Source organism: Sorghum bicolor, chromosome 10 (assembly GCF_000003195.3).
Source record: "Sorghum bicolor cultivar BTx623 chromosome 10, Sorghum_bicolor_NCBIv3, whole genome shotgun sequence".
Lineage (NCBI taxonomy): Eukaryota > Viridiplantae > Streptophyta > Magnoliopsida > Poales > Poaceae > Sorghum > Sorghum bicolor.
In genome coordinates this window covers 43788189-43860277 of record NC_012879.2, presented here as the reverse complement: position 1 = coordinate 43860277, position 72089 = coordinate 43788189, and positions in this window count along the sequence as shown.

The following is a 72089-nucleotide window of genomic DNA, read 5'->3' as shown; positions in this document are numbered from 1 at the left end:
ATGTGGAGGAGTTTCGGTTTGTCACGAGGGATAGTTTTGTTATTTCCTTAATTATTTGCATCGTTTTGTATACGGATTCCGTGTAATTTGGAATTCGAATTCTAATCGTGTCTGGTTGTAGCTCTTTGAGCAGGGTATAAATATAGACCCTAGGGCCTTGTAATAAAAAAAAAGAAATCAATCAAACACACGTTTTTACTCATATTCCAGCATCTACTTTTCGACGACTTCGTCACACTTTTTCCTTTTATTACGAGTTCTTAGGAAGTCATCGACTTAAGCTCGGCGTGTTCTCGAGTTCCGCGTGAGTACCTCTTAGCCGTGACATCCGGGCGCATCGCTGTTGTCAGGACTAAAGTATTCGAGTTATCACCTTTGCCGATAGTAAGGTCAAATCGGCTGGCACGCCTTAACGTTTGAATCGGGTATTAGCCCTTTGTGTTTGCAGATCAGTTTTGCATCAACACTCATACATGCTGCTTCTACTCCAGAGGTACGCATCCACATACATCCACTCATTTCTATCTCCAGATTCACCTAAAAGTATTCTACTCCTAATCCAGGAGAGAATAGCCAAAAACATTTCTATTTTTCCCTATGAAATAAATGCTCGAGTTATCTTGGTTACTACCACTTGCTATATTATTTCAGGAGATGAGTGCTCTCTAAAAAAGAGAAAAAGAAAAAAATATGAGCAAATAAAAAGGGGCAAGTGCCTGGAACCTCGAAAGAAAAGAAAAAGTGAGACGAGAGGTAAAAATAGACAAGTGTCCGACAGTAGAATTAGGGGTACAAGATACCCACCTGAGAGAAAAGAAAAAAATAATATAGAGCATCACATTCTCCTCAAAAAGCTTCAAAGTGCAAGAAAGGTATGTATCCCCTTAAAAGAGCAAAAGTAGAATTAGACCTTCACCATTGTTGTCACCATCATCACCATACACCATTCACTCGCCACACATGCACATCTTGATTTGACTTATTGACTTCTTCTTCTGGATCCATGGTGTGGCAGAACCCCCTAAGTGTTTGGGCCCACCGACACCTGTCATTGTCCTAAGGACCTCTGACGGCGATGCCGGGGATCCTCCCACTTTAGAAGTCCGATGAGCATCGCTGGACGCTCATTCCACTGCTACCTGTGGCGTGCCAAGCCGGCTCGTCCTAACCACTGGTGATGGTCAATTAACGAGAACTTCTTCTTCTCGCCCTTACAGGATAGCAAGTGGCCACCTTAACACCAGGATCATTCGTTGCGAAGACATTGCAGTAACACAAACGACATACGACCAAAATAATATTCAGAGTAAAACAGTGGAAGTATTACATAATTTATTTTACAAAAGGAGTTCTTCCAAATAGCAGAGTGTTATTACAAACCAGGTCTAGCGGAGCAACTTAAACTTTAGTACAGAGATTACAAATTTACAGACCCTGCCCATGGGTCACGCCCACTCTTCTTCGTCGTCAACCTCGACGACGGTCACACAACAGGGTCCGAAACAAATCGGCTCCTTAGCTTCACCTGCAACAGGGGTATTGAAACCCTGAGTACGGGAGTACTCAACAAGACTTACCCGGCGGAAAAGAGGAGAACTTAGGAATGCAGGCTTAGGGTAGACAAGGAGTGGCTGAGCAAGGAGCCAAAGTGTTTTGCCAAAAAGCTTACTAATAGTGCATCCTTACTTTCGAGTTTTACCCGCGAATTCCTCTCCCGCAGAGGCCGAGGAGTTCGAGGACAGTCTATCTAGTTGCTTCTCACAGACAAGTCTGTAAGTTCCTAGTCCTTAATCGAAGTATTATCTATCCAACGACCATAGCTTCATGTCACTCTGAGTCCGGGAATTGGGATCCGAACCTCATGAGACATTTCTGTTGATGCAAAACTGATCTGTAAACACAAAGGGCTAATACCCGATTCAAACGTTAAGGCGTGCCAGCCGATTTGACCTTGCTATCGGCAAAGGTGATAACTCGAATACTTTAGTCCTGACAACAGCGATGCGCCCGGATGTCACGGCTAAGAGGTACTCACGCGGAACTCGAGAACACGCCGAGCTTAAGTCGACGAATTCCTAAGAACTCGTAAAAAGAGAAAAAAGTATGACGAAGTCGTCGAAAAGTAGATGCTGGAATATGAGTAAAAACGTGTGTTTGATTGATTTCTTGATTTTTATTACAAGGTCCTAGGGTTTATATTTATACCCTGCTCAAAGAGCTACAACCAGACACGATTAGAATTCGAATTCCAAATTACACGGAATCTGTATACAAAACGATGCAAATAACTAAGGAAATAATAAAACTATCCTTCGTGACAAACCGAAACTCCTCCACATGACAACTGGCAGCTTCCGGACTCCTCCTTCGCATCATCGGCAATCCCCTTGCCATAGTCATCGGCAGACCTTTTTATCCAGCCATCGGCACCATATTACTGCCTGTGGACTTAGTCACATTCAACCTCTCCCTCATCGGCAACCATCCTCATCAGCAACCCGCATCGTACTGCCATCCTATCCTGCCATCCTAGACACGTGCCCAAAAATGGTGTCAACACATGCCCCCCAGTTTCGGAGTATAAAACTATTAATGCTCCGAAATTCTCTGCAGTAATGATGCCTTCTCCGCAATTAATGCTCCTAATCTGGTAACCGACAACCTCAATCTGGACAACTCTGATCCTAATCCTCCGCAGATTCCTCGAAATCCCCAACTTCCCAAACGGGCATCTTTCTTGGTCGTACATCGGCAACAATACCGTTACAAAGATCTGCCGATGCTCTGACCAGGATATTCGCAAAAACGGTTACCTCCCCTCTATCCGCCCATCGGCAAGCTGACCGTTATAGAATATCGCCGATGAACCGACCAGGAGATCTCGCACAGTAAAATATCTTTAGATAATGACCGCTTCCCGTCAAATCACCTGCACAATCCCTGGATTACCGTGCGAACAGTTACCATATCCACCTGAGTACCCTCGGGCTTCTCGGATGCGGCAAAGAGATAAGTCGGATTTGCCCTTGCCCATCCTGTCCTATAAATAGTTCCTTCTTGGGTACTCCTCCCCCATTACACCATTCTACTATCCAACTTTACTTTTCCAGCGGCGGCGCCATTTACAACCTTCAAGATCTCCGACAAGCACTCCTCTTCATCAACTCCGGTGCCCTCCAACGTCCTCTTCACGACAAGATGGCCATTGGCTTCGTCGTCCCTGAGGTCAGATTTCCATCTCATCTTCTGTGTATATTCCTATTCATCTGCGATTCATCTTACTGAATATTCCCCTTTTCCTTTTTCTTTGTATTTTTATTCCCCCAAAATCACTAGGAGTTGTCCAATAAAATTGTCATCCCCACCGATCAACCACACCTTCAATGTCTCGGTCCTCTAGGGGATTCAGATCCGACCAATCTTATCAACGCAGAAACCAATAGAATCCCCTTTAGGGCTGAAAACTTTTCTGTAGATCTATGGAAAGACACTTTTCGTTCTTGGCCTAGCCCTACTGTAGGGTGGAAAGACTGGTTCTTGAGGGTCAGCAATTCTTATGAAGTCCAGTGGGGTGAGAGGAAGCTAGCTCAATGCATTAGGCTATCCATTGCCAATATGCACAGGAACGAGTCACTGCTGATAGCTGCATCCTACTTTTGGTCAGACACTCTCAATGCTTTTGTTTTTGGCCACGGCCCTGCTTCTCCTACCCTTGCCGATGTAGCCATGCTCACTGGGCTAGATATATCTTCTGCCGATAGCACCCACTTTTTTGATACTGCCCCCAGTGCCAAAGTGGAGACTCGCGCTATCGGCGGTTGGTCAGGGTACATCCAGAAGTACCGCGGGAGAGGGCCTGTCACCATAAAGGAGCAAACCACCTTTCTGAACATGTGGCTGGACAAGTTTGTATTCTGTGGTCGATCGGCAGGACCAACTTCTGTCTATCTATCGGCAGCAGAAAGACTGGCTAGCGGTGGCCAATTTCCTCTCGGCCGATATTTGCTCAGCGCTGTTTACCACCTTCTTCATCAGGTAGCCCAGAAACTCCTGCTTGGCCAATCCATCGGCAACTTGGGAGGCCCCTGGTGGTTTATTAATATGTGGCTCAATCTGCACCTGCATAAGCGCCTTGATTTCAACTTGTTCTCACAGCACTTCCCAAGAGATATAGCCGAAAATCATGTGTTGGGTGAAGAGGAATCGGCAACGCGTGCCCCCTTGAACTTTGGCGAAGCCGTTATAGTCTTACCCGGTTCAGGGAACAATCCGGATCAGATCGGCCGATTCTTCGAGACTCTGTATGACGGATTGGCCAGAGATGAACGACCATGGTTGGCCTATGATGACCCAGACAGCATGCTCCCTCTAACCTTCAATCCATTTGATGAAGCTCTTGACAGGGATAATGAGGTGATGATGGCAATTGTGACTCCCAGAGCCATACCAGTGAATTTCTTCGGTAGCACAAAAACCTCTCCCCAAACCTATGAATTTTACAATCCATCGGCATTAGCTCGCCAGCTAGCTTTCGGCCAGTTGCCGATTGCACTTCCTTATGCCGATGTGATAAAGCCCAGAGAACCCATCACCAACCTTCTCGAGTGGACTCGAGTAGCCCAGCTACCACCAAATGCCGATACAGATGTAGATCTGTCAGAATGGGTTCCAGCTGCCTTTATCACTCAGGCATACAAGCTATGGTGGGCAGAATGGAAAGAGAATCTATTCTGCAGATCGGCCCTCTCATACCGCGGCATGATCGACCCCGAATACGAAGTCCCTGATGACACTGTAAGTATTTTAAACCGATGTCTCATTTTCCAATACTATTTCTATCGGTAACTTACCCCTGTATTCCTTTTGCAGGTTGACAACACCCCCCCATCGGTTAGCAGGAGTGGCAAGCCGATCGACTTGTTCCCCTCAGGCCCGATCTCCTCAATCGGCCACAATGCTCCCACTCTGGCTTCCATCGTGCATCGGGGTGCGCGCCTCAAGAAAGTTACCACCAGGAAAACTCAGACATCGCCAACGGTAACTGCTTCCACTCTGGCGCAAGCTTTCAAGGCAATTTGTCAAACCCTTTTCATTTATGCTGACTATCTTTGTATCGGCTATCTGTGCTCATAAACTCCTTTTTGTTGTTGCAGCAAACTGGTGCATCGGCAAAAGCCAAACGCCAAGGTACCGATGCCCCCCAGTCTAGCCAGCCAAAGAGGAAGGGCACCCAAGGTGCTAAGGCTGGAACAAAGCGCCAGAAAGTGGCAACTCCCCCTCCTCCTCCGGTGTCTCCAATCCCGGTGGAATCTTCCCCTTCTTCTCCAGAAGTCCAGACACAGCAAGCACCATCTCCCCAACCAATGCAGGAAGCACCACAGATGGAAGAACCCTAGCAGGAAGAACCTCAAACAGAAGGTACATCAGCTGACGTGGGTGAACAAACAACTGGCCCGGCAGGTCCAGTTATATCATCGGCGGTTTCCCCGATTTAGACAACTGTTGTTCCTCCTCCGGGTAACATATTTCAACAATACTTCCGCCGATAAACTTATTCTCATTTAGTCTCATAACCCTTCCTGTCTTCTTTCAGTCGATATCGTTCCATCGGCAACATTTGCCGATCAACCTGTAGCTCCATCGGTATCTTTGAGTCAAAGGCAAGAAATTGCCTTGAAACAAGTAAGTCATCCAATTTTTCCACCAGTATCGTCTGCCGAAGCTTTGACCATAAAAATGACTTATTTCATTCTCATTTTCAGGAACAAGATTCTCCCGATAGCTTATTCTCCTTCGCCATTGATATCTTCGAAGAAGAAGGTGAGGAAGCAAGCTCCTCTCGGGCAATTGGGACTGTATCGGCAGAAACCAGGGCTAAGCTGGAGGAGCTATCGGCCATACTTCATCAAGACACAGCTCAACTGGTCAACGATTCTGACCCAGCCAAGGCCCTGTTCAAAACCCTTAGAGGCCAAATTCCTGCCGATGCTGAAGAAACCCTCTTCCATGCTGCACACCTAGAAAGCCGCCAGCTACAGTACCAGAGAGCCACTCGACGCCTTGCCGATAGAGCCGCTCAAATCCAGCTTCCTGAGGAGATGATGAAAGAAAAACTCTTAGCCGATGAGAAACATAAGAACATCGGCACCTTAAAGTCCTCAGGTGATGCACTGAAGCAGAAAGTATCTGATCTATCGGCAAAAAGAGAAGCTCTACTGGCCGAACTTAAGCAAGTAGAGGATGCTCTGTCCCAAGCCCAGCAAGAAGAGAGTCAACTGCCAGAGACCATCAAGCACCTTGAACAAGAACGAAACGTCCACGGTCGCAAAGCGCTGCAGTTGAAGAGGAAGCTAAAGCCGATAGAAGGTTCTGCCGATGATGATATCAAAGAGATAGAGACAGCCAATCAGATCCGGCTGTGCGCCATATCGGCAATCCAAGCGCTGCTGAACATCTGAAGCTTTCATCGGCAACACACCTTTGTTTTCCCGCTTTTAGCTTTTAGTCTAGCCGATAAGACTGTTATCGGCATCTTTTGAAACATTAAGTCTGCCCCCAAACATTTAAATCCAGCCGATAGGAGTGTTATCGGCACTTAAACTTTTATGCATCGACCCATATGCTGGGGTAGTACTTCTTTAAATATTTGTCATTTAATGCTCTGGGAAATTCAACTCCTTCAAGAGTTTCTAGAATATAGGCATTACCAGGAGCCGAGTGTCTTATCCGATAAGGACCTTCCCAATTAGGAGACCACTTCCCAAACTTCGAACTTTTAGTCCCGACTGGCAAAATCAACTTCCATACTAAATCCCCATCGGCAAACTCCTTAGCCTTTACTTTCTTATCATACCATCTAGCAACTCTCTTCTTATTTTCTTCTATACTCATTAAAGCCTTTAACCGATACCCTGCTAAATCATCTAACTCATCGGTCATCAAAGTGGCATAATCATCGGCAGCCAATTGATCTTGAAAAGATAATCGCCTAGATCCAGCCTTAATCTCCCAAGGCAACACTGCGTCATGTCCATACACCAATTGATAGGGTGACACCTTGGTTGATCCATGACAAGCCATCCGATAAGACCATAGTGCTTCATTTAACAATGTATGCCACCGCCTAGGATTTTCTTCAATCTTTCGCTTAATAAGCTTGATAATTCCTTTGTTAGACGCTTCGGCCTGCCCATTGGCTTGAGCATAGTAAGGAGAAGAATTCAACACTTTAATTCCCATACCGATTGCGAATTCATCGAACTCCCCCGACGTGAACATGGTGCCGTGATCGGTAGTAATCGTTTGGGGAATCCCAAATCGGTAAATAATATGCTCCTTCACAAAATCAATCATATTGGCCGATGTGACTTTCTTCAAAGGAATAGCTTCGACCCACTTAGTGAAATAGTCAGTGGCAACTAGAATGAACTTATGCCCTTTGCTAGATGGTGGATAAATCTGGCCGATCAGATCGATGGCCCATCCCCGGAACGGCCAAGGTTTTATTATAGGATTCATAGCCGATGCGGGTGCTCTCTGGATATTACCGAACTTTTGACAACCTTGACATCCCTTGAAATATCTAAAACAATCTTCAAGTATGGTTGGCCAAAAATATCCATTCCTTCGAATCATCCACTTCATCTTAAAAGCTGACTGATGCGCTCCACACACTCCTTCATGGATTTCCCCCATCAAACTTCTGGCTTCATCATCACCCAGGCATCGGAGAAGAATTCCGTCGACAGTTCGATAATACAATTCATTTTCAAGGAGCACATACTTGGTTGCCTGAAATCGAACCCGTCTTTCAACTTTTTTGGATGGATCTTTTAGATAATCAACAATTTCTTTCCTCCAATCACCGACACCGACTGCCGATGTCGCATTAATCATTGGCTGATATCCCGAGGCATGCTGAGCTAACCGATTAGCGTCTTCATTATACAATCGGGGAACATGCTCCAATCGGAAGTCCTTGAATTCCTTTAACAGTTGCATACTTCTCTCAAAATAGGTTATGAGAACTTCACTTCGGCATTCATAGCTTCCGGCCAATTGATTTATAACCAACATAGAATCCCCGAATATTTCAACAGCATCAGCACGAACTTCTCTTAACAACTCCAATCCCTTGATCAGAGCTTGATACTCAGCCTGATTATTTGTTGATGTAGCAACAATCGGCAAGGAAAACTCATACTTCCTCCCCTTAGGAGAAATTAATACAATACCGATTCCTGCCCCCCGGTCACAGGTAGATCCATCAAAGAAGAGCGTCCAGGGTGCAATTTCCAAGGTTTCCACTAGACCGCAATGCTGAGTCACAAAATCGGCCATAATCTGCCCTTTGACTGCCTTAGCTGATTCGTAACGCAAATCGAACTCCGACAGCGCTAAAATCCATTTACCGATCCTACCACTCATAATCGGCATAGATAGCATGTATCGGACCACGTCATCTTTGCAAACAACAGCACATTCGGCCGATAACAGGTAATGTCTCAGCTTGATACATGAAAAATATAAGCATAAGCACAGTTTCTCAATGGCCGAATACCTGGTTTCAGCATCAATCAACCTCCTACTCAAATAATAAATTACTCTCTCTTTCCCTTCAAATTCTTGAACTAAAGCTGAACCGATAACCGATCCATCAGTAGATAAATACAATTTGAAGGGCTTCCCTTGTTGAGGTGGAACTAAAACTGGAGGATTTACTAGATACTTCTTGATTTCATCCAGAGCCAACTGCTGTTCTTCTCCCCAAACAAACTCTTGATCGGCTTTCAATTTAAGAAGAGGACTGAAAGCACGAATCCTCCCAGATAAATTCGGTATAAATCTTCTGATAAAATTCACCTTGCCGATCAAGGATTGGAGCTCGGTTTTATTGGTAGGGGCCACTATTTTATTGATGGCATCAATAGATCTTCGACTAATTTCAATACCCCTCTGATGTACCATGAAACCAAGAAACTGCCCTGCCGATACGCCAAATGCACACTTGTTGGGATTCATCTTCAATCCATGCTTCCTTGTGCACTCCAACACTTTTCGTAAATCGGCAAGATGCTTTGAGAAATCTCCAGACTTAACCACCACATCATCAATATAAATCTCTACGAGCTTGCCGATGAACTCATGAAATATAAAGTTCATAGCCCTTTGATAAGTAGCACCAGCATTCTTTAACCCAAAAGTCATGACTATCCATTCAAATAGTCCAACATGACCAGGACACCTGAATGCGGTTTTTGGAATATCCTCCTCTGCCATGAATATTTGATTGTAACCTGCATTACCATCCATGAAGCTGATGACCCGATGGCCAGCCGCAACATCAACCAGTAGATCGGCGACAGGCATTGGGTATCCATCCATCGGTGTAGCTTTATTGAGACTCCTGAAATCAATGCACACCCGAAGCTTCCCGTTCTTCTTGTAAACCGGAACAACATTGGAAATCCATTCGGCATACCGACACTGCCGAATAAACTTAGCTTCAATAAGTTTAGTGATTTCGGCCTTAATATCAGGTAGAATGTTAGGATTACATCGGCGGGCTGGTTGCTGATGTGGCCGAAATCCAGACTTGATGGGTAACCGATGTTCGACAATTGATCGGTCTAAACCAGGCATCTCTGTATAATCCCAAGCAAAGCAATCTTTATATTCCTTTAACAAACTAGTCAATTGTCGCTTACACTCAGGATCTAATTTAGCACTAATAAAAGTAGGCCTAGGCTTATCACCACTACCTATATCTACTTCTACCAAATCATCGGCCGATGTGAATCCCTGGCCTAATTTTCCATCATCGGCGAATCTATCCATTAAAAACCGTCGTCAGAACCGACTGCTTGGATCGGTGGAATCTCATAATCGGCAACTTTGAGAAAATCTTTCTCCCAAACTTCTCCTGAAATGCACCTAGTCCTTTCATAAGTATCCGCTTCTGCCGATGCGATAACATAAGAAGAATCTCCTGGGACGATCTCAATCTTGTCACCTACCCACTGAACCAAGCACTGATGCATTGTAGATGGGACACAACAATTGGCATGAATCCAATCTCTCCCCAATAATAAATTGTAGGCACCTTTTCTGCTGATCACGAAAAAAGTTGTCGGCAAGGTTTTGCTGCCGATGGTCAACTCTGCACATATCGCCCCCTTGACTGGAGACACGTTTCCTTCAAAGTCTTTGAGCATCATATCGGTCTTGGTCAAATCTTGATCCCCTTTCCCAAGCTTCCGATATACTGCATACGGCATAATATTAATAGCAGCTCCACCATCAACTAGGATCTTGGTCATTAGCTGCCCATCAACCCTTCCTTTGAGGAACAAAGCTTTAAGATGCTGCCTCTCGTTATCGGCAGGTTTCTCAAAGATAGCCGTCATCGGATCCAGAGCCAACTGAGCTATCTGATCAGAAAATTCCAACTCATCGTCACTGGCTGGTGCAAGAAACTCCATCGGCAACATGAAGACCATGTTGACGCCTGCCGATGGACCTTCTCTCTTAGTATCTGACGGCTGCCGACTTCCAGAGTTCTCTCCCTTGTTTAGCTCCTCTTGCCTTCCTCGTTGCAATCTCCTTTTCTGTGTCTTGGTTAATCCTCGAGGGCACCATGGAGGAAGTGGCCTTTGCCTTGCCGTCGGGCGTCGGTTCTCCCTTGACTCCATGCGATGCGTGTTAGCATCCCTGCAAAATATGAATTCATCGGGAACCCACGCATCAGCCATTCCTTCGAGCTCCTCTTGGTTCCTGGGAAAATACTAGACACGGTCACTAAGTCTGTTGTGCCCACTGAATCTGCCCCCCAGCCGGTCATGAACTGACACCCTTCCTCTGATCGGCCCATTAGCTCGCCGTTCATCATCATGATAACGCCGATCGTTCCTATCGTACCGATCATAACCGTTGCATTCAGGGCAGTCTCTGACAGTAGGAAGCTTGATATTTTCCTCCCAACAATGGATGAAGAATGGGCAATTCCAATGATCCCTGTGCCGATTCCACTCCTGTCGGCGTCTTTCTTCTTCCCGTTGATAATCTTCCTGCTGGCGTCGATACCGATCTTCCCGTTGTTGCCATTTTTCTCGAGGCCTCCTATGAGTTATGACGATGCCAGATCGAGGAAGCCTACCTGAGCTAGCTCCTTCCTGGACCAAGCCCTTACTTCTTGCATCGGCAGTAGTAACTTGATGCTGAGGATCTACCGATGCACTCTTCTCAGCTGTCTCCGACGTTAAGACCTTAGCCTTCCCCTTAGCATCCAACATGTTTGTCGGGAAAGGATGTTGGTCTATCTTCATCGGCTTCTGGGCTTTGGAACTGTCAAACTTGATTCTCCCGGACTCTATAGCCGATTGCAGCTGCTGTCTGAATACTTTGCACTCGTTGGTGTCATGTGAAGTTGCATTATGCCACTTGCAATATCTCATCCTCTTCAACTCTTCTGCCGATGGGATCACATGGTTAGGTGACAGTTTGATTTGACCTTCCTGAAGTAGAAAGTCAAATATCCTATCGGCCTTGGCGGTGTCAAAGGCAAACTTCTCTGGTTCCTTCTGCCCAAAAGGACAAGACATCGGCTTCTTGTTTTTTACCCACTCTGCCAAACCGATTACTGGTTCCTCATCGGAATCTGAGCTTGTTGCTTCATCAACAAATGACACTTTCTTATTCCATGCCCTCTTAGGCTCGAAAGGCTTGATGTCTTGATCAGATATCCTCTGCACCAAATGACTTAAACTTTCGAACTCCTGAGAGGCATACTTATCCCTGATATGTGGCAACAAACCCTGGAACTCCAAATCGGCTAGCTGCCGATCATCCAGAACTAGGCTATAGCATTTATTCTTGACCTCTCGTATCCTCTGCACAAATCCCTCAACCGACTCATCATTACGTTGCCTCAACTTGACCAAGTCGGTGATCTTCTTCTCATGAACCCCTGAGAAGAAGTATTTGTGGAATTGCTTCTCTAGATCGGCCCAAGTAATTACTGAGTTGGGAGGTAATGATATGAACCAAGTAAAGGCCGATCCAGACAATGATGATGAAAATAGACGAACCCTCAATTCGTCCCTGTTACCAGCCTCTCCACATTGAATAATGAACCTGTTGACATGCTCCATGGTTGACGTGTCGTCCTGTCCGGAAAACTTTGTAAAATCCGGTACCTTGTACCGATGTGGAAGCGGGATCAAATCATACGCTGGAGGATACGGTGTCCGATAAGAATAAGTGTTGACTTTGGGTTTTATCCCAAATTGTTCCCTCATTACTTCAGCAATCTTATCGGCCCAATACGCATCAGCATCTTGCCGATGAGGCGGCTGCGGATCTGGCACTTGGTGGCGAACCTCCACGTGTCTGTTCGGGACGTAACCTGCATGGAACATTGTATTGGTCACCTGTCCTCCAATCTGCGGACTACCAAACTGCTGTCCACCGATTGGCTGTCCTCCGAGTTGCTGTCCAAAATTTATTGGCTGGTTGGGAATCCCCTGACCTTGGAACCCGGGATAGACCTGCCCTTGCTGGAACCCTGTAGTCTGATAACCCTGCTGGGGCGATTGTGGAAAGGCTTGCTGTCCAAGCCAACCATTATTAGCGTTCATCGGCATAGGTGCTGCCCATGATTGGTAATTGGGTACCGTCGTTGAATTGACATACCCCGACTGGGCCATAGGCCTCTGTTGCATCAGCATTGACTCTGCCGATGCGTTGGGCATCTGAAACATTGAATCTTGAGGATTCCCAGTGTGAGGCCTTGCAGTAGTAGTTGTGGTATACCGAGGACTCTGGTTCACCGGCGCATTGGGAGGTGCCGATGTCATAGGAGTTTTGCCCCTCATGTCAGTTATTTGTGATGTTCCCGGCGTCAACTCTGGAGGCATACCATAACCCCACCAATTGGGAGGAAGAGTTAACCCTGACATTGCCGATGCCAACATATCTGTTGTCAGTTTATGCTGCCCAACTGAAATTTGTGGGTTGGTTGCCATCGGCATAGATAGTGCACCAGTAGTCCCCAATGTACTTGGAGGGACGGCAGACTGTGCACTTGCATTCGTCAAGGCAGCCGATGGAGCCGTGACCTCTGGTGCCGTTGGCTGATGATGGGAGGGCCCCACATAATCTGGCGGGATTTGTCCTTCCTTGAAAGTTCTTGCCACGGCGTTGAAAACCGTATTAGACAGTACACCAGCTTGGTTAATCAACGCTCGATTGATGGCATTGTCAACCATATCTTGAAGCTTGCCAGGATTGGCGTCAAAGGTGACCTGCCGTGGTGCCGGCAGTGCATCTTTCTGGACCACTTCGCCGCTCCTGTTTATGCTGAAAGACCTCAGGCATTGCTGCTTGAACTCTTCCATGGCTTGGGCAATAGCTTTCTTTTGCTCATCCTTGAGGTTGGCCTCCGTCACGGGGATGACGTTCTCTTGATCGAGGTCAGAGATCGACATGTTGATCTTGATCTTGAATCTGTCCCACTGGGCGTGCCAAAAGATGTGTTGATGCAAAACTGATCTGCAAACACAAAGGGCTAATACCCGATTCAAACGTTAAGGCGTGCCAGCCGATTTGACCTTGCTATCGGCAAAGGTGATAACTCGAATACTTTAGTCCTGACAACAGCGATGCGCCCGGATGTCATGGCTAAGAGGTACTCACGCGGAACTCGAGAACACGCCGAGCTTAAGTCGACGAATTCCTAAGAACTCGTAAAAAGAGAAAAAAGTATGACGAAGTCGTCGAAAAGTAGATGCTGGAATATGAGTAAAAACGTGTGTTTGATTGATTTCTTGATTTTTATTACAAGGTCCTAGGGTTTATATTTATACCCTGCTCAAAGAGCTACAACCAGACACGATTAGAATTCGAATTCCAAATTACACGGAATCCGTATACAAAACGATGCAAATAACTAAGGAAATAATAAAACTATCCTTCGTGACAAACCGAAACTCCTCCACATGACAACTGGCAGCTTCCGGACTCCTCCTTCGCATCATCGGCAATCCCCTTGCCGTAGTCATCGGCAGACCTTTTTATCCAGCCATCGGCACCATATTACTGCCTGTGGACTTAGTCACATTCAACCTCTCCCTCATCGGCAACCATCCTCATCAGCAACCCGCATCGTACTGCCATCCTATCCTGCCATCCTAGACACGTGCCCAAAAATGGTGTCAACAATTTCCCCCTTTCTCATTTTACCACTTAGTTGCATAATTAACTACGATGAGGGTCGAAGGAATTGAGTCTCCCAATCGGGGAGCAACGACGATTCGAATCGCTTAGCAATCCAGCTGGAGTTCCTAACCACCTGACATATGTAGAACCAAATCTTGCATATATCAACCCAAATCAAGCTCTCCCCAAATTTGACCAGGTTCGCGGCACCCGAGAGCACAGTACTCCACCATCCTACAGCCGATCTAGATGTTTTCCGGTCATCTCAGATCCGTAAGGTGGGTACACACTACTCTCGCCATCTTTCCACTCCCAGTGCGCGAGTAGCTGTTCGCGTCGAGGGATCACAAGACCGGGCTTACCGAGGGCAAGTGGCTAGTACTATAAATTCTCAACCCAGCAGGCCATCAACGGAACGGTCCTTAATCGACACAGTTGGAGACACTACTTTAAGACTCCATTCTTAAAGCAAATCCACCAACCGGTCTCAAGTTGAAACATCATTGATCATAAGTGTATTCCACAACAACCCTTCAAACTTTGTTTGAAAACCTATCTAGTAGCAGGGCTAAGCATTACTACACAATTTTAAAATAAAACAGGTGCAAAGGACAAGATAACAAAGATCAAGGTAGTAAATGCAGCAAGTAGGTTAACCCAATTCTCGACTACCTAATGCAGCATTTTCAATTCATAAGTGATAAAAGATTTAAAACATTCAAGGAGGGGTTAATGCATCCAGGGCTTGCCTTGGTTGCAGGGCTGAGAGGGACCCTCGGAGACTTCCCAAGTCTCGGATCCGACTTCCTCAAACGGAGCACCGACCTCGGGGTTCGGTTCAACGGGCGCTCCTTCGGTCACGTGCACTATACGTAAAAGGATGAATGCTCATGATATGCATGCGATAAATATGCAAAAAGGGGCCAAGTTAAATACAACTGGCCGCCTCGGTGCAACACAGAATAAACAATAATTAAAATTGTTTAACATCTTAATGTCTTTACCCAAGAGGTTGTACTTGTAAATTAAGACTTCCCTTAATTCATAATTATCTTAAATTAACTAATTATTAATCCTTTTATCTTAACTAAATCCTAATTAATTACTAATGACAGTAACTAAGCATTAAGGCCAAACAATAATTAAATGCCAAAGGTCATTAGAGTTAATGACCTCAGGTCATCACATAATCCCAAAATCACGCAAATCCTAATTTTGAGCAATTACTAATTATTACCTAATTATCCTAGACTTGTTATTTAATCATTAATTAAGGGTTTAATCATGCTTCATTCAAACATTATCCAAATGTCACCAAATTTTGTGTGGAGCCAAGGAATAATATTCACAGGCTCTCTACCAATTTTGGTGATTTCTGCACATGTAAATAAATTATTAAAATTCCTAGAAGTTTTATTCATTATATAAAGTAGGTAATTTTTATACCCTTGCAAACTATTGGAAAACAGATACTAATATTTTTTCCTTTGTTCTATTCCTTTTAGGGAAGCTATACAAAAATTTCTATGATTTTTGAATCAACACAAGATTTATTACACAATTTCAATCTTTCAGCATTTTTAAACAAAAAAGGAAAAAGAAAAACACCCTGGTCACGCGGCCGGCCCGCTTGGCTTCGGCCCAAGCCGGCCCGAGCGCTCGGCCCACGCGGACTGCGCGCGCTGCCCTCTCCCCTCACGCAGACACTGACGGGCGGGTCCCGCCCGTCAGCTTCGTCTTCCTCCTCGCGCCGCCGCTCCGGCGATCGCCCAGTCGCCGATGCGTCTTCCCCGGTGCTAACCAACCGCTCCAAAAGGTTCGCCTTGACCCCCTGAGTGGCCTAGCGTGCTCAACGTGGTCACGAGGAGCTCCTAAGCTACCCAGCCACGGCTCCGGCGGCCGGAAGCATCTCGGCGCCGAACCCTGAGCATCCAGAGCCGGTAGAGAGCGAGGGAAAGGGCGCAGGAGTACCAGGAGCTCACCGCGACTTCGGCAAGGTAGCGAGCGACGGTCGAGGAGCCCGGAGATGAGCTGGCCGCTGTGAAGTGCTTGGCGGTGGTGCTTCGGCCGGAGTCGAAGGAGAATGGCTCGGTTGTGGCTTATGGGGGATTAGAGCTCGCGCTAGGGGGTGCAATCGGTGGCGGAGCTCAAGGCGGAGCTGCTGGCGTGCTCAAATGGTTTGGAAAGGCAACGGGTGAGGCGAATTTGAGAGGCGTAGGGAGCTCGTCGGAGTTGGAGTGCAGAGGGGAAAACAAATTTTCCACAGCGGCTCCAGGCTTTATCCTTGCAACGTTGAACTGGCAGCGGATGAGGACGTCCGGGCGAAGCACAGCAGCAAGCAGCTGCGTGGCCAGCTGCGTGGCGACGCTGGACACCGTGGCTCTGCCCCGGCGGCAGAGCACCCCCCCTGCCCGATCACTGTAGCAGGCCACATCCACTCAGTTTGTCGTTTTGCAAAATTCACCCAAATTTCGAACTGAAAACCAAATTTCACCAAAACAAAAGTTGCTCAGAATTTTATAAACTACAAATCACATTTTGGTGCCCAAGTCTAAAACTGAGTGGAAAAAGGTTAATTTGGCCAAACAGTTTGGAATTCACAACTTAATTCAAAGAAATTCAAATTTTTGAATTGGGGTCAAAACTGGGTTTTCAAAATTACTTTTGATTTTGCATAACAACTTGAAAAACTCCCAACATGAAAGTTGTTCAACTTTTTGAGCTCTACAACTTTCATGTTGACCATTTTTCAAAATTCCAAACAGATTTTGAATTGGAGACACTTTCCGGAAATCTGTATTTTCAAAATTAATTTGAATTTTGTATTGAAACTTCAAAAACTCAAAACACCAAAGTTGTACATATTGACAAGATCTACAACTTTGCTTTTGAACTCAACCTCAAATTTTGCTTAGTTTTCAAATTGTGTGAAAGGGGGCAAATCTAGTTTTCCAAAAATCAGGGTTTTCCCCCCCTAGTCTTTCGGAAAACTTCCACCCTAGGGTTTTAGCAACCAAGTCAAGCATTAATGCACAACATAAACACACTTTAATTCCCTAAGCACAACCAATCAAAATAAACTTGTTTTAGGTTGATGCATCAGGGTGTGATTACCAAACATGCCATGCAATGCTTATGATGACATGATCCGATTTTTGTAACCGTAACATCGGGGATGTTACACATGGTTTGACTATGCAATAAATGTCTTGTAAGTATGTATTATCTGTCTCCCACCTATGAGCTCCAGATATCAAAACCTTATTAGAGTAGGGTGAGAGAGAAGGCAATATCACTATGCCTCATACCAAAAATACCACATACTTTGAGAGAAGGCATATACCATTACTGCCTTGGAAAGGATCCAGAAATACCACAAAAGAGAGATTTGAGAGAATCATATAAGGAATCTCTGAGTTTTATTTGAAAATCTGCAAAAACTCCAGAGCTATAGCTGATCAAGAACAAGAGACATGGCGCTTGACTTGACTGTTCTATCTTTTAACTGCTCAAGACATGAGTGACGGTTACAAGCCCCATGGTTAATGGTAAAATGAGTAAGTTTTAAGTCTTAACAGTTTATTCTAACTCAGAGATGAGATCTTGCTTGAATGCATGTGTACTTTTAAGGCATGAAACCACTGCAGAAACTCTTGAGTTCATCCTTGCTCAGGGACGAGCAAGAGGTAAGCTTGGGGGAGTTGTTGACGGTCCTTAAGTACCAAATATAATCATCAAATAAATAAAGAAAAGGATCCAAATGCAACCAACACCCAGACTTAGGGTTTTATCTGACAGAATTCCACGAGTTTTGGTGTTTGTCTATTTCTGCAGGGGGTTATCAGGAAATACAGAAGAAAGGCCCACACGTCGGGTTTACATAGAGATATTAACGTGCTGCGCAATCTTCTATCATCTAGAAGACTCCAGAAGCCACGAGAACGAACGGGAAGGCGAATGGGCCCAGGGGCAGGGTGCCCGCCCTCCTCCCTAGGGCGCCCGCCCTGTCCCAGAGTTCAATCAGAACTCTCTTCGAGGATTACGCTCCACCGACCTAAAGGATCAAGGATAACTGTTCAATCAATGTCGGTTCGATCCGACGGCCCATATTCACTAGGAGGGACTATATAACCAGACCCCCTGGCCCCTGGAGGAGAACAAGTTCATCATAGAGTTGAGAGGAGCCCTCGAAGGAATACCTCTCCTCTAAATAAAATTTCTTTTGGCTTAGCATCTAATGTGAGTAGAATTAGATCTTCTAGTTTCTACTAGATTGAGAGAGATAGAGTGGAGTGTAGATCGGAGGAAGCCCAGCCTGTCGGTGTCTACTCCGAGGTTGTACCTACGGGATCAAGTCTTCTAACTCGAGGCTTGCTCCTAGGATTCTTCAGTAATTCGACTTCTAAATTCTAGTAAGTTCTTGTTTTATTGTTCTTTGGTTTATGAGTTTACTTTAATCTCTTCCGGTTGAGTTTAGAGTAATCATTGCTAGCGTAAACTTGGTGTTTGGGCTAGGGTACTCATAGATATCCCCTGACTAGCTGGACCGTGGTAATAGTGAGGAACGTGACATTTCCGAGTTACCTTTGAAGCCCATATCTCGTTAGCAGGAAGGATAGGGTTTATAGGTGCGGGTCGAACATCCTTTGTGGTGTCTAGATTCCATAAGCTTCCCCAATAGAATAGTAGACCATCCTTACCAAGGTTAGAACGAGACTACGGTTGCAGTCTTCTCTATACATCGCTCACATCAAGAAACATTCTTTGTAGCCTAAAGGGTAGTAGCAATAGATTTGGTTAGTCAGATGCACGCTTTCTCCCAGTGGTAAAAATTTAAATACGATACTCTGGATAACCTCCCGGGTGAAGTGCTCATCGATATCTGTGCGCTTGCGGATCATTTCCTGATGGCGTTACCAAATATCAACAGTGACATCGGCCATCTTGCAGCTGATTGTCCCAACAAAGGAAAGAAGTCAAGGTACAACAAACAAAGTGACAAGATGTACAAGGACAAGAAGAAAGGGAAAGCTCACCTCGGGCAAGAATGGCAATCGAACAGTGACAGTGATGATAATGATGATAATGAGAAGAAGAGTACGGCTGCCATCACCATACAAGAAAGATCTTCCTCAACCAAGATCTTCACCAACAATGCCTTATCCACAGCACTCATCTCCGACACCCACTCATCGCCTAGGCTCTTCACAAATCTCTCCGATGACGATGATGACTCTCCTACATGCCTTATGGCAAAAGGAGACAAGGTACAAACTGACTCCTCTCCTCAAACCACTAATGATTATGATAGTGATAATGAAGATGATGAAAACTATGCTAATAATCTCATTAAGAAATATGGTAAAACTGCTGCAACTAAATTTCTAAAGCTAATATACGCTAATGACAAGCTTGAGTCATGCATCGAGTCGCAAAGCGAATTGCTCCTAGAGGAAAGGGAGAAGAAACGAGGGCTCGAAGTATGTCTCTCCAAGGAAAAGGAGAGGGTTGAGAAATTGGGTGTAGAATTGTCTCTAGTAAAAGACTCAAATGAGCGATTGACTAATGGCTCTTTGGCTAGCCTAATGAATGATCATAGTTTGGCTCAAGAAAGCCTCACAAGCTTGACAACAAAATATCATGAGCTTGAACTAAACTATGAAAAGCTTTGGTCTAGCACCTCTACCGCTTCCAAGGATTCAAATGCTTCTACAAGTAAAAGCTGTGAAAGATGCATAAATGTTGACATAAATGCATGTGTCACTAACCTTGATGAGTTAGCCAAGAAGGACAAAGAAATTCAAAGACTGAACACTATTGTCAAGATTGGTTTCAAGTGCAAGGACAAGCAACCGGTAAATGTGTTCAAGGCATCAGGGCACCCCATAATCAAGGATGGCCTCGGATATAATCGGTACAATGGTAAGGCCAATGGGAGAAACATGATAAATGGGGTGGCTTGTGTGAAGTTCAACAAGAGTGTGCCTCTTGTTGACCTTAATGACAAGGTGAACAATGTTGCGACTCCTATAATCCCACTTGCAGACAACAAGAGCATCAAGAAGAAGCAAGGGGAAGTGCCCAAGCAACAAGCGCCTATCTCACGCAATCATATTTGTGATTACATGTGTTGTTGGGATAAGGATGGCAAGATTGTTGTGAAGTATGTGGGCGCCTTCAAGAAGAGACAAATCTTGAGGAGTGTTTGGGTGCCCAAATCTTATGTGTCTAACCCCCTAGGTTCCAACTCGGGACCTAAAACAAAGGCTTAATCTTGTCTTGTAGGTTTATTCCTCCGGTGGGCCAAGTTGGGTGGATAGTGGATGCACCAATCACATGACCGGAGAGAAGAACATGTTCACCTCCTTTCAACCAAGTCAAATCACAAGTGAAAGGATTGTCTTTGGTGATAATAGTAAAGGTGATATCCTTGGTTTAGGTAAAATTGCAATTTCAAATGATAATTCCATTTCAAATGTTTTGCTTGTGGATTCGTTGGGATACAATTTGTTATCCGTCTCACAACTTTGTGAGAAGGGTTACAATTGTCTCTTTACGGATAAGGATGTGGAAGTCTCTAGAAGGACGGATTCCTCTATTGCTTTTATGGGTCAACTAAAGGGCAAACTCTATCTAGTTGATTTCTCAGCTCGTAGAGTGGGGTCCGAGACTTGCTTAGTGGCAAAATCTAGCATGGGCTGGCTGTGGCATCACCGTCTAGCCCATGTTGGGATGAGGAACTTGGCCGATCTTCAAAGAGGTGAACACATCCTTGGACTAACGAATGTTTATTTTGAGAAAGATAGAATTTGCAGTGCATGTCAAGCGGGAAAGCAAGTTGGAGCCAAGCATCCCGCGAAGAACATTGTGACTACATCAAGACCACTTGAGCTACTTCACATGGACTTGTTCGGACCCAATGCTTACATAAGCATTGGAGGTAACAAATATAGTTTTGTAATTGTTGATGACTTTTCTCGCTTCACTTGGGTATTCTTTTTGAAGGACAAGAGTGAGACCCAAGGGATCTTCAAGAAGTTTGCAAGAAGGGCTCAAAATGAGTTTGAATTGAATATCAAGAAAGTGAGAAGCGACAACGGGACCGAATTTAGAAACACCAACATTGAAGCATACCTTGATGAAGAAGGCATCAAGCATGAGTTCTCGGTTGCATATACTCCACAACAAAACGGTGTGGTGGAAAGGAAGAACCGAACACTCATTGAAGCCGCAAGAGCAATGTTGGATGAATACAAGATTTCCAAAAAGGACTATTGGGCAGAAGCCGTTAACACGGCATGTCATGCCATCAACCGCTTATACCTCCACAAGTTGAGGAAGAAAACTACCTACGAGCTCCTAACCGGTAAAAAGCCTAAGGTGGATTACTTTAGAGTTTTTGGATGCAAGTGTTTCATACTTAATAAAAGATCCAAAAGCTCTAAGTTCGCACCAAAGGTTGATGAAGGGTTCTTACTTGGTTATGCTACTAATCAACATGGCTATCGTGTTTTCAATGAGACCACCAGTCAAATTGAAATAGCGGTAGACGTGACTTTTGATGAAAGCGACGGCTCTCAAAAGGAGCAAGTCAATGCTGAAATTCTAGGTAAAGAAGAGCCATCTCGCCAAGTAATCAAAAAGCTTGCTACCGGTGAAGTGAAACCCGTTGAAGAAGAAGAAGATGATGCACACATGCAAATTTCTCATGACCCAAACTTGCATCATGGGTCAACCAATGCCCATGATGATGCTTCCACATCAAGAAGAGGTCATGACTCAAGAGAACAAGTTGGACAAGATCCACCTCAAGCACAAGAACCAAACCAAGATGGAGATCAAAACGTTCAAGATCTAGATTCTCTAATCAACCAAGACCATGAAGATGAAGATGATGGCCCTATTCAAACAAGAACAATAGTGCCTCACCCAAGAGTTCATCACTCTATTCAACGGGATCATCCCGTTGATAGCATTTTGGGAGACATACAACGAGGGGTAACAACACGCTCTCGTTTAGTTGGTTTTTGTGAACATTACTCTTTTGTCTCCTCTATGTTGCCAAATAGGGTGGAAGATGCCTTGAAGGATCCGGATTGGGTGATGGCTATGCAAGAGGAGTTGAACAACTTCACTAGGAATGAAGTCTAGTCCTTGGTGGAAAGACCCAAGCAAAATGTGATAGGAACCAAATGGGTCTTCCGCAACAAAGAAGATGAGTATGGCGTGGTCACTAGAAACAAGGCTCGGTTGGTTGCCAAAGGTTTCACTCAAATCAAAGGTTTAGATTTTGGGGAGACTTATGCACCTGTAGCTAGGCTTTAATCTATTTGCATATTACTTTCCTTTGCTGCTCATTATGATTTCAAGTTGTTTCAAATGGACGTGAAAAGTGCATTCCTCAATGGCCCCCTCTCTGAAACCGTGTATGTGGAGCAACCGCCGGGTTTTGAAGATCCACATCATCCCGATCATGTCTACAAGCTTGACAAGGCACTCTATGGGCTTAAGCAAGCCCCTAGAGCTTGGTATGATTGTCTCAAGGATTTCCTACTCAAACAAGGGTTTGAGATTGGAAAAGCCGATCCCACTTTATTTACTCGCAAAGTCAATAATGATATTTTTATATGCCAAATATATGTCGATGACATAATATTTGGTAGTACTAATGCAGACTTCAGTGAGGAATTTAGTAGGATCATGACTGTGGCAGAACCCCCTAAGTGTTTGGGCCCACCGGCACCTGCCATTGTCCTAAGGACCTCTGACAGTGATGCCGGGAGTCCTCCCACTTTAGAAGTCCGATGAGCCTTACTGTGTGCTCATTCCACTGCTACCTGTGGCGTATCAATCTGACTCGTCCTGACCACTCACAATGGTCAAACAACGAGAACTGTTTCTTCTCGCCCTTACAGGATAGCAAGTGGCCACCTTAACACCAGGATCATTCGTTGCGAAGATAAAGCAGTAACTCAACGACACAAGACCAAAATAGTATTTCAGAGTGAAACAGCGGAAGTATTACATAACATAATTTACAAAAGGAGTTCTTCCAAATAGTAGAGTGTTATTACAAGCCTGGTCCAGCGGAGCAACTTAAACTTGAGTAGAGACAAAACAAATTTACAGACCCTGCCCATGGGTCACGCTCACTCTTCTTCGTCGTCAACCTCGACGACGGTCACACAACAGGGTCCGAAACAAGTCGGCTCCCGAGCTTCACCTGCAACAGGGGTATTGAAACCCTGAGTACGGGAGTACTCAACAAGACTTATCCGACGGGAAAAGAGGAGAATTTAGGGATGCAGGCTTAGGGTAGACAAGGGGTGGCTGAGCAAGGAGCCAAAGTGTTTTGCGTAAAGGCTTACTAGTAGTGCATCCTTATTTTCAAGTTTTACTCCGAATTCCTCCCTCGCAGAGGCAGAGGAATTCGAGGATAGTCTAACTGGTTGTTCCCCACAGACGAATCCGTGAGTTCCTAGTCCTATCATAAAGTATTATTTATTGATGGTCATAGCTTCATGTCGCTATGAGTCCGGGAATTGGGATCCGAACCTCATGAGACATTTTCCCCTTTCTCATTTTATCACTTAGTTGCATATTTAACTACGATGAGGGTCGAAGGAATTGAGTCTCCCAATCGGGGAGCAACGACGATTCGAATCGCTTAGCAATCCAGCTGGAGTTCCTAACCACCCGACATATGTAGATCCAAATCTTGCATATATCAACCCAAATCAAGCTCTCCCCAAATTTGACCAGGTTCGCGGCACCCGAGAGCACAGTACTCCACCATCCTACAGCCGATCTAGATGTTTTCCGGTCATCTCAGATCCGTAAGGTGGGTACACACTACTCTCGCCATCTTTCCACTCCCAGTGCGCGAGTAGCTGTTCGCGTCGAGGGATCACCAGACTGGGCTTACCGTAGGCAAGTGGCTAGTACTATAAATTCTCAACCCAGCAGGCCATCAACGGACCGGTCCTTAACCGACACAGTTGGAGACACTACTTTAAGACTCCATTCTTAAAGCAAGTCCACCGACCGGTCTCAAATTGAAATATCATTGATCACAAGTGTATCCCACAACAACCCTTCAAACTTTCTTGTTTAAAAACCTATCTAGTAGCAGGGCTAAGCATCGCTACGCAGTTTTAAAATAAAACAGGTGTCAAGGACAGGATAACAGATATCAAGGTAGTAAATGCAGCAAGTAGGTTAACCCAATTCCCAACTACCTAATGCAGCATTTTCAATTCATAAGTGATAAAAGATTTAAAACATCCAAGGAGGGGTTAATGCATCCGGGGCTTGCCTTGGTTGCAGGGCAGAGAGGGACCCTCGGAGACTTCCCAAGTCTCGGATCCGACTTCCTCGAACGGAGCACCGACCTCGGGGTTCGGTTCAACGGTCGCTCCTTCGGTCACGTGCACTATACGCAAAATGATGAATGCTCATGATATGCGTATGGCAATTATGCAAGAAGGACCAAGTCGAGTATAACTTGCCTTCTCGGTGCAACACAGAGTAAATAATAATTAAAGTTGTTTAACAACCTATTGTTTTTACCCAAGAGGTTGCATCAGTAAATTAAAACTCCTTTTAATTCCTAATTATCTTGAATTAATTAATTATTAAACCTATTTACCGTAATTAATTTTTAATTAATTACTAATGACAGTAATTAAGCATTAGGGCTAAACAACAATTAAATGCCAAAGGTCATTAGGGTTAATGACCTCAGGTCATCACACAATCCAAAGTCACTCAACCCTAATCATGAGGGTTTACTTAATTATTGTTGAATTATTTTGGAATTATTACTTAAGTACTAAATAGGGGTTTATTAATATTTCAATTAAACATTATCCAGATGCCACCAAATTTTGTGTAGAGCCAGGGAACAATATTCAGAGGCTCTCCACCAATTTTGGTGATTTTTGCACACATAAATAAATTATTAAAATTCCTAGAAGTTTTATTTATTAATTAAAAAGCCAATTTTTATGGACAGGCAAACTATCAAGGAAATAGACTCTAACATTTTTCTTATGCTCTTTATATTATCTGGAACCTGTACAAAAAGTTTCACTATTTTTGGATCACTACACAATTTATCACATAATTTCAAACATCAATCAAAAATTGCATAAAAAGGAAAAAGAAAAAGAGCTTTGCGCAGTAGGCGGCCTGGATCTTGGCCCGCAGGCCGACCCATGCGCGTGCTCGGCCCACATCCGCACTGCGCGGACGGCCTGGCTGCTCGGCCCACGCGCGCTCCGCTTGGACGCGGCCCACGCGGGCGTCGCGCGCTGCCCTCTCCCCTCACGCCGACACTGACGGGCGGGTCCCGCCCGTCAGCTTCGTCTTCCTCCTCGCGCTGCTGCTCCGGCGATCGTCCAGCGCCGATGAGCCTTCCCCGGCGTTAACCAACTACTCCACTAGATTCGCCGTGACCCCCTGGGTGGCCTAACGTGCTCAACATGGTCACAGGGAGCTCCTAAGCCACCCGGCCACGGCTCCGGCGACCGGAAGCATCTCGGCGCCAATCCCCGAGCATCCAGAGTCGGTAGAGAGCGAGGGAAAGGGCGCAGGAGTACCAGGAGCTCACCGCGACTTCGACAAGGTAGCAAGCAACGGCTGAGGAGCCCCGAGATGAGCTGGCTGCGGTGAAGCGCTTGGCGGTGGAGGTTCGGCCGGCGTCGAAGGAGAAAGGCTCGGTTGTGGCTTATGGGGAACTAGAGCTCGTGCTAAGGAGTGCAATCGGTGGCGGAGCTCAAGGCGGAGCTGCTGGCGTGCTCAAAGGGCTTGGAAGGGCAACGGGTGAGGTGAATTTTGGCGGCGGGTGGTGGTGGTCGGCGGTGAGGTTCGAAGAAAGGAGAAGAAAGTTCCGGCCGTCCGAGGCTTTATCCACGCGGTGGAGCAGTGGGTGAGGATGAGGCCGTCCGCGCGGAGCACTGCAGCAAGCAGCTGCGTGGCCAGCTGCGTGGCGGCGCGCGCGGAGGCGGCTCTGCCCCGGCGGCAGAACACCCCCCCCTGCCGATCACTGTAGCTCCCCCTTATCTCCTCTCTTTTGTCCCCTTGCGAAAATCAGCCAAAATTTGAACTAAACTCCAAATTCCACCAAAACAAAAATTGTGCCAAATTTTATAAGCTACAAAACATGTTTTGGTGACCAGAGCTGATTTTGAGTGTAACAGGGTGAATTTGGCCAAACAGTTTGAAAATCAAACTCAAATCAAAAGAATTCCAAATTTTTGAATTGGGGCAAAACAGAATTTCCAAAATTACTTTTGATTTTGCATAACAACTTGAAAAACTCCCAACATGAAAGTTGCTCAAATTTTTGTGCTCTACAACTTTCATGTTGACCACTTTTCCAAATTCCAAATGGATTTTGAATTGGGGATTTAATTTGGAAAAGGGGACACTTTTCGGAAATCTGTATTTTCAAAATTACTTTGAATTTTGTATTGAAACTTCAAAAACTCAAAACACCAAAGTTGTACATCTTTCCAGGATCTACAACTTTGCTTTTGAACTCAACCTCAAATTTTGCTTAGTTTTTGAATTGCACAAAAGGGGGCAGTTCTAGGGTTCAAAAATCAGGGTTTTCCCCCCTTAGCTCTTCGGAAAACTTCCACCCTAGGGTTTTAGCATCCAACACAAGCATCCAAACACAATGTAAGTACACTTTAATTCCCTAAGCACAAGCACTCAAAGTAAACTTATTTTAAATTGATGCATACTAATGTGCTTTAACAATTATGGTTTGCAATGCTCATGATGACATGATCCGTTTTTAGTAACCGTAACATCAGGGATGTTACAGCCCTTCCCCCTTAAAGAAATCTCGTCCCCGAGATTTAAAACCTTAGGGTAAGTAATGGAAAAGGAAATTTGTCAAAACTCTTTCATCTTCAGCTTCCCCATAAGGCAAGGAGTTGGGAAAAATACTTCATTATATGCATATATGTACATTAAGTACATGGCTTTGGTAACTCTTTTTCTTCACTGGAGTACATTCTCTGATTATCGTATGCTATCCTGAAGGGAAGCATGGAATTCAGGAAAATTCTCTAACAAGTAATCTTCAGATTCCCAGGTAGCTTCTTCTTCAGAGTGCTGGCTCCATTGTACTTTATACCATTTGGTGGTTGTCCTTCGAGTAACTCTAGCTTTTTGATCCAGTACTCGGATAGGATATTCCGAATAAGTTAAATCTGGTTCAAGCTTTACATCTTCAATATCTTGAACTCGGTCTGGTACCCGAAGACACTTTTTCAGTTGAGACACATGGAACACATTATGTATCCCGGATAATCGTTCGGGCAGTTTAAGGCGGTAAGCGACTTGCCCACATCGGTCAATAATTGGAAATGGACCAATGTAACGAGGCGCTAACTTGCCTTTAACACCAAAACGATTTACTCCTTTCATTGGGGATACTTTCAAATACACATGATCACCTTTGGCGAACTTTAATGGTCGACGTCTTTTATCAGCGTAACTTTTCTGTCGGGACTGAGCAACTTTCAAGTTATTTTGGATTTGTTTCACTTTGTTCTCAGTCTCTTTCACTAAGTCAACTCCGAAGAACCATCTTTCTCCAGGTTCCGACCAGTGTAACGGAGTTCGACATCGGCGACCATACAGTGCCTCAAAGGGAGCCATTTTGATACTCTCTTGATAGCTATTATTGTAGGAAAATTCTGCTAGAGGCAAGCAGTCATCCCACTTATCTGGAAAATTCAGGGCACAAGATCTTAATAGATCTTCTAGGGTTTGATTTACCCTTTCCGTTTGCCCACCAGTTTGAGGGTGGTAGGCTGTGCTGTATAAAAGCTTAGTGCCCAAGGACTCATGTAAACATTTCCAGAATTGGGAGACAAATTGTGTGCCTCTATCTGACACTATTGTCTTTGGCACTCCATGCAGACTTAGGATACGGTCGAAATAAATCTTAGCATAGGTGGAGGCAGGATACAATAGCTTTACTGGCAGAAAATGTGCTGTTTTGGTGAGACGATCTACTATGACCCAAATGGAGTCAAAGCCCTTGGCCGTCTTGGGCAATCCTACTATGAAATCCATACTTATGTCATCCCATTTCCATGCGGGGATAGGCAAAGGTTGCAACTCCCCAGCGGATTTGAGATGAATGGCTTTGACTTTTCGACAGGTGTCACACTGGGCCACATAGCGAGCTATTTCTATCTTCATTTTTGTCCACCAAAACCTTTGCTTCAGGTCCTGATACATCTTATTGCTTCCCGGATGAATAGAATACCTCGTGGTATGAGCTTCATCTAGGATTTGCTGACGTAACTCAGGTACCTTTGGAACCACTAACCGGTTCTTGAACCAGATTACTCCCGCCTCATCCACCTTAAAGTCTGTGAGCGCTCTATTAGAAATCTTTTCTTTAAGATGTCTCATGCCTTTGTTTTCTTTTTGTGCCTTTATGATTTGAGCCTCGAGATTGAAATCAATCTTTAAATTGGAAAGGCTTCCTTGGGAAATCATTTCTATTCCCAAGTTCTCTAGCTCTTGGCACAAAGTTATATCCCTAGGCTTCACTGTTAAGCAATTACAGTGAGCCTTACGACTGAGGGCATCCGCTACTACATTTGCCTTGCCAGGGTGATAATGCACCTCAAGGTCGTAATCTTTAATTAGTTCTAGCCACCTTCGCTGGCGCATATTAAGCTCAGCTTGAGTAAAGATATACTTCAAGCTTTTGTGATCTGTATATAGATGACACGTGTTTCCCAACAAATAATGACGCCAGATCTTCAATGCATGTACCACGGCGGCTAGTTCGAGATCATGGGTCGGGTAATTCTCTTCATGAGGTTTGAGTTGTCTAGAAGCATATGCAATTACGCGACCCTCCTGCATCAGCACACAGCCCAACCCGATTCCTGATGCATCACAATATACATCAAAGGGTTTTTCAATATCTGGCTGGGCTAAGACAGGTGCAGTTGTCAACAACCTTTTCAGAGCCTGAAAAGCTTGCTCACATTGGGGTGACCAAACAAATTTTGTTTGACTTTTGAGCAAGGTTGTGATTGGTTTGGCGACTCTGGAAAAGTCCGGGATAAAACGACGGTAATATCCCGCCATGCCCAGAAAACTACGGACCTCATGTACCGTAGTTGGGGGTTTCCAATTCAACACATCTTCGACCTTGCCTGGGTCTACAGCGACTCCTTCCGCTGATAACACATGACCCAGGAAATGAACTTTGTCCAGCCAGAATTCACATTTGCTGAACTTGGCATATAGCTGATGCTCCCTGAGACGGGTCAGCACGATTCTCAAGTGTTCAGCATGTTCCTTCTTAGTTTTGGAGTAAATCAAGATGTCATCGATGAAGACGACCACAAATTTGTCTAGTTCTGGCATAAAGACAGAGTTCATCAGGTACATAAAATGGGCCGGTGCGTTGGTCAACCCAAAGGACATCACCAAGTATTCATACAACCCGTAACGGGTTGTGAAAGCAGTCTTGGGTACATCTTCCGGCCTAATCTTAATTTGATGGTACCCTGATCTCAAATCAATTTTTGAGAACACTTTGGCCCCAGCTAGCTGGTCAAACAGTAAGTCAATGCGGGGCAATGGGTACTTATTCTTAATCGTCACCTCATTTAGAGGACGATAGTCGACGCACAGCCTTAATGTCTGATCTTTCTTCTTCACAAACAAGGCTGGGCAACCCCATGGAGAAGAACTGGGCTGAATAAAACCCTTCTGCAACAATTCTTGTAATCGGGTTTTCAATTCGGCCAGCTCTTTCGGTGCCATTCTATAGGCCCTTCGAGATATTGGGGCCGTTCCCGGTTTCAATTCTATACTGAATTGTACATCCCGGTCCGGAGGCAAACCTGGTAAGTCTTCAGGAAATACATCCGGGAAATCTCGAACTACCGGGATATCTTTAACTTCAGACACATTAGCGGCATGAACTTGCCCAATTGTCCGTTTGGGAGTAACTAATTGGATTAGCAAGTAAGAACTCTCATTGGGCAATGGGATTTTAATAGTTCGGTGCAAAGTGTCTAGCACAACCCCTCGTTGCGCCATCCAGTTCATGCCTAAGATAACATCAATTTCTTGGTCCTTAAGAACAATCATGCTAGTAGGAAAATTGTGCCCACCGAATTCGATGGGTACTTGGTGAACCATTTCTTTAGACACCAGCCGTCCTCCTGGCGACTGTATATAAAAATGATCTTGTGTTTCCCCAATGGGTATGCCATGCTTTAACACAAAGGTGCGATTAATAAATGTATGGGATGCACCAGAATCGAAGAGCATTAAAGCAGGATGCTTCGCAACAGGAAACGTACCCATCATCACTGGTTCACCCTCTGGAATTGTCTCCACTTCAGTATGGAAGACTTGCCCTGTCTTCTTTACCGGTCTACCTTTCTGTATCTGTTGCCCTTTTTGAGCCCCAGTCCTGAACTGGCCCGGCTGGGGTTGGCCCATAGGTGGCCTTGGAAAGGTAGGGTTGGTTTGACGAGAAAAAGGGCACTCTTTAGAGAAATGCCCAGGTTTACCACAATTGAAGCAAGGGAAATTGTGGCTGGGCGGAGCAGTAGGGCGAACACCCGGGGCGTTCGGCTGGCGTGGTGCAAAAGCGATGGCAGTAGGTCGAGAATATACCTGCTGCCCAGGTCTGTACTGTGGAGGGGAGAAAGGACCACGATAAGGCGACGGCGCTTGGAAACGTCCGTGGCCCTGTGGATGATAAAGGATCCTCTGGCGCTTTTGACCGCGACCAGAGAAGGAAGAGGAAGCAGCCTTCTTCTTGGCTTCCTTGTGTTTCCTATTCTTTTCCTCAGAGGCGATGGCAATATTTACCGCCTCATAGAAAGTAGCATTTTGGCAAGTGGTCATCATGGTCTGAAGTTTAGTATTTAGACCACGCATGAAACAGGCTTTCTTCTTTCTGTCTGTGTTCACATAATCCGTGGCATATTGAGAAAGATGATTGAACCTTGCCACGTATTCCATAACACTTTTGTCGCCTTGCTGCAAGGCGAGAAACTCTTCGGCCTTCATGGCCATGAGCCCTTCGGGGATGTAGTGGGCGCGGAACGCGTCCCTAAACTCAGTCCAGGTAACTTGGTGTCCGGGAGCTTGAATAGCTAAGAAGTTCTCCCACCAAGCACCTGCAGCTCCCCGAAGCTGCTGGGCTGCAAATAAGGGTTTCTGAGTTTCTGAACACTGAATTAAACTGAACTTATGCTCCATAGTTCGGAGCCAGTCATCCGCTTCTAAAGGCTCATCGGCCTTAGTGAACACTGGGGGCTTGGTCTCGGTAAAATCCACATACCGAGCCTCTCCATCCCCGTTGCGCGGTGCCCTGAAGTTTGAAGCAGGGTGTGTTTGACGCTGTGCTAGCTCGCGCAGCAAGCGAGCATTGTCAGTTGTGGCACTTAGTAGGACAGCAATGGCGTCAGCCAAAGAAGGTGGAGCAGGTGGAGGGTTGGGGATATCATCCCCTCCCTGGGATGTCCCAGCTCCATCGGATCCGCGAGTACGCATCGGCATCTGTTACAAGAATCGTAGATACCTGTTACCACGTAGAATTCATAACACAGAACATATCTCACATTCACTTATTAAACATTAGTTAGATACACACCAAGAGTAAACAAGTTCAACTTTTCAAACTACAAGAACACTTATATTACAAACCCAAACCTCACTACGGTAAACTAAGACCCCTACAACGACGTTGCCCTCGGTTTCACCGAACTAATCGGTGTGGCCAGAACTGTAACCCGGGTCGTCGTTGCCATCATCTTGATTACCCCCTGGGTTGTGATCATCGGGGTCGGACTCCTCTTCACCACTGAGGCCTGCATCGGGTTCTCCATCGTCTGCCAACTCGCCATCCGTATCCATTTCTCCTTCACCGGGAGGTGGGTGGAGTTGATGATACAAATCAAATGCAATATCACGATATTGCATAGCCAGGTCATTGACTGTATCTAAGTGATGTGCCAGCTCCAGTTTCTCCAGCTGGAGCTGGTCCTCTCGTTGCCACGCAACATCCCGTTGTGCGGTGACCGTGGCCGCCATCTTCACATACAAATCCTTGAGATACTTTGCCTTGCCCAACTTTGCGTTCATCCTAGTTAGCTCATGCCTATGGGTGCTCCTAGCTTCTTCCTCTCGGGCAATGGCTGCATTTCGTTCCTCCACCATCCGGGACAACATAGCTTCACAGTTTTCCGTAGCTTGTTTTTCTTTAGCCAGTTGAGCTTTGAGTTTGCCAATCTCCATAACATTGTACATTCTCTCTCTCATCACCTCAGTCAACTCGGCGGACAGCCTGTCCACCTCCTGCTGAGGCGGTGTGCGGCTACTACTGGCTTGATCACTACGTGGAGCTAGCTGATGTCGGGGAACTCCTTTTGGACCTGTCCGCTTACGCGGGGTCTGCTTCTGTCGAGCCATCCTGTAGAGGGTAAGTTTAGATTGGTAAGAGAGACCTTAAAGGTTAGCAAGAATAGGATTGATTCTATTCGCCCAACCCAACAAGGAGGAAGGAACTTAACCAGTTAATACATTATGATGCATGCACGAACTTACGATTGCTACTAACAATTCGTAACGATATTGCTTTAAACTTTTACAACATAGGGCAATACTTTAGGTTGCTCCTCCAGACCACTTAAAAAAAATTCTAAGAAAGCCTATAGACAGGGGTAGGTTAGGACTAAGCACTTGGACTCAAAATAGGCAGGTTCATAGTATTAGTTTCAAACGAATTTTTGAAGTTTTTCAAAAGGTTCAGCAGTCATCTTAGCAACGAATGCTCTGATACCAGCTGTGGCAGAACCCCCTAAGTGTTTGGGCCCACCGGCACCTGCCATTGTCCTAAGGACCTCTGACAGTGATGCCGGGAGTCCTCCCACTTTAGAAGTCCGATGAGCCTTACTGTGTGCTCATTCCACTGCTACCTGTGGCGTATCAATCTGACTCGTCCTGACCACTCACAATGGTCAAACAACGAGAACTGTTTCTTCTCGCCCTTACAGGATAGCAAGTGGCCACCTTAACACCAGGATCATTCGTTGCGAAGATAAAGCAGTAACTCAACGACACAAGACCAAAATAGTATTTCAGAGTGAAACAGCGGAAGTATTACATAACATAATTTACAAAAGGAGTTCTTCCAAATAGTAGAGTGTTATTACAAGCCTGGTCCAGCGGAGCAACTTAAACTTGAGTAGAGACAAAACAAATTTACAGACCCTGCCCATGGGTCACGCTCACTCTTCTTCGTCGTCAACCTCGACGACGGTCACACAACAGGGTCCGAAACAAGTCGGCTCCCGAGCTTCACCTGCAACAGGGGTATTGAAACCCTGAGTACGGGAGTACTCAACAAGACTTATCCGACGGGAAAAGAGGAGAATTTAGGGATGCAGGCTTAGGGTAGACAAGGGGTGGCTGAGCAAGGAGCCAAAGTGTTTTGCGTAAAGGCTTACTAGTAGTGCATCCTTATTTTCAAGTTTTACTCCGAATTCCTCCCTCGCAGAGGCAGAGGAATTCGAGGATAGTCTAACTGGTTGTTCCCCACAGACGAATCCGTGAGTTCCTAGTCCTATCATAAAGTATTATTTATTGATGGTCATAGCTTCATGTCGCTATGAGTCCGGGAATTGGGATCCGAACCTCATGAGACATTTTCCCCTTTCTCATTTTATCACTTAGTTGCATATTTAACTACGATGAGGGTCGAAGGAATTGAGTCTCCCAATCGGGGAGCAACGACGATTCGAATCGCTTAGCAATCCAGCTGGAGTTCCTAACCACCCGACATATGTAGATCCAAATCTTGCATATATCAACCCAAATCAAGCTCTCCCCAAATTTGACCAGGTTCGCGGCACCCGAGAGCACAGTACTCCACCATCCTACAGCCGATCTAGATGTTTTCCGGTCATCTCAGATCCGTAAGGTGGGTACACACTACTCTCGCCATCTTTCCACTCCCAGTGCGCGAGTAGCTGTTCGCGTCGAGGGATCACCAGACTGGGCTTACCGTAGGCAAGTGGCTAGTACTATAAATTCTCAACCCAGCAGGCCATCAACGGACCGGTCCTTAACCGACACAGTTGGAGACACTACTTTAAGACTCCATTCTTAAAGCAAGTCCACCGACCGGTCTCAAATTGAAATATCATTGATCACAAGTGTATCCCACAACAACCCTTCAAACTTTCTTGTTTAAAAACCTATCTAGTAGCAGGGCTAAGCATCGCTACGCAGTTTTAAAATAAAACAGGTGTCAAGGACAGGATAACAGATATCAAGGTAGTAAATGCAGCAAGTAGGTTAACCCAATTCCCAACTACCTAATGCAGCATTTTCAATTCATAAGTGATAAAAGATTTAAAACATCCAAGGAGGGGTTAATGCATCCGGGGCTTGCCTTGGTTGCAGGGCAGAGAGGGACCCTCGGAGACTTCCCAAGTCTCGGATCCGACTTCCTCGAACGGAGCACCGACCTCGGGGTTCGGTTCAACGGTCGCTCCTTCGGTCACGTGCACTATACGCAAAATGATGAATGCTCATGATATGCGTATGGCAATTATGCAAGAAGGACCAAGTCGAGTATAACTTGCCTTCTCGGTGCAACACAGAGTAAATAATAATTAAAGTTGTTTAACAACCTATTGTTTTTACCCAAGAGGTTGCATCAGTAAATTAAAACTCCTTTTAATTCCTAATTATCTTGAATTAATTAATTATTAAACCTATTTACCGTAATTAATTTTTAATTAATTACTAATGACAGTAATTAAGCATTAGGGCTAAACAACAATTAAATGCCAAAGGTCATTAGGGTTAATGACCTCAGGTCATCACACAATCCAAAGTCACTCAACCCTAATCATGAGGGTTTACTTAATTATTGTTGAATTATTTTGGAATTATTACTTAAGTACTAAATAGGGGTTTATTAATATTTCAATTAAACATTATCCAGATGCCACCAAATTTTGTGTAGAGCCAGGGAACAATATTCAGAGGCTCTCCACCAATTTTGGTGATTTTTGCACACATAAATAAATTATTAAAATTCCTAGAAGTTTTATTTATTAATTAAAAAGCCAATTTTTATGGACAGGCAAACTATCAAGGAAATAGACTCTAACATTTTTCTTATGCTCTTTATATTATCTGGAACCTGTACAAAAAGTTTCACTATTTTTGGATCACTACACAATTTATCACATAATTTCAAACATCAATCAAAAATTGCATAAAAAGGAAAAAGAAAAAGAGCTTTGCGCAGTAGGCGGCCTGGATCTTGGCCCGCAGGCCGACCCATGCGCGTGCTCGGCCCACATCCGCACTGCGCGGACGGCCTGGCTGCTCGGCCCACGCGCGCTCCGCTTGGACGCGGCCCACGCGGGCGTCGCGCGCTGCCCTCTCCCCTCACGCCGACACTGACGGGCGGGTCCCGCCCGTCAGCTTCGTCTTCCTCCTCGCGCTGCTGCTCCGGCGATCGTCCAGCGCCGATGAGCCTTCCCCGGCGTTAACCAACTACTCCACTAGATTCGCCGTGACCCCCTGGGTGGCCTAACGTGCTCAACATGGTCACAGGGAGCTCCTAAGCCACCCGGCCACGGCTCCGGCGACCGGAAGCATCTCGGCGCCAATCCCCGAGCATCCAGAGTCGGTAGAGAGCGAGGGAAAGGGCGCAGGAGTACCAGGAGCTCACCGCGACTTCGACAAGGTAGCAAGCAACGGCTGAGGAGCCCCGAGATGAGCTGGCTGCGGTGAAGCGCTTGGCGGTGGAGGTTCGGCCGGCGTCGAAGGAGAAAGGCTCGGTTGTGGCTTATGGGGAACTAGAGCTCGTGCTAAGGAGTGCAATCGGTGGCGGAGCTCAAGGCGGAGCTGCTGGCGTGCTCAAAGGGCTTGGAAGGGCAACGGGTGAGGTGAATTTTGGCGGCGGGTGGTGGTGGTCGGCGGTGAGGTTCGAAGAAAGGAGAAGAAAGTTCCGGCCGTCCGAGGCTTTATCCACGCGGTGGAGCAGTGGGTGAGGATGAGGCCGTCCGCGCGGAGCACTGCAGCAAGCAGCTGCGTGGCCAGCTGCGTGGCGGCGCGCGCGGAGGCGGCTCTGCCCCGGCGGCAGAACACCCCCCCCTGCCGATCACTGTAGCTCCCCCTTATCTCCTCTCTTTTGTCCCCTTGCGAAAATCAGCCAAAATTTGAACTAAACTCCAAATTCCACCAAAACAAAAATTGTGCCAAATTTTATAAGCTACAAAACATGTTTTGGTGACCAGAGCTGATTTTGAGTGTAACAGGGTGAATTTGGCCAAACAGTTTGAAAATCAAACTCAAATCAAAAGAATTCCAAATTTTTGAATTGGGGCAAAACAGAATTTCCAAAATTACTTTTGATTTTGCATAACAACTTGAAAAACTCCCAACATGAAAGTTGCTCAAATTTTTGTGCTCTACAACTTTCATGTTGACCACTTTTCCAAATTCCAAATGGATTTTGAATTGGGGATTTAATTTGGAAAAGGGGACACTTTTCGGAAATCTGTATTTTCAAAATTACTTTGAATTTTGTATTGAAACTTCAAAAACTCAAAACACCAAAGTTGTACATCTTTCCAGGATCTACAACTTTGCTTTTGAACTCAACCTCAAATTTTGCTTAGTTTTTGAATTGCACAAAAGGGGGCAGTTCTAGGGTTCAAAAATCAGGGTTTTCCCCCCTTAGCTCTTCGGAAAACTTCCACCCTAGGGTTTTAGCATCCAACACAAGCATCCAAACACAATGTAAGTACACTTTAATTCCCTAAGCACAAGCACTCAAAGTAAACTTATTTTAAATTGATGCATACTAATGTGCTTTAACAATTATGGTTTGCAATGCTCATGATGACATGATCCGTTTTTAGTAACCGTAACATCAGGGATGTTACAATGACCAAAAGGTTCGAGATGCCCATGATGGGGGAGTTGACTTACTTCCTTGGATTTCAAATCAAGCAACTCAAGGACAGCACATTCATAAGTCAAACCAAGTACACCACCGACATGCTAAAGAAGTTTGACATGGACAAGGCCAAACCCATAAAGACACCAATGCCAACAACCGGACACCTTGACCTTGATGGAGACGGCAAGGCCATTGATCAAAAGGTATATCGCTCCATGATTCGATCTTTGCTTTACCTTTGTGCATCTAGGCCTGATATTATGCTTAGTGTGTGCATGTGTGCAAGATTTCAAGCTAATCCGAAAGAATGCCATCTCATGGCTGTTAAGAGAATTTTTCGGTATCTTGTGTTCACTCCTAATCTTGGCTTATGGTACCCAAAGGGCTCCACTTTCACTCTACTAGGATGTTCCGATTCGGACTATGCCGGTTGCAGGGTAGAGCGAAAGAGTACATCAGGGACTTGCCAATTTCTTGGTAGGTCTTTGGTGTCGTGGAGTTCTAAGAAACAAAATTCCATTGCCCTTTCCACCACTGAAGCCGAGTATGTGGCGGCCGGCGCCTGCTGTGCCCAACTGCTTTGGATGAAGCAAACCTTGAGAGACTTTGGTTGTGAGCAAAGCAAGATTCCCCTCTTGTGTGACAATGAGGGAGCAATCAAGCTAGCTGATAACTCTGTAAACCACTCTAGAACAAAGCACATAGACATTCGCCATCACTTCCTGAGAGACCACCAATCCAAAGGAGATATCGCTGTACAACATGTGAGAACCGAATTTTAGTTGGCCGATATCTTCATAAACCTCTAGATGAATCAAAATTTTGTGCTTTGAGGCGTGAACTAAATATCATTGATTCTCGTAACATGGCTTTATATCTTGCACATACTTGATTGCTTAGAAAGGTCAAAACTTTATGAAAAATTGAGTGTTATTTCAAAATCTATTTTTCACATCTCAAGCATGACCATTGTTTTGTAATGATTTGATGAAAACTGGCCATGTTTGATTTGGTTCTAAGTTTGCCACACTAAGTTCACTTCTGCGCTGTTCCCTGTCGGCCGGTGGTACCGGCGCCTTGCCCCGGTGGTACCGGCTCTAGCCGCAGGTACCGGCCGAAGCCCGGTAGCACCGATAGGCCAAAAATCCGCAAACCTCTGCCTGCCCTCTCTGGCTCGCCGGTGGTACCGGCTCTTGGGCCGGTAGTACCGGTAGTTAATTTTTACTGCGGTATTTAGGCCGCCCACGGTTATTTTCTCTGCCTTATCTCTTCCCACCCGCCCAACCCTTCTTCTCTTCTCTTCTCCCGGCGGCGGCGGCGACTTTCTTGCCCCGATCTCTCGGCTCCTTCATATTCTTCACGAAGGTCCTAGCCCTAGCCGTATGGGACGCGTGGAGAGTCTTGGTTGACTCCAAGACCTTTGGGGTTGCTTGGATTCGGCCCGTCTTCTCCGTGACGCAAGGTACTCGTTGAAATCGCCCGATCTACTAATGTACCTTATTTTAGGTTGTTTCCTCGCACTCCTTTCCTTCCCTTAGTGTATTCTTTCTTCTAGAATGCCTTATGCGCCTTTCCTGTGGTCGATTCGGTCGATTGGAGGTGATTCCCTTGCTCATCGGTGCCGCCGGTGGTACCGGCCCCTGTGAGCAAGGCACTTCCTCCCATTGCCTTGATCGATTCGTTGCTGCATTCTAGTGCGTTCTTGTAATCTCTTTTGCTGCCCCTCTTTGTGGTGTTGCAGCATGGATTCCGGGAAGCGCAAGAACCCTCACCGTGGTGCTCGCCCTAGATCCAGTGATGCCGGAAGTCGGTCCGCGGAACGGGCAGTGCGTGGCCGTGGGACTCCTTCCCGTGGTCTGGGTGCTACTGGTGCTTCCCTCGGTGATGAGGGCATTCCTGCTCCTCTTCACACCCACACTGTTCCATGTCCGCCTCCCTCTCACCGTGACCGAGTTTGCAGTCAAGCTGTCCCTGATCCTGTACAATAGGAATGACGGGCCATGGACCCCAATGTCCTTCATCGATCGCCCCTGCATCTCAGTGAGGTTGGTTCTCGTCGGACTCTCTCATGGCATCCTCAGTTTAATGACCATGTCCGGAGGCCCTCTATTCCCTCTGGCACCCAACCCCGGCTTGGTATTGATTACAAGAAGCGCCTTGTGGACTTAAGAAATCAGCGCAGCGAGAACCCATACAAGTTTATCAAGTTTGAGGGAGTTGAGGAGCGGTTTTGGTCACAGTTTCACAATGACTTCTATGAGTCCGTCCTCTATAAGGCCAGCAAAGTCATATCAAGTTTGAGGGAGTTGAGGAGCGGTTTTGGTCACAGTTTCACAATGACTTCTATGAGTCCGTCCTCTATAAGGCCAGCAAAGTCACCAAGAATGGTCCACTTTTTCAGCACAAGTATGTGGTCCTCAAGTCCCTACAAGAATTCAATCATCCTGAGGTCACTGCTTTAATTCACAAGCTTGAAGAATGGCGCATCCTTCCCCTTATGACCTTTGAGAAGAATTAGAATGAAGAAATCATCTTTCAGTTTTGGGCAACCTTGTGGGTGGATCAAGCTTCTAGGGATGCATTGGATGACTCAAGGTGTTCATTATCGCCTTGTGCCCTATGCTCCCTATCTGATGCATTGGATGACTCAAGGTGTTCATTATCGCCTTGACTTCATCACCTTCTCTCGCTTGCTTGGTTTTGATCATGCGGATCGTGAAGCACCCTGGCTGTCTAACATCTTTGCTGAGGGGATTTCTAAGGCTGATCTTGATGCTGCTGAAATGTACAAGCCTGGAGCTCATCTGGATTTCAAGAACACTCAGTTGAAGCCGTTCTTCTATGTGCCGAACAACTTGATTTGTTACACCATTGACCCCAAGTTTGGAGATTCTATTCACCTCTGTCTTGATGCTCCCAAGATCTTGGCTCGCTTTGGTGCTAATGGTGGCCGCTTTGGTGTCTCGGACTTGATGTGGAACAAGATTGTGGATGGGTCCGTTGATCCTCACAAGTATTTGCCCTATGCTCCCTATCTGATGCAAATCATGGAGCAAGTTACTGGAGTGCAGTTCTCGCACTCGTGTGTTCACGCTCCGGTTCGTGCCAAGCACTTGGGTGCTCCTCATGCTCCACCTCTCAGTCCTGCTGGTGATGCTCTTCCCGCTGGTGATGTTGTAAGTGCAATCAAGCCCTATTGTGGGTTTTGGTGTTAATGACAACAAAATTAGAGGACTAACAAGTTTTATCGAGTTAATGAGTAGGGGATCAAACTATAGAAGTGATGTACAGGTTGCTGGTATTCTGAAAACATGTTGGAGCTGATCTAAACTCAAGGACGTGTTACTTTGTTTTACATTCTTTATTTGAGTTTAGGAAAAGCCGTACTATAAAGGGGAATTCTAGAATTGTTGATCAACTGTGCAACTAGATGCTCATCTTCTCAAAACAACTTCCTCTTTCTCAGCCAAAGCAGCACGCAAAACAGTTTCCTTTTTAACCTGCTCTGGCCAGGGCGGCAGTGCCGCCCATCATGGGCGGCAGTGCCGCCCTCTTCTGACCGTTGGGACCCAGGGGAGGTATATACCTCTGGACGCTCGTCACAACGGCCATCACTGACCTCAGACGACTTATCTCTTGCTCAGACAAACCAGAGCTCTCTCTCTCCCCTCCATTGTTGCTCTTCATCCCTCAAGCAATCTTTGTTTCCATCCAGCAATCCTTGAGAGAAAAGGTAGCAAAACTGGATTGGAGAGTAGATCCATCGTTTCCCAAAGTCTAAGAGCATTTGGTTCACGTTTGGTCGGCGGTTCTAGGGTTTGTTACTCTTGGAGCTTGCTCCTAGCCGGCTAGGCGTCGCCCATGAGCTTGCCCTCCTGTGTGGCAGCCTTAGGAGGTTTGTAAACTTGTCTTTGCAGCTAAGAAATTACCCCTCACTTCAAGAGTTTACTCTCTTGACTTGAGAACGAGGGTAGGGCAAGCCTTTGTGGCAAGCCTAAGCCTTTGTGGCTTCCTCAACAACGTGGACCTAGGCAAGCCTTTGTGGTGAGCTGAACCATGGGATAAATCTCTGAGTCTTGTGTGCTTCTTGCAGATTATTTCTCAAAGTTATACTCTTCTAGGGTTTGGTAACCCGATCTAGTCTTGTGAGACTTTTCTGTGGTATCTAGTCTTTGTATTGGATCTGTTCTTTGTTTTGCAGGATTGGACTCTTCTTTACCTAAGTTAACTTCTTGCAAAGTTTCACCACCGTGGGTATTTTATTTGTAGGCCGGCAGTGCCGCCGTAGAAGGCCGGCAGTGCCGCTCTCTGTTCTAATAGAGTTTTGAGTTAATTTTTAACAGGCCTATTCACCGCCCCCCTCTAGGCCTCTTTTACTTCCAGGAGATCCTACAAGTGATATTAGAGCATCGTTACTTCAGATACGCTTCACCGCGTAAAGTATGGAAGTTGGAAGAGGTTCGAGATCCGCCCGAGAGCCAAAGGATGATGATGTGCTTGTCAAGGATGCAAGCAGCGGCAGTGAGATGTCACTGTCCACAGCAAGCAATGCCACCCTCAAAGATGACAAGACCACCGATGCGGAAAGAAAGAAAGAAAGAAGAGCAAGAAGAGAAGCAAGGAGAAAAGCAAAAGAAGAACAACAAAAGCATGATGAGAAGCTGAAGAGAAAAGAAGAAAGAAAGCGCATACACGAAGAAAGAGCAAAAAGAAGGGCTGCAAGAACAAAGCAAGAAGAAAGGAAGACGTATGATGCTTCTTCTAGTGAGCTATCTAGTAGCTCGGAAGATGGTGATGATTGTCACAGAACCGACCAAATTATAAGAGTTCAAGTGTAGAAACGATCGACAAGCAATCCAGTTTCCAAACTTGAGCCCATATAATCCCGGTAGTCAATTAAAATCACGAAGGACTTCAAACCAACTTGCAACAAACCAAGATCGTAATAATTCAGCACAACACAGCGAATGTTACATAGTCATTCATTGCAGTCGAAGCGGCACCACATTGGAGTATTAAGTTATTACAACACTTGTTCGAAGTAGCGGAAGCAAAATAATTACACACACTTGTTCAAAGTTCTGTTCACAAGTTTTTGTTATTGCCAGAGTCTACACCATCCTTCCAAAAGCAACAGGTACGAGTTTGTTAGAGAACCGTGCCCAACGGTTAGTCCTCATCCCCAGTGGGATGGAGACAGGTCTTGCAGAAGCTGTCATAAAAGATGTCATCTGCAACAGGTGGGAATAAACCCTGAGTACGAGAATGTACTCAGCTAGACTTACCCGTCTAATAAAACATAAAAGACACCAAGGATCATGCAAAGCTAATATATAAAGGTAGAGCTGGTTGACTCAATATTTGCCAAAAGCCTTTATTACAACTAACCTATTGTAAGAGCTTCATATTTATTTATCATCAGCCTACCACTAGATTAGCACCTGTACTACAACACATCACTTGATTATTACAAACAATAATAACCATATCAAGTTCATCATATGTTCTTCTTTGCTATCATCATTATCATGAACCAAGTTCATTAGTGAATGCTACGTTTGCCGCTGCTCTATCAAGTTCTCACTAACCGGGAGAGACGGCGATTCGAATCGAATTCCTATCCAGCTGGAGGGTTATTCCTAGCACTCACCCAAGCATCCCCCGTCGGAGAGCCAACGGGTCACCTTTGGTACAACTCAGGAATCGCGGCTCCGCTCAGTGCCGCACTCCCAGGGCTACCACTCTGCCAGGGAGGTCAGGAATTTTAACTCACCTGCCTTTGGGCTTACGCCAATGGTCCCCCGCACACCGCACTTCCTCCGGTAGTGCGCACTTTATACTTGCCGGTCTTCCGGCCTGAGTCATACTACTCGGCTTCGCGGTCGGAACGAGTTATCCGGCCAACTAAGTGTTAGGCATGCGTTCAACATGACAAGAGGACGTACAACGATCGGTCCTTAGCTGCCACAGACGGAGTTACTACGACCTTGCAAAACTCCGCCCGGCTTAAGTCAAATTAATCAGGTTCCATCCACGATAGCACATATAGACCATCGTGATCCGACACAACCCTATATCGCGCAGGTGATCGGAAATCACCCGACTTCTACCGATTAAGCATGGCTAAGCTGCTACTCGATCCTAACTCTACCATCAGGGTGTGGTGAGTTATCTGGACAAGGATGGAGTAAAATGCAGCAAAGGTTTCATCACAACTCCTATACTTAATGCAGCAATAGATATAACATATTAAATAAACTTTCAAAAGTAAAGGGAGGCTTAAAATGCTCCGGGGCTTGCCTTTCACGAACAAGGCTGGCTCGTGGTTTGGGCACTCAACTTCTTCTTCGGGCTCCTCGAGTCTGACTTGCTGGACCTCCACCTCCGGGTTGCCCTCCTGGCCTTCGGGGCTCACTTGCAGATCGAAGGAGGTTGCCACGTCCGATGCACCTATTGCATGCTCGGTGAATGAGAAGGTGTGCATACAAAAGAATGAATGCTTGATAACATAAGTGACCCACTGGACACTCATTTACGGAGCAATAGTTATAACAAGTTCACACAAGTTAACAAGTTAACTTAGCCCAAAACCTATCATGATAACCTATAACAGCAAGCACCATATAACAGGATACACTCAGTAAACAGGTCATAACTAATGCTAGGAAGATCCAACAAACATGAGTAAGGACATTTTGGAAAGCTTATGAAATTGTCTACAAATCATCTTTGAACATCACAGCAAGATTCATACATTAAACAAGTCATTTAAACAAAGTTCCAGGTTCTGTCCCAGAAAAACAGAGAACACCTATTTCTGGAACCTAACTTGGAAAGATCATGACTTCAAAACTACTGGACCAAATGATCTCAAATTTAAACCACAGCTAGTTCAATAAGTTTACAACAACTTTGATTTAGACAAGTTTCCCAGAAAACTAAGTTGTCAACTAGTAAAAACTATATTACTCCCTTGCTGTCCAGAACAGCCTTTAACCCTTTAATTAATTATTTGATGACATAACTAAAACATAAACCATGCCAACTACATGGCTCATGAGCACAAGCATATCATAAGACAACCAAAACATCAGATGATAACCCTCAAACATTTACTTAACAAGGCATTTATTAATTAATTCTAGAAAGGAGCATAATTACAAGATACTAGTCAAAGTGCTCAGAAAAATCTACAAAACTTACAGCAGCACAAGTATGGCATCAAAGCATCACCATAAAAATTTCAGAGCAATTTCACATACCAAATTAAAGATATGCATTTAACATGTGACAAGGTGTTTATTTCATAAATTCAGAAACATGACTTATATAGTGTCAAACAACAGATTTCAGATTATTTACATATTATGAATGTCATAAGCAAGTTTACCACTAAAGTAGAACACCAGCATAAGCACCAATTATTTTATATGATTTAATCAAGGAAACAAGCCAAATCTCAAACATAAATTACATATCAAAGCTGCAGTACTCCAAAAATCATGAAATATTTATCATAGCATTCTAGTATCATACAGAGACTACCATAAATTTTTCATGGCAAACTAAACAGTATAACCAGAGATATGAATTTATCCATGAATAACAAGATTAAATCCTTAATAAATATTTTCCTAGAAAACATGGTTCATTTTATATTTTTATTAAAAACTAGCCATCTCAGAGAACACCAAAAAATTGGTTTCACAATTTTTGGATCTCAGAAACAGGAGATATAATTTTTACAAGAAAGCCAAAATCAGGATTTTGAATAAAAGAAAAGGAGGGAAGGGAGGTGACACTGACAGTGGACCCCGCCTGTCAGGTTCTTCTCCCCCACGGCCGAGGCGACTCTCGCCGGCGATTTCTCCGCGACGGCGAGGTCTCCGGCCAAACCAAGGGCACCATTGTGATCCCCATACTCTAGCGACTCGATTGATCCCCTTTTCCCCACGGCGGAGCCACCGGAAGAGGCTCGCCGTCGATCATAGCGGCTCGGCGGAGGTGCTCGGCGTTACACCGGAGCCCTCGGGCCGGTAGAGCGTGACCTAAGGCCTTCTACAGCACCAGCGGACTAAGGCGAAGCTTCCTAGGTAAACGGCTTGGCTAGAAACGTTGTAAAACGCGCTGGCCACGAGAGACCCCAACTCTGGCGGAAACACGGCAGCGCTGCGCGTCGTGTCCGGCGACGGTGGGTTCGGTAGAGCGTCCACCAAGTGGCGCAAACGCATGCTAGGAACCTAAGCAACCTCTAGGACCTAACCAGAGAAGACGAGAGGCCCTGATGAGCTCAGCATTGGGCTCGCCGGAAAAGATGGTCACGGTGACCCGATTTGGGGGAAGAAGAAAATGGCGGCTCACCAGTGGATCTCACGGCGAGATGATGGGTGGAGAATGAAGAGCGGTTCACGGCGGAGCTGTGAGTGGAGTTTGGTGGACTGTGACGCAGCGAGGAGCACACACGAGCTCGCCGGAGTGAGCTCGCGACGGTGAGCTCGCTGCGGGCGCTCTTCTGGCGAGAGAGGCGAGGCAGAGAGGAAATGGACGCGTCCACGCTGCTCGGGGCGTCGCCGTGGAGGTCATGCGCGCGCTGGGAGCTGACGAGCAAGGCCATCGCCGGCGTACGGGCGCCATCTGGCGGACAGATGTAGCTCGGGACATCCACGACGGCGAGCTCGGCTCCGATTCAGAGAGCACGATGACCGACTGACAGAGCGACTTCAGCAACAGATAACTCCCAAACCAGCCCGAGTTAGAAGATGATGCAGTTGACAAAGTTGGAGTTCCAATCGAGTTCTACAACATTGTCAACTAGAGCAAAAGCCAAATCGGCCTAGATTGAGAGATATAGAGTTTTCAAAACCGATCGAGCAAACTGGTTTCGTTCCGGGACTTAGAAAATTTCCTAAGTGTTGGAAATAGCCCCAAATCTGCCTTGTGGGTCAATTTTGAGCTATTTGTGATCATTTTCATGAGATGGCCATAAAACAACTTTTGTTCCTTATAAAATTTTCTACAACTTTGATGTAGAAAGTTTTGACATGCAAACAATTTATGAAACACTTTTTAAAAGCCTAAGCAAAAGAGGTTTCTAGGGCCTATTTGTACAAGTATGACTTAGGTGATTATTTTGGAGAAGTGATCAACATGAACATTGTTCCCAAGGTTAAGTTAAGCATAGATAAACTAGTTACCAAGGCATAGATCACAAACACAAGCATGGTTCACTCAAACATAAGCATAGGAAGCCTATTTAAGCAATTTAGATCACATATTTGCATAGAATGACATGGCTCAAGATAGATGATGACCATGATATGCTTTGAGTAGATGATGATGCTCATGCTATGCACATGATTAATGCAACCATAACACTAGGGTGTTACAGCCCTCCCCCCTTACAAAAATCTCGTCCCGAGATTTGAAAGCTTACTGATTTTCGAAGAATGTTTTGTAAACTTCTTTTAAATAATCCTCCGTCTCCCAAGTGGCATCTTCCTCCCCGTGGTTACTCCCACAACACCTTGTAGAGCTTAACCACACAATTACGAGTCTCCCGTTCCTTGCGATCAAGAACCGCTATGGGTTTTTCTTCATACACCAAGTCTGACTTCAACTTGATATCTCGAACTTCCACTCGTTCCTCCGGTACACGAAGGCACTTCTTTAATTGTGATACGTGGAAGACAGGGAAAATAGCTCGAAGCGCAACAGGGAGTTGAACTTTGTACGCCACATTCCCTTTCTTTTCGAGAATCCGATAAGGTCCCACATAACGAGGTGCAAGCTTTCGCTTAACTCCGAACCTTTGTACACCCTTCATCGGAGACACCTTGATATACACATGGTCACCAACTGAAAACTCAATCGGCTTCCTTCTTTTGTCGGCATAACTTTTCTGATGAGCTTGAGCAGCTTCTAGATGTTGCTGGATGGTACGGACTTGCTGCTCTGCTTCATTCATGAAATCGATACCACAATACCTTCGCTCCCCGGCTTCTACCAAATTCAACGGGGTTCGACACTTTCGACCGTACAGGGCTTCGAATGGAGCCATCTTGATACTCTTCTGATAACTATTATTGTAGGAGAACTCAGCTAATGGCAACCACTTAACCCAAGAACCTTTTGAAGAGAGAGCACATGCCCTCAACATGTCTTCTAGGATTTGGTTAACCAGTTCAGTTTGACCAGCCGTTTGGGGATGATAAGCAGAGCTACGGACTAAATGAGTGCCAATCTGCTCATGTAGACATTCCCAAAAACGAGCAGTGAACTGTGGTCCATGATATGATACAATAGTTTGTGGCACACCATACTGATGAACAATGTGCTCAAAATACAATTCTGCATATTGATGTGGACGATAGTCAGTTCGAACAGGAATAAATCGAGCAACCTTGGTCAAACGATCTACAATCACCCAGATGGAGTCGTAACCCTTAACAGAAGTTGGGAGTCCAACAATGAAATCCATGCTGACTTCTTCCCATTTCCAACCAGGAATTGACAAGGGTTGAAGTAAACCAGCTTTCAGGTGAACAGCCTTCACACGACAACAATTGTCACAACGAGCGACAAAAGCAGCAATCTCCTTTTCATCTTTGTCCACCAAAACAAAGGTTTCAGATCCTGATACATCTTGCTACTACCAGGACGGATAGACAATTTGGATGAATGAGCTTCAGACAAGATCTGATTTCGCAGCTCATGGTCTTTTGGGACCACTAGTCGATCTTTAAACCAAAGAATTCCGTTCTCATCGACCCGGAAATGCTTGGTTTCTTCTTCCTTCATTTTCCTCTTTATATGGTGGATGCCTACATCTGTTTGCTACAATTCGATGACTCGATTGCAAAGAGTACTCTCTAGAGAAATCTGGTTGAGCACAAGTGGATGCATAAGATGTGACAACAACGGATCTTCCACTTGGATTGAGTGACAGTGCGCTTTCCGACTCAAGGCATCCGCCACCACGTTTGCCTTGCCCGGATGATAGTGCACTTGTAGATTATAATCTTTAATCAACTCAAGCCACCTTCGCTGCCGCATGTTCAGTTTAGGTTGAGTGAAGATATACTTGAGGCTCTTATGATCGGTGTAGATATTACACAGATTACCCAGCAAATAATGCCTCCAGATTTTCAAAGCATGAACAACTGCAGCCAATTCTAAGTCATGAGTAGGGTAATTGACCTCATGCTTTCGAAGTTGGCATGAGGCACACGCGATAACACGACCTTCCTGCATTAACACACAGCCTAAACCAATACCCGACGCGTCGCAGAAGACATCGAAGGGCTTTTCGATATCAGGTTGAGCTAGGACAGGAGCTGATGTCAGCAATGTCCTCAACTTGTGGAATGCCTCTTCACATTCAGGCGTCCATACAAACTTCTCATCTTTCTGAAGTAGCCGAGTCATAGGCTTGGATATTTTTGAGAATTCGGGAATGAATCGACGATAATATCCAGCCAGACCAAGAAAACTCCGAACCTCGTGCACCGAAGTTGGAACTTTCCAATCCAGCACTTCTTGCACCTTGGCTAGGTCCACCGATATGCCTTCTTCAGATAAGACATGGCCCAAGAAAGGTACTTTCTTCAGCCAAAACTCGCATTTGCTAAACTTGGCATAAAGCTGATGTTCACGCAAACGCGACAACACTATACGCAGATGCTCTGCATGCTCCTCTTCATTGCAGGAATATACCAAGATATCATCAATGAAGACCACCACAAACTTGTCCAATTCGGGCATGAACACCGAATTCATGAGACACATGAAGTGAGCAGGTGCATTTGTAAGACCGAAGGACATGACGAGATACTCATACAACCCATACCTCGTCGAGAAAGTTGTCTTAGGTACATCTTCAGGACGGATCTTGATCTGATGATACCCAGATCGCAAATCAATCTTGGAGAATACCTTAGCTTTAGACAACTGATCAAACAAGATATCAATGCGAGGAAGAGGGTATTTATTCTTGATGGTCACCGCATTTTGGGGACGATAGTCCACACACATGCGCAAAGATTGATCCTTCTTCTTCACAAAGATAGCCGGACAACCCCATGGAGAAGAACTAGGACGGATAAGAGCCTTCTTCAACAACTCATTTAGTTGGGTCTTAAGCTCAGCTAGCTCATTTGGCGGCATTCTATAAGGTCTTCTAGATATAGGAGCGGTACCTGGAATCAACTCAATTTTGAACTCCACATCCCGATCCGGAGGAAGCCCGGGTAAATCATCAGGAAATACATCCGGAAACTCACACACCACCGGAATGTCCTAAATAGCTTTAGATGTAACTGCATTCACAGTGCTACGGATTTGAATATCACGAGGGAGTTGCACTAGAAATGCCTCCTTGGTATTTGGGTCTTTCAACATCACTACACGAGTGGTGGTGTTGATAAGAACTCCATTGCCACTCATCCACTTCATCCCCAAAATTACATCTATGCCCACACCGGGTAGAACAACCAAATCAGCAAGAAACTGACGACCTCCTATTTCCAGAGTTGCCCCCAAAACCACTTGATTGGTGGAAATATCATTTCCCGCAGCACTAATACAATAACTTCCCTTATCAAGTGTAATTGCCTTGATATTATGCTTAGACACAAATTCAGAACTCACAAAAGAATGCGATGCTCCTGAATCGAAAAGCACAAGTGCGTCACATTGATTGACCAGAAACTTACCTACCGTGACTACCTCACCAGCAGGGATTGCCTCCACGGATGTGTAGTGAACACGCCCCTAACGGACGTTCCCTTGGTTGCCCTTCTTTGGCGGGTAAGGACAGTTGCTCTGCCAATGCCCGGTCTGATTGCAGTTCCAGCACGGACGGTTGGCAGGTGGAGTCTTGGCATAATTGGGACCCGTGTTGCCCCTAGGAAGAGCAATAGAGTACCCCTTGCGGAAACCCGTCTTCGCCTGATTCTTCTTCACCGGAGGGCGATACCGCTGGTTAGGCGTTGGAGCACAGAACGGTGGCTTAGCTGCCACTGGAGCCTTGGACTGAGATGACCCTGTCCCGGCCTCAAAAGCCCTCTTGCGAGTCTTGGTCGCAGTGTACACAGTGTTATAGTTCTCTTGAGTGAGAGCATCACTGACAAACTCATTGAAAGTTGCACACTTAGTGCGTCCCATAGTCTTCAGCAACTTGGGAACCAAACCTCGCTTGAAACTAGCAATCTTTTTCGCCTCAGTGTTCACAAACTCAGGAGCATATCTAGACAAATGATTGAAAGCATGCAAATACTCCTTCAAAGTTTTGTTGCCCTGAGTCAACTGCATAAACTCAGTATGCTTCATCTCCATGACACCAGGAGGAATGAAATGCCCTTTAAAAGCATCACGGAAAAGATTCCAGTCAAGCACAGTGTCGGCTGGAAGAGCTTCTCGATACTGATTCCACCAGATGCCTGCTGGACCTTGCAGTTGATGAGCTGCATACTCAGCCTTCAAACCTTCAGTCAACCGAAGCAAGCGGAACTTTTGTTCCACCGTGTTCAGCCATTCTTCGGCTTGAAGGGGTTCTTCAGCTTCTCTGAAAGGTGGGGGCTTTGTATCCATGAAGTCCTTGAAGCTACTGTACTGGTTAGGAGCTGGTCCTTCATGTTCATTACCACCACCCTGATGGGCCATCCGATTGATGGTCTCAGTGAGCATCCTCTGATTTTCCACCATCATTTGCATTAACTCAGCAGGATTTGGTGGTGGAGGAGGAGGGGGTGGGTTCATGTTTGCACGCTGTTCCGCACCTCGGGTGCCACGAGACATCTGTAAAGACACAGTCAGTGAGCATTGATGATGACAAGATTTGCCGCAGAAGAACTTATATTTATGCCTGAAAGTATTCGAGAGAATAGCTTTACAGAAAGGCACAATAATTCAATTCCACAAAACAACATCACCAATCCAACACATGACAGAGATATCCGCAATATGTACCACAACGGAAAACATCGTCATACATAACGAACATGTTAAGATTACACATTGGGTCCACAAAGTTATTACACCATCCCAGTACATGCCATGAGTCAAGGTCAAAGTCCTAGATTACAACATGGGTACAACAGCACCACGGCTGACTGGCATACTACAAAAGATCCTCACATAACACTACTCCCTACACTCCAGGCTCGTCGTCCGAGTCAGCATCGAACATCGCCTCTCCATCCTCGTCGCTAACCGGCTCAAGCTCCTCGTCTTCCACGTCCTCGTGCAAAGGTGGTGCAGCCGCTGCTGGTCCATCGACCTCCATACCATCATCATCGGCCACAATCACCTGAGGTCCCACCTCTGGATACATGGGTATAGGGCGAGGAATAGGGTGTAGCAAGTTGTTGAGACGGTGAATCTCCACAAGACCAGCCTCAATCTGATCCTGCAGATAGTTCTCCCGCTCAAGAGACTGAACCCGGTGCATTTCCCATGCCCGGCGCCTGTTCTCCGACACGCGGAGTGCAGTGTCCCTCTCATGAGTGATCTGCACCAAGCGCTCCTGTAAGGTCTCCCTCTCTCTAGCTAACTGACTCATCTGATCCTGCTTATGATCTCTCTCTCTAATGGCCTTCACCCACTGCTGCCTACGGTACTCCGCAATGTCTTCCCAGTCATTGCGGTCCTTCTGAGCTTGCTCTAGGAGTCTAGCTTACTTGCGAAACTTGCGAGCACGTTTTTCAGCCTTCCGTTGCATCTCCTGAGCCTGGCGAACAGCCACCATCACCTGTGCATAGGTGCCCTCTCGCTGACTGATCAGCTTGAGCACAGCCATCATAGCACTCATAGCAAGACTAGAACTCTCAGCTCGCTCTCCCCTGCCTCGAACCAAAGCACAACCATCAGCCTGTTTCCACTCTGCTGCTGCTGGGTCAGCACGGGGAATGGAGGCCGCTGGTCCTCCCGTCAGCTCATCGCCACACCTCTGACAGATATCGAGCAGGATAGTCTGGGCTGCAACCTGAGCTGCCTCCCAAGGAGTCTGCCCATCTGAGCTACAAGTCCAGCCTGTCCATGCAGGCTTGTCCCCATGTGGAGGGACAACTACCTGCACAGCAAACCACTGTATCCTTCCTATGCTCTCCAACTCCCAACAAGAGTACTGAGGTGGCTCAGTATACCCGACAGTCTGTAACACTCTCCAGAGCAGGGTAGGAGTGCCAAACTCGCTCAAGAAAGTGTCACTGGGATGGGGTGAAGCGGGTGCGTCCATCTGTGGAAAGGAATAGGAATACCAAGGGTAGAAGAGGATTAGTTTAAGCAACATTTATTTAATTAAAAGGGACGAAATTGTAAGGGAAGGAGTAGACAGAATATATGTATGAAAATGCGACATGATGCATGCACGAACCGTACGTCCTCACAAACTTATAAAATTAATATTCTAACGGATATACGGTGGCATACATTCGTCTCTCGATACGATAACTATCGATTTACACGTGCGCTGTTAGAGTACCTGCAGAAAACTTCATTTCAGCCCCACAGTTCCCAATATATCACTCAAGAAAGCAGTAAACTAAGTGCACATTGCTTAAACATGCCCAACATGCACAAACAATGACACCACAGCTACCCGAGAAATTAAATGCTTCCCAATTAAGTTTCTTTCGTGGTTCCATGGTTTTGACATGTAACCACTCTAGAAAACCACCACGAACACTCCCCTAGACTCCTGTTTGGACGATCATGCTCTCACAGCTCACCCTTACCAGGGCGTAGGTGCGACGTTGCATAATTTAAATCTAGCGACATATGTGGCTAATTCACATATGAAGGCTACCTCCACCATTAGACCACAGGGTAGCATAGTGCGGTCATCACACATCCATACCTGAGTACTGCCGGAGATGCATAAATAAAACCCCCCCAAGTCAGTACTTAAATAGCCACCTACAGTCCTTATGTGGGCAAGGAGGATTCGACCACTGGCATAACTTAAATATTGATTTACACCATTTTACTTAAAAACTCTTTTGTTTTTAAATACACAAACGCTGCATTTATAATGCTGAACTTGCTCCGATACCAGCTGTCACAGAACCGACCAAATTATAAGAGTTCAAGTGTAGAAACAATCGACAAGCAATCAAGTTTCCAAACTTGAGCCCATATAATCCCGATAGTCAATTGAAATCACGAAGGACTTCAAACCAACTTGCAACAAACCAAGATCATAATAATTCAGCACAACACAACAAATGTTACATAGTTATTCATTGCCGTCGAAGCGGCACCACATCGGAGTATTAAGTTATTACAACACTTGTTCGAAGTAGCGGAAGCAAAATAATTACACACACTTGTTCAAAGTTCTGTTCACAAGTTTTTGTTATTGCCAGAGTCTACACCATCCTTCCAAAAGCAACAGGTACGAGTTTGTTAGAGAACCGTGCCCAACGGTTAGTCCTCATCCCCAGCGGGATGGAGACAGGTCTTGCAGAAGCCGTCATAAAAGATGTCATTTGCAACAGGTGGGAATAAACCCTGAGTACGAGAATGTACTCAGCTAGACTTACCCGTCTAGTAAAACATAAAAGACACCAAGGATCATGCAAGGCTAATATATAAAGGTAGAGCTGGTTGACTCAATATTTGCCAAAAGCCTTTATTACAACTAACCTGTACTACAACACATCACTTGATTATTACAAACAATAATAACCATATCAAGTTCATCATATGTTCTTCTTTGCTATCATCATTATCATGAACCAAGTTCATTAGTGAATGCTACGTTTGCCGCTGCTCTGTCAAGTTCTCACTAACCGGGAGAGACGGCAATTCGAATCGAATTCCTATCCAGCTGGAGGGTTATTCCTAGCACTCACCCAAGCATCCCCCGTCGGAGAGCCAACGGGTCACCTTTGGTACAACTCAGGAATCACGGCTCCGATCAGCGCCGCACTCCCAGGGCTACCACTCTGCCAGGGAGGTCAGGAATTTTAACTCACCTGCCTTTGGGCTTACGCCAATGGTCCCCCGCACACCGCACTTCCTCCGGTAGTGCGCACTTTATACTTGCCGGTCTTCCGGCCTGAGTCATACTACTCGGCTTCGCGGTCGGAACGAGTTATCCGGCCAACTAAGTGTTAGGCATGCGTTCAACATGACAAGAGGACGTACAACGATCGGTCCTTAGCTGCCACAGACGGAGTTACTACGACCTTGCAAAACTCCGCCCGGCTTAAGTCAAATTAATCAGGTTCCATCCACGATAGCACATATAGACCATCGTGATCCGACACAACCCTATATCGCGCAGGTGACCGGAAATCACCCGACTTCTACCGATTAAGCATAGCTAAGCTGCTACTCGATCCTAACTCTACCATCAGGGTGTGGTGAGTTATCTGGACAAGGATGGAGTAAAATGCAGCAAAGGTTTCATCACAACTCCTATACTTAATGCAGCAATAGATATAACATATTAAATAAACTTTCAAAAGTAAAGGGAGGCTTAAAATGCTCCGGGGCTTGCCTTTCACGAACGAGGCTGGCTCGTGGTTTGGGCACTCAACTTCTTCTTCGGGCTCCTCGAGTCCGACTTGCTGGACCTCCACCTCCGGGTTGCCCTCCTGGCCTTCGGGGCTCACTTGCAGATCGAAGGAGGTTGCCACGTCCGATGCACCTATTGCATGCTCGGTGAATGAGAAGGTGTGCATACAAAAGAATGAATGCTTGATAACATAAGTGACCCACTGGACACTCATTTACGGAGCAATAGTTATAACAAGTTCACACAAGTTAACAAGTTAACTTAGCCCAAAACCTATCATGATAACCTATAACAGCAAGCAACATATAACAGGATTCGCTCAGTAAACAGGTCATAACTAATGCTAGGCAGATCCAACAAACATGAGTAAGGACATTTTGGAAAGCTTATGAAATTGTCTACAAATCATCTTTGAACATCACAGCAAGATTCATATATTAAACAAGTTATTTAAACAAAGTTCCAGGTTCTGTCCCAGAAAAACAGAGAACACCTATTTCTGGAACCTAACTAGGAAAGATCATAACTTCAAAACTACTGGACCAAATGATCTCAAATTTAAACCACAGCTAGTTCAATAAGTTTAAAACAACTTTGATTTAGACAAGTTTCCCAGAAAACTAAGTTGTCAACTAGTAAAAACTATATTACTCCCTTGCTGTCCAGAACAGCCTTTAACCCTTTAATTAATTATTTGATGACATAACTAAAACATAAACCATGCCAACCACATGGCTCATGAGCACAAGCATATCATAAGACAACCAAAACATCAGATGATAACCCTCAAACATTTACTTAACAAGGCATTTATTAATTAATTCTAGAAAGGAGCATAATTACAAGATACTAGTCAAATTGCTCAGAAAAATCTACAAAAATTACAGCAGCACAAGCATAGCATCAAAGCATCACCATAAAAATTTCAGAGCAATTGCACATACCAAATTAAAGATATGCATTTAACATGTGACAAGGTGTTTATTTCATAAATTCAGAAACATGACTTATATGGTGTCAAACAATAGATTTTAGATTATTTACATATTATGAATGTCATAAACAAGTTTACCACCAAAGTAGAACACCAGAATAAGCACCAATTATTTTATATGATTTAATCAAAGAAACAAGCCAAATCTCAAACATAAATTACATATCAAAGCTGAAGTACTCCAAAAATCATGAAATATTTATCATACCATTCTAGTATCACACAGAGACTACCATAAATGTTTCATGGCAAAATAAACAGTATAACCAGAGATATGAATTTATCCATGAATAACAAGATTAAATCCTTAATAAATATTTTCCTAGAAAACATGGTTCATTTTATATTTTTATTAAAAACTAGCCATCTCAAGGAACACCACAAAATTGGTTTCATAATTTTCGGATCTCAGAAACAGGAGATATGATTTTTGCAAGAAAGCCAAAATCAGGATTTTGAATAAAAGAAAAGGAGGGAAGGGAGGTGACACTGACAGTGGACCCCGCCTGTCAGGTTCTTCTCCCCCACGGTCGAGGCGACTCTCGCCGGCGATTTCTCCGCAACGGCGAGGTCTCCGGCCAAACCAAGGGCACCATTGTGATCCCCAGACTCTAGCGACTCGATTGATCCCCTTTTCCCCACGGCGGAGCCACCGGAAGAGGCTCGCCGTCGATCATGGCGGCTCGGCGGAGGTGCTCGGCGTTACGCCGGAGCCCTCGGGCCGGTAGAGCGTGACCTAAGGCCTTCTATAGCACCAGCGGACTAAGGTGAAGCTTCCTAGGTAAACGGCTTGACTAGAAACGTTGTGAAACGCGCTGGCCACGAGAGACCCCAACTCCGGCGGAAACACGGCGGCGCTGCGCGTCGTGTCCGGCGACGGTGGGTTTGGTTGAGCATCCACCAAGTGGCGCAAACGCATGCTAGGAACCTAAGCAACCTCTAGGACCTAACCAGAGAAGACGAGAGGCCCTGATGAGCTCAGCATTGGGCTCACCGGAAAAGATGGTCACGGCGACCCGATTTGGGGGAAGAAGGAAATGGCGGCTCACCGGTGGATCTCACGGCGAGATGATGGGTGGAGAATGAAGAGCGGTCCACGGCAGAGCTGTGAGTGGAATTTGGTGGACTGCGACGCAGCGAGGAGCGCACACGAGCTCGCCGGAGTGAGCTCGCGACGGTGAGCTCGCTGCGGGCGCTCTTCTGGCGAGAGAGGCGAGGCAGAGAGGAAATGGACGCGTCCACGCTGCTCGGGGCGTCGCCGTGGAGGTCATGCGCGTGCTGGGAGCTGACGAGCGGGGCCATCGCTGGCGTACGGGCGCCATCTGGCAGACAGATGTCGCTCGGGACATCCACGACGGCGAGCTCGGCTCCGATTCAGAGAGCACGATGACCGACTGACAGAGCGACTTCAGCAACGGATAACTTCCAAACCAGCCCGAGTTAGAAGATGATGCAGCTGACAAAGTTGGAGTTCCAATCGAGTTCTACAACATTGTCAACTAGAGCAAAAGCTAGATCGGCCTGGATTGAGAGATATAGAGTTTTCAAAACCGATCGAGCAAACTGGTTTCGTTCCAGGACTTAGAAAATTTCCAAGTGTTGGAAACAGCCCCATATCTGCCTTGTGGGTCTATTTTGAGCTATTTGTGATCATTTTCATGAGATGGCCATAAAACAACTTTTGTTCCTTATAAAATTTGCTACAACGTTTCTGTAGAAAGTTTTGACATTCAAACAATTTATGAAACACTTTTTAAAATCCTAAGCAAAAGAGGTTTCTAGGGCCTATTTGTACAAGTATGACTTAGGTGATTATTTTGGAGAAGTGATCAACATGAACATTGTTCCCAAGGTTAAGCATAGATAAACTAATTACCAAGGCATAGAGCACGAACACAAGCATGGTTCACTCAAACATAAGCATAGGAAGCCTATTTAAGCAATTTAGATCACATATTTGCATAGAATGACATGGCTCAAGATAGATGATGACCATGATATGCTTTGAGTAGATGATGATGCTCATGCTACGCACATGATTAATGCAACCACAACACTAGGGTGTTACATTGATGATGCATCGTATCACATTTCGAAGGAACAAGAGAAGAACAAGAAAAAGGCAAACAAAGACAAGGAGAGCAGCAACAAGAAGAAATATTCAGCCGTATCCTTTAATTATTCTTACTTGACTAATCGTGACCGCAAGTCATTCATTAACGTGCCCGCTGGGAATTTGCCTCATTTCGATGGGACAAACTTTGCCAAGTGAAAGCACTTGATGAAGGCTTATCTTATCGGTCTTCACCCCGGTCTTTGGGATATTGTGTGTAGTGGATTTCAAGCACCGGAGAACCCCGAAGAGCCAACAAATGAAGAGCTAGCTGCTGTCCACCTCAATGGTCAAGCCACAAGCATTCTCCTTAGTGCTCTAGATGGAAATGAGTACAATAGAGTGATGAATGTTGATGTAGCAAAACAGATTTGGGACACATTGGATCTTGCACATGAAGGTGTAGACAAAGTGAGAAGAGCCAAAATTGACCTATTGATGGCTAAGCTAAATAGGTTTGTGATAATTGATGGAGAAGGTCCTCAAGAGATGTTTGATAGACTGATGACCTTGGTGGGCAAAATTAGAGGGTATGGTTGTGAAGAGATTGATGATCACAAGGTGGTAAAAATCATGTTGGAAGCATACTCACCAAGAAATGAGACCGTAGTCACCTTGATTAGGGATAAGAAAAAGTTTGAGCACTTCACACCAAATGATGTGCTTGGAAGATTATTGACTTTTGACATGCAAAGAGAAGAAGCAAATGAAATAAGGAAGCTCGGTGAGCTGCAAGCAAAACTAGATGGCATGAAGATTAAGGAAGTTGCTCTCAAAGCCAACAAATCAAGCAAGAAAGGAAGCTCAAACAAGATCAAGGACAGCAAGCAAGCATCAACTAGTCAATCCAAAGAACCAAAACAAGTGCAAACAAGAGAGGACACAAGCTCATCTTCAAGTGAAGAAGAAGAAACACAAGGGGCTGATTTCAAGAAAATTGATGACATGGCTTTGTTTATAAGGAAGTATCACAAGGGGCTGAAGCAAAATGGGTATAAAGTTGTCCAAAGAAAGTTTCCAAACAAGAAAAAGAGAACTTGCTATAATTGTGGCAGCACCGATCACTTTGTTGCCAAGTGTCCTTATGAGAAGAAGGAGAATAACTACAAGAGGGACAACACTAGAGAAGGCAAGCATGAATAGAAGAAGAAAAATAAGCAATTGGGAGAAGCACACATTGGACATGAGTGGGATTCAACTAAAGAGTCAAGTGATGAGGATATGAAAGTTCCAACCTTGGCGATTCAAGGATCATCCTCAACACCGAAGCTCTTCTCCAACATGTCCGATGACGATGATCATATCTCCCCTCACATTTGTCTCATGGCAAAGGGTGAGAAGGTAAAAACAAAATCCAAATCCTCTCCAATCCCCAGTGATATATCAAGTAGTGAACTTACTGAAAGCTCTAGTGATAATGACCTTAGTGACAATGATGAGTTCGTTCAAATAACAAGAAATTTAGATCCTAAGACCAAAATATTCATCACTAAAACTATTGGAGGATTTAGAGAGTGTGCGAGCTGAGCTAGCAACAAGAGATGATGACTTACTTGAGCAAGAAAATATGTACATTGCTTGTAAGGAAGCTCTTGTGTTGGAGAGAAGTGAGGTGGACTCTTTGACCAAGGTCTTGACCGAGGAACAAAGAGAACATGCTCTCACAAAGAAGGCAAATATTGCACTCAACGATAAGTATTGTGCCTTAAAGGAAAAGCACAACAAACTCGAGAAGCAATATTATCTTCTTTTGGAGAGCAACTCACAACCCTCTAATACAAAAGGCACCTCTAATTCCTCCACTAGCTTAAAATGTGAAACTTGCCATAACGTTGACAAAAATACTTATGCTACTAACCTTATGAACATATGTGAAATGAGAAAAGAGATCTCAAGATTAAATGTTGTGATAAGTGAGAAGTGCAACAAGGTTAGTAGTGGCAAGGAGAGTCCATCAAAGAAAGCCCAATACAAGGATGGAAGACACCCCCATATAAAGGATGGACTTGGTCTAAAGAAAGGGGCCAAGACAAATGGAAGAAAGGTAATAAATGGATATGAGTGTGTGAAATTTACTTGCAAAGGAAAAATGGGTACAGAACAGCCTGCACAGAAGGTGACACCATGGCTGCCTCGAGCAGCACTGCCAACCAAGGGCGGCAGTGCCGCTGTGAATGGCGGCAGTGCCGCCCCCACAGAAAAGGGAAGGCTACCCATACTTCCTATGCTAGTAACAAGTCCAAGAAGCATATGCCCCAGCAAGAGAAAAGGATTCTGAAGCCAAGAGATTCAGTCTGGGGCACACCAAGCAAGCTTGAGTACCAACCCAAGGCACAGATATTTCAACAAAGCTTGAACTCTAGTTTTGTGTTGAAAAACAACAGCAAAGGGGAAGTGATTGCCAAATATATTGGCAAGGACAGAAATATTTATCTTCACACCTCTATTTGGGTTCCTAAGATTCTTGTGACTAACATGAGAGGCCCCAAGAATGATTGGGGACCTAAACCTAGCAATTAAATTTGTTTTGCAGGCATACTCCTCCGGTGGATCAAGTTGGGTGCTTGATAGTGGCTGTACAAATCATATGACCGGAGAAAGGAGTATGTTCTCATCATATTCCCCAACAACAAACTCCAAGACAACATTGTTTTTGGTGATAACTCAAAAGGGGAAGTGATAGGTCTTGGTAAAGTAGCTATATCACTTGATCATTCTATTTCAAATGTTTTACATGTTGATTCGTTGAGTTACAATTTGTTGTCCGTTTCTCAACTATGTGAAATGGGATACAATTGTCTCTTTACGGATAAGGGTGTGAAAGTCTTCAAGAGGGAGGATGCCTCTATTGTCTTTATGGGTCGGTTGAAAAATAAACTTTACCTTGTTGACTTCAGCAAGAGTGAAACCAAGATTGAAACCTGTTTAGTGGCAAAATCCAGCATGGGTTGGCTATGGCATCGACGGCTAGCTCATGTTGGGATGAGGAATTTGGCCAAACTCTTGAAAGACAACCACATCCTTAGACTAACAAATGTTAGTTTTGAAAAAGACAGGATTTGTAGCGCTTGCCAGGCTGGAAAACAAGTAGGTGTACCTCACCCACCAAAGAGCATAATGACTACCACTCAACCCTTGGAGTTGATACACATGGATCTCTTTGGACCGGTCGCCTACCTAAGCTTTGGGGGTAACAAATATGGATTAGTAATTGTTGATGATTATTCACGTTTCACTTGGGTGTTCTTTGTCTATGATAAGTGTCAGGTTCAAGACAAGGTGAAAACCTTCGTCAGACGAGCACAAAAGGAATTTAGTCTTCCTATCAAGAAAGTAAGAAGTGACAATGGGACCAAATTCAAAAACACTCAAGTTGAAGAGTTTCTTGATGATGAAGGCATCAAGCATGAATTTTCAACCGCGTACACCCACAACAAAATGGTGTGGTAGAGAGGAAGAATAGAACACTTATCGACATGGCAAGAACTATGCTTAATGAATACAAGACGTCGGATATATTTTGGTGTGAGGCCATCAACACCGCTTGTCATGCCATCAATCGCCTCTATCTACACAAGAAACTCAAGAAGACTTCCTATGAGCTTCTCACCGGTAACAAACCCAAGGTGTCTTACTTTAGAGTGTTTGGGTGTAAGTGCTTCATACTAAACAAAAGACCTAAAACCTCTAAGTTTGCACCTAAAGTAGATGAAGGATTTCTTCTTGGCTATGGATCAAATGAGCACGCCTATCGAGTCTTCAACAAAACTCTGAAGTGTCGATAGATGTGACATTTGATGAATCTAATGGCTCTCAAGTGGAGCAAGTTGATCTAAGTGTTGTAGGAAAGGAAGATCCACCTTGTAAGGTAATCAAGCAAATGTCCATCAGTGACATTAGGCCACTGGAGGGACAAGTCTCAGAAGAGGAGGATCCACCAGCTGTTGCTGCACAAATTTCTGCTGACGTACTCGACAAGGATGTGCAACACACACTTGCTGGAAATCAGCAGGGCGGCAATGCCGCACCTAAGGGCGGCAGTGCCGCCCCCTCCACCTCAGCAGCAGACCCTCCTGCTCCTACATCACAAGTTGAAGGAATCAACCTAGAGCCCATTTTTGAACAAGAAGAAGCTGTAGATTCAGAGGAGCAGACAAAGCTTGATAAGTATCCAAGACTTCGACAAACTATACAACAAGATCATCCCATCGACAGCATTCTTGGAATCATTCGAAAAGGGGTAACAACCAGATCTCATTTGGTTAACTTTTGTCAATTTTACTCGTTTGTCTCCTCTTTGGAACCACTCAAGGTAGAACAAGCACTTAAAGATCCGGATTGGGTCATGGCAATGCAAGAAGAGCTTAACAACTTTGAGAGAAATCAAGTATGGACCTTGGTTGAAAGGCCAAATACCAATGTTATTGGAACAAAATGGGTCTTTCGCAACAAGCAAGATGAACATGGTGTGGTGACAAGAAACAAGGCAAGATTGGTAGCTTAAGGATTTACTCAAGTAGAGGGATTGGATTTTGAAGAAACATATGCATCGGTGGCAAGGCTTGAGGCAATTCGAATGCTCTTAGCCTTTGCTGCCCATCATGACTTCAAGTTATTTCAAATGGATGTCAAGAGTGCATTCCTCAATGGTCCAATACAAGAATTGGTCTACGCTGAGCAGCCACCGGGATTTGAAGACCCCAAGTTTCCAAACCATGTGTTCAAACTCCAAAAGGCGATCTATGGGCTGAACAAGCACCAATAGCATGGTATGAATGCCTTAAGGAATTCTTGCTTAAACAAGGCTTTGACAAAGGAAAAGCCGATCCTACACTCTTCACTCATAAAGTTCGTAATGGTATATTTGTGTGCCAAATATATGTCGATGACATAATATTTGGTAGTACTAATCATTTGTATGTTGAAGAATTTAGTAGGACCATGACAAAGAGGTTTGAGATGTCCATGATGGGTGGATTGAAGTTCTTTCTTGGGTTTCAAATCAAACAAGTGAAGGATGGAACTTTTATAAGTCAAACTAAGTACACTCATGATATGCTCAAGAAGTTTGACATGGTGAATGCAAAGCCCATCAAAACTCCCATGCCAACTAATGGACATCTTGATCTAAATGAAGAAGGGACAGCCATGGATATCAAGGTATATCATTCCATGATTGGCTCTCTTCTCTACTTATGTGCATCTAGGCCGGACATAATGCTTAGTGTGTGCATGTGTGCTAGATTTCAAGCCAACCCGAAAGAGTGTCACTTAGTGGCTGTTAAGAGAATTTTACGATATCTAGTTCACACACCGAACCTTGGCTTGTGCTATCCTAAGGGTTCCAAGTTCAATCTACTTGGCTATTCGGACTCCGATTACGCCGGTTGCAAAGTAGATAGAAAAAGCACTTCGGGGACATGTCAATTCCTTGGATGGTCCTTAGTGTCTTGGAGCTCTAAGAAGCAAAATTGTGTAGCCCTTTCCACTGCGGAGGCCGAGTATGTTGCAGCCGGTGCATGCTGTGCTCAACTACTTTGGATGAAGCAAACCCTTAAAGATTTCGGATGTCACTTCACCAAAATCCCGTTATTGTGTGACAATGAAAGCGCCATAAAGCTTGCAAACAATCCTGTAAGCCACTCAAGAACTAAACACATAGACATCCGACATCATTTCTTGAGAGATCACGAAGCTAAAGGAGATATCAAAATTCGCCATGTGAGCACCGAAAAGCAACTAGCCGATATCTTCACTAAACCCCTCGATGAGTCAAGGTTTTGTGAGCTGCGAGTGAATTAAATATCCTTGATTCTCGTAACGTGACTTGAAATCCAGCACACATGTGTTTGTCAACCTAGCAACATAGGCAAAATCTTGAAAAACGGATTCACAAGTCTTTCAAAAATGTTTATAAAAATGTCTCTTAGTATTATGATCATAGTATGTATTGTTGATTGTTTTCTGATCATAATATTTAGAGATTATCATGTCCTTATCTAAAGTAAAGAACAGGAAAAGGTTTTAGCTGTAACCCTGCAAGTTGGGCAGGGCGGCAGTGCCGCCCATTAAGGCCGGCAGTGCCGCCCTTTGAATCCACAGCAGATTCGGGTCCAATTTGGCAGAGGTGTGGGGCCCATCTCCCTCTACCTCTTTTCTCTCTGGCTCTGCCTCTCTTCTTTCCTTTCTCTCTCAGTCGCGCACAGCACCTCCCCTCTCCCTCTCCTCTCCTCTAGGGTTAGGGCAAGGTGCAAGTGCTCTTAGTCGTGATCTCCACGGCCCTTGGCGAGTTCCCAGCCTCTCCTCTCGTTGCTGGTGACTGCCCCCCTCCCCCGCTCAAGCTTTGGGCATTGCTCTTCTTTCCTCTTCACTCAACGCATAAGGTAAAAGCCTAACCCTAACTCCTTCAATCCATGGAATGTGATGCTCTGACTAGGGATTTGAGTTTCTAGGGTGAGTATGGAGGTTTTGGAAATGGTTTGTGTGAATAAATCGAGTTGATTTGGAAGTTCACTGTTAGGGGGATCTCGGGTAGGGCGGCAGTGCTGCCCTCGGAGGGCGGCAGTACCGCCCCCAGCAGATTGAACCTACTGACTTGAGTTCTCTCTGGCAAAGGACTCTCAAATGAATTGGATTTATTCTTACAAAGTATTTCACAAAATCTCTCATACTTACCTTACCAAATCTCTAGTTAGGGTTTCACTTATTGTTGGATAGAACTGTGTTTCTGAAATTGTGATGTGTAGTAGTAGAGGTTGTTGAAACAAGGATTTAATTAGAATGAGAAAGATTGGACATGAAGTAGTGAAGCCACTGAGGGCGGCAGTGCCGGCCTCAGAGGGTAGCAGTGCCGCCCCTTCCAAGCTGATTCAAAATAGTTGGCTTCTCACTTCATATCCAATCTTCTTCTTCTAATTAAAACCTGTTGCAGCCATCTTTACAACATACTTAAACAGTTTCTTATCCAGTCCTATTACTTCTTGCCTAGATGGATCGAGGAGGAGATGATGCTAGAGGAAAGAGGAAAATGTTGACGAAGCAACTAGCTCGCAGAGGTAGGGGGAGGACAGCTGGAGGCAGTGGTGCAGCACCTCGAGCCACTGATAGAGCAGCACATGATCAATATGTGGCTGAGGAGGAAATGAATCAAAGGATTGGATACACCATCCCAATTATGCATGGCACACCAAATCACCTCACGGAGTTTGATGACAGCTATATGAGGGACAATGAGGATGAGTTTGTTCTCACAGAGCCTCACAACAATGTGAGACATGTAGTGGTTGACTATGGGAGGAGTTGGAAGGCTACTGGTGATGCCAGAGAGATTGATCCCTATGCTGCAGATAAGCTTTTGGGGGTTGATTACAGATTTTGGAATGTCTTCCACTCCAACTTCTATGCCACAGCCATCATGACAAAGCCTAGGGGCAAAATCTACAAAATGCAATATGTTGACTTCAATGAGTTGCAAGATAGAAGTGAGTTTGCTGCTGCCATAAAGACCTGTGACAGATTCCAGTTGACTGATATCATGAACTTCAGGTATGATTGGAATAGAGAAATCCTTGCACAGTTTCATGCCACATATTTTTGGAACAAAGATGAGGATGAGATTCACTGGATGACAGATGGTAGGCATTATCGCATTGATTTTGTCACTTTTTGTCGCATTCTTGGTTTTGGACAGATTCACAGATCTTTTAGTAGGATCCATGATGTGCGTCACCTTGAGCCACTTGAGGTGAGCTTTATGTGGGAAGATCCTAGCAAGGCTGATGGGAGAAGGATAGGGTTAAAGGCCATTTATTACACCATGAACAACCTGTTTAGAATCACTCTCAATCCTAAGGACAATGCAACTGATCTGTTGGTGCAAAACTGATCTGCAAACACAAAGGGCTAATACCCGATTCAAACGTTAAGGCGTGCCAGCCGATTTAACCTTACTATCGGCAAAGGTGATAACTCGAATACTTTAGTCCTGACAACAGCGATGCGCCCGGATGTCACGGCTAAGAGGTACTCACGCGGAACTCGAGAACACACCGAGCTTAAGTCGACGAATTCCTAAGAACTCGTAATAAAAGGAAAAAAGTATGACGAAGTCGTCGAAAAAGTAGATGCTGGAATATAAGTAAAAACGTATGTTTGATTGATTGATAGATAGATGTCCCATTACAAGGTCCTAGAGTCTATATTTATACCCTGCTCAAAGAGCTGCAGCCAGACACGATTAGAATTCGAATTCCAAATTAAACGGAATCCGCATACAAAACGATTCAAATAATTAAGGAAATAACAAAACTATCCCCCGTGACAAACTGAAACTCTGTCACAAACCATCGGCGGCTGCCGAACTCCTCCTTCGTATCATCGGCAGACTCCCTTGCCATAGTCATCGGCAGACTTTCTCATCATAGCAATCAGCACGGACACATCACCGCCTGTAGACTTAGTCACGTTCAACTTCTCCTTCATCGGCAACCACCCTCATCGGCAACTCATCCTGTAAACAAACACTGCCGTGTTATCCTGCCAACCTGGACACGTGCCCAAAACGGTGTCAACACATGCCCCCCAATTTCGGAGTATGAAATCATCAATGCTCCGAAATTCTCTGCAGTAATGATGCCTTTCCCCGTAATTAATGCTCCTAATCTGGTAACCGACAACCTCAATCTGAACAACTCTGATCCTATTCTTCCGCATATTCCTCGAAATCCTCAATTTCCTAAACGGGCATTTCCTTCTCAACCGTACATCGGCAATATTACCATTACAAAGATCTGCCGATGAACTGATCAGGACGTTCGTACAAACGGCTATCTTCACCTCACTTGCCTATCGACAATATGACCGTTACAGGACGCTGCCGATGGACCGACCAGGAGATCCCGCACAGTAAAATATCTCCAGATAATGACCGCTTCCCGTCAAATCACCTGCACAATCCCTCGATTATCGTGCGAACAGTTACCATATCTACCTGAACACCCTCGGATTTCTCAGATGCAGCAAGGAGATAAGTCAGATTTGCCCTTGCCCATTTTGTCTTATAAATAGTTCCTTCTCGGGTACTCCTTCTCCATCACATCATTCCATCATCCCAACTTTACTTTCCTAGCGGCGGCGCCATTCAACGTCTCCAAGACCTCCGGCAAAAACTCCTCCTCACCAACCCGAAGCCCCAGGCATCCTCCTCGTCGCAAGATGGCTATTAGCTTCATCGTCCCTGAGGTCAGTCCTTCATTCCATCCCCTGTTCTTTTTCTTCGCATCCCTGTTCATCCGCAATCCATTTTACTGAACATTTTCTTTTCTTTTCTTTGTGTTATTTTTCTTTATTCCAAAACCACCAGGAATCGTCTAACAAAATCGTCATTCCCACCGATCAACCACACCTCCCATGCCTCGGCCCTCTAGGGGATCCAGATCCAACCGATCTCATTAACGCAGAAACCAATAGGATCCCTTTCAGAGCCGAAAATTTTTCTTTAGATCTGTGGAAAGACACCTTCCGCTCTTGGCCCAGCCCTACCGTAGGGTGGAAAGACTGGTTCTTGAGAGTCAGCAACTCCAATGAAGTCCAATGGGGTGAGAGAAAACTAGATCAATGCATTAGGCTGTCCATTGCCGATATGCACAGGAATGAGTCACTGTTGATAGCTGCATCTTACTTTTGGTCAGACACCCTCAATGCTTTTGTCTTTGGCCATGGCCCTGCTTCTCCTACTCTTGCCGATGTAGCCATGCTCACCGGTCTAGATATATCTTCTGCCGATAGCACCCACTTTTTTGACACAGCTCCTAGTGCCAAAGTAGAGACTCGCGCTATCGGCGGCTGGTCAGGGTACATTCAGAAGTATCATGGGAAGGGACCTGTCAGCATAAAAGAACAAACCACCTTTCTGAACATGTGGCTAGACAAGTTTGTGTTCTATGGTCGATCGGCAGGACCGACTTCCGTCTATCTATCGGCAGCAGAGAGACTAGCTAACGGTGGCCGATTCCCTCTCGGCCGATACTTGCTTGGCGCCGTTTACCATCTTCTCCATCAGGTGGCCAAGAAACTCCTGCTCGGCCAGTCTACCGGCAACTTAGGTGGCCCTTGGTGGTTTATTAACATGTGGCTTAATCTGCATCTGCATAAGCGCCTCAACTTCATCCTGTTCACACAGCGTTTCCCAAGAGATATAACTGAAAATCATGTGCTGGGTGAAGAGGAATCGGCAACACGCGCTCCCTTGAACTTTGGCGAAGTTGTCATAGTTCTACCTGGTTCAGGGGGTAATCCAGATCAGATCGGCCGATTCTTCCAGACTCTGTATGAGGGCTTGGCCAGAAATGAACGACCATGGTTGGCCTATGACGACCCAAACAGTATGCTGCCCCTGGTCTTCAATCCATTTGATGACGCTCTTGACAGGGATAATGAGGTGATGATGGCAATTGTGACTCCTAGAGCCATACCAATGAATTTCTTTGGTAGCACAAAAACCTCTCCCCAGACTTATGAATTTTACAACCCATCGGCATTAGCTCGCCAATTAGCTTTCGGCCAGTTGCCGATTGCGCTCTGTTATGCCGACGTGATAAAACCCAGAGAGCCCATTAGCAACTTTCTTGAGTGGATTCGGGTAGCCCAACTACCACCGAATGCCGATACAGATGCAGATTTGTCAGAGTGGGTTCCAGCCGCTTTCATTACTTAGGCATACAAGCTATGGTGGGCAGAATGGAAAGAGCATCTATTCTGCAAGTCAGCCCTTTCATATCGCGGTACGATCGACCCCGAGTACAAAGTACCCGATGATGCTGTAAGTATTTCAAACTGGTGTCCCGATTTTTCAATCTTATTTTCATCGGTAACTCACCTTTGTATCCCTTTTGCAGGTTGACAAGATCCCTCCATCAGTTAGCAGAAGTGGTAAGCCGATCGACCTGTTTCCACCAGGCCCAATTTCTTCAATCGGCCACAATGCTCCCACTCTGGCTACCATTGTGCAACGAGGTGTGCGCCTTAAGAAGGTCACCACCAAGAGAACTCAGACACCACCACCAGTAGCCGCTTCCACTTTGGCACAAGCTTTCAAGGCAATTTGCCAACCCTTTTTCATTTATACCGATTACCTTTACATCGGCTATATTTGTATTTATAAACTCCTTTTTATTGCCGCAGCAAACCGGTGCATCGGCAAAAGCCAAACGTCAAGGTGTCGATGCCCCCAGTCCAGCCAGTCAAAGAGGAAGGGCGCCAAGAGTACCAGGGCTGGAACAAAGCGCCAGAAAGTGGCTACTCCTCCTCCTCCTCCCCCGGTGTCTCCTTTTCCGGTGGAATCTTCTCCCTCCCCTCCAGACGTGGAGATCCAGCAAGCACCATCTCCCCCTCATCCGCAGGAAGCACCAGAAGCAGACAAACCCCAGCAGGAAGAACCCCAAGTAGAAGGTACGTTAGCTGACATGGGCGGACAAACAACTGGCCCGGCAGGTCCAATTGCATCATCGGTAGTTCCCCCAATTCAGACAAGCATTGTTCTTCCTCAGGGTAACATATTTTATTATATTGCCACCGATGACCTTATTCTCATTCAGCCTCATAACTCTTTCTGTCTTCCTTTCAGTCGATGTTGTCCCATCGGTAACCCTGGCCGATCAACCTGTGGCCCCACCGGCATCTTCCAGTCAACGACAAGAAATAGCCTTGAAGCAAGTAAGTCGCTCAGCCTTCATCAGTATTATTTGCCGATTCTCCGAGCATGAACTAACTTACTCTGTTTTCCTTTCCCAGGAACAAGATTCTCCCGATAGCCTTTTCTCCTTCGCCATCGACATCTCTGAAGAAGAAGGTGAAGAAGCAAGCTCTTCCCAGACAGTTGGCCTCACATCGGCAGAGATCAGAGCCAAGCTGGAAGAACTATCGGCCCTCGTTCATCAGGACACGGCACAACTGGTTGATGACTCCGACCCAGCCAAGGTTCTGTTCAGGACTCTCAGAGGCCAGATCCCAACCGATGTTGAAGAAATCCTCTTCCAAGCCGCACATTTGGAGAGTCGTCAGCTGCAGTACCAGAGGGCTTCTCGGCGTCTTGCCGATAGAGCTGCTCAGACTCAACTCTCTGAAGAGATGAGGAAAGAGAAACTCCTGACCGATGAGAAGCATAAGAACATCGGCATCTTGAGATCTTCAGGAAACACGCTGAAGCAGAAGATATCTGACTTATCGGCAAAAAGGGAATCCCTGTTGGCAGAACTCAAACAAGTGGAGGACGCCTTGTCTGAAGCCCAACAGGAAGAAAGTCAACTGCCAGAGACCATCAAGCTCCTTGAGCATGAGCGGAACGTCCACGGTCGCAAGGCGCTGCAGTTGAAGAAGAAGCTGAAGCCGATAGAAGGTTCTGCCGATGATGATATCAAGGAGATAGAAGCAGCCAACCAAATCCGGCTACGCGCCGTATCGGCGATCCAGGCGCTGCTGAACACATGAAGCTTTCATCGGCAACACATCTGTGTTTTCCTGCTTTTTTAGCTTTTAGTCTAGCCGATAGGACTGTTATCGGCATTTAAACTTTTATGCATCGACCCATATGCTGGGGTAGTACTTCTTTAAATATTTGCCATTTAATGCTCTGGGAAATTCAACTCCTTCGAGAGTTTCTAGAATATAGGCATTTCTAGGAGCCGATCGACTTATCCGATAAGGACCTTCCCAATTAGGAGACCACTTTCCAAACTTCAAACTTTTAGTCCCGATTGGTAAAATTAATTTCCATACCAAGTCCCCATCGGCAAACTCCTTAGCCTTTACTTTCTTGTCATACCATCTAGCAACTCTCTTCTTATTTTCTTCTATACTCATTAAGGCTTTTAACCGATGTCCCGCTAGATCATCTAACTCATCGGTCATCAAAGTGGCATAATCATCGGCAGCTAATTGATCTTGAAAAGATAATCGCCTAGATCCAGCCTTAATTTCCCAAGGTAACACTGCATCATGTGCATATACCAATTGATAGGGCGACACCTTGGTTGATCCATGACAAGCCATCCGATAGGACCACAATGCTTCATTCAATAATGTATGCCACCGCCTAGGATTTTCTTCAATCTTTCGTTTGATAAGTTTGATAATTCCTTTGTTAGACGCTTCGGCCTGCCCATTGGCTTGAGCATAATAAGGAGAAGAATTCAACACTTTGATCCCCATACCGATTGCAAATTCATCAAACTCCCCTGATGTAAACATAGTGCCCTGATCGGTAGTAATTGTTTGAGGAATTCCAAATCGGTAAATGATATGCTCCTTCACAAAATCAATCATATTGGCCGATGTGACTTTCTGGCCTAACTTTCCATCATCGGCGAACCTATCCATTAAAAACCTTCGTCAGAACCGACTGCTTGGATCAGTGTAATCTCATAATCGGCAACCTTGAGAAAATCTTTCTCCCAAACTTCTCCTGAAATGCACCTGGTCTTTTCATAGGTATCCGCCTCTGCCGACGCAATGACATAAGAAGAATCTCCTGGGACAATCTCAATTTTGTCACCTACCCACTGAACCAAGCACTGGTGCATTGTAGATGGGATGCAACAATTGGCATGAATCCAATCTCTTCCCAACAATAAGTTGTAAGCACCCTTTCCACTGATCACGAAGAAAGTTGTCGGCAAGGTTTTGCTACCAATGGTCAATTCTACACATATTGCCCCTTTGACTGGAGACACGTTCCCTTCAAAGTCTTTAAGCATCATATCGGTCTTGGTCAAACCCTGATCCCCTTTCCCAAGCTTCCGATATACGGCATACGGCATAATATTGATAGCAGCTCCACCATCAACTAGGATTTTAGTCATTGGCTGCCCATCAACCCTTCCTTTGACGAACAGAGCCTTAAGATGTTGTCTTTCGTCATCGGCAGGTTTCTCAAAGATAGCTGTCATCGGATCCAGAGCCAGCTGAGCTATCTGATCGGAAAATTCCAACTCACCATCACTGGATGGTGCAAGAAACTCCATCGGCAACAAAAAGACCATGTTAACTCCTGCCGATGGACCTTCCCTCTTAGTGTCTGATGGCTGCTGACCTCCAGACTGACCAGAGTTCTCGCCCTTGCTTAGTTCCTCTTGCCTCTCGCGTTGCAATCTCCTTTTCTGTGTCTTGGTTAACCCTTCAGGACACCATGGAGGAAGTGGCTTCTGCCTTGCTGCTGGGCGTCGATTCTCTCTTGACTCCATCCGATACGTGTTAGCAT